We start from the raw sequence: 72,089 nt of genomic DNA on the forward strand, positions 1-72,089 counted from the left end.
AAAGACTATCTGATAATCTTTCACAAGACTGGTTCTCATCGCTACATAATACAACCAAGTGTTCTAATTATATACTCTTTAAGTCCACCTTGAATGTCGAATCCTATTGCCCCATATTTGAGAAATTCTTTAACAAAATTTAGATGCGGCAAATATAAACTTTGTTCTGAGACTGGCAGATACAACAATATCCCTTATGATTCAAGATTCTGTCACTTCTGCTATCAAATGAATTTGTATGTAATTGAAGATGAAATACATGTTTTACTTTATTGTAAAGCCTACCTAGACATAAGAAAAAAGTTTCTGGATAAATACTTGAAACACCCTATATCACAACACAGTTTTATAAACATTATGACTTCAAAAAATATAGATGTTATAAAAAACTTATGCCTATTTTTACATAATGTTGGGAAAATAAGAGATTCTGATGTATTTAGATAACTTCTAATTATACCTATGTTTGTATTTTGGGCCACTGGCCTATTACTGAATAAAATGTCTGTCTGTCTAATCTACATTTCATGTTTTACATTTTGATGCAAAATGACACACGGGCAGGTTACGAGTAGGTGGTTGGTCTTGAGCAGCAAAGAGAAAGCCCGCTGTTTCACTTTTCAGGCCCTCAGACTTCATACTTGCCGAAATCTCTGCAGAATCGTTGTTTATCTCCACACACTACACATCAACTCAATGCAGCTTTGTCAAACCAGTTAGAATCTAGAAACAACACGTAACTTCATTCGTCTGTAAAAGCGAGGTTTCATGATCTGTATGAAAGCGTGATACACCTGTATCCAGATTTATTGCTCCCGGCCTCAGGTGTAGAGCGGTGATCAGATCACAGGTAATTTAACATCTGAGTAAGTAAAACACTGACTGTGACTGTAAACGCTGCACACGGAACATCCGTGCGTGTGAATATGCATGCATGCTGGATCTCGCATTTCTCTCACTGTTTCTCTTTCCTCAGTGCGATTTTGTTTCATATGACTCATTTGATTTAGAGGGACACTAGTCCTGGGCAATTCACCGTGACCTTGGCTATTGTTAATGAAGCACGAACGTACACATGCATGCACGCACATGCATACACACTATCCCCACCCTCACCTTTATTGTTGCGGTTTCTCCTGCGCCTCCAGCACGTGCAGATCAACAAAGACGAAATGCAGTTTTGTCTTGATATTTATTGGAACAGGTAGTCTTTTTAACCCATAAACCCTCTTAACCCTTTCATCATGAAGTTCAGCTTTGAACTTTAAGTTCACGTTGAAAGTCTTAGGATTGAAAGATTATATTCAGTCAATGTACGTCGTTACATATTTACCTTGTGAAATATAGCCTGTTTGTTATTGCATAACAAATACAGCATTTGCTGTGTATATAGGTTAAAAACCGTATATACCTATCAACCCAAGTGCGTTTTTAGATCTTCTCTAGCAATAGCAAAATATGGGTTGAGTTAATTCGCGGCTTCAAATAAATGAAATGTGTGCTTGAAGTATGATACGCATTGCCACGTGACATGGTTAAATAGAAACACAGAAATAGATCAAGCTGGGTCAGTCATCATTCCATCAACGCATCAGAAAATCCCCCCAAAGTCTTATGTGCTGGGATACTTTATTACAATCAGACAGAAACTGCCGGGGTTATTTTTCAATATCTTCATCTGATGAACATCCACATTCACGGTCGGGGGAGCAAATTGCTGCACATCTGGTAGCCAGACCCCTTAATGAAATTGTTGGCGCAAAACCTGATACGCGGTGGATCAGTGGTGTTTTAAAGTGGTAGAACATCCACTTGTCTGCTGTGTAGCTAAAGACTTTGGTGTTGTGGATGCAGGACATCTGAGGGACTCAGTTAACGGCGGACCACATTGACACTGAGAAACAAGATCATAGGCTTGAAGCTTACTAAAATAGGTGGTTGATGCGCTACATCCCGAGACCAAACTTTCAAGATTAGACTCATAGTGACGAGGAAACACTATTCCCTAAAGACAGTTGGCTCCCCTCGCCGCCATCTTTGACGATATTTAGGCCATTTCGGGTTGCTATGACTGCTGTTTTTGGATGTTATGACTGGTGTTTTGTACGCTCGGCGACCGTTTCCAGGCTCTCTTGTAGCTTTGCGCGAGTTTTCTTTCCATTTCAAACGATTAGTATTCCATTGCAGAGCGTCTGTGTCGGTTTTAGAGCATATTGTTGCAGTTTTTGGAAGTTTATTTTCCAATTTTGGTGTACCACCGTTTGTATGGTAGGCCTATGAATGGATATCTACAAGCTGTCATCAACATTAAGTAGACAAAGACTTTTTAGTATCTATGTCATTCAATGTAATTGGGGCAAGGGCCTTGAACTGATGATGAGAATAATAAGCAGCATTACCGCAACAGGATCAGCTGCATCTAAGCTGCATTTATATTGTTGTCACCTGTAAATAATAGTGAGGAAATGTTGATACCGTGTGCTTTAATTTATGGACATTTCACTTTGTTGATTATGTCAATACTACGTGTAATCCAAACGCCATACGAATCTGTTTAATTTTAACTGTGTGTTTTCTCCAGTTGTTCCAACAACTTTTAAATCTGTGGTATTTTAAAGGTTTGCATTCTGTGACTAATCCTGTAGTTTTCAGTTGTTCATGGAGCCCTTGTGTTATCTATCTATCTATCTATCTGTCTGTCTGTCTGTCTGTCTGTCTACACACACACACACACACATATATATATGTGTGTGTCTGTATATATATGGGATAGACGGATACACACACACACACACACACACACATACATACATACATACATACATACGAGTGTGTGTGTGTGTGTGTGTGTGTGTATATATACAGATCTGTCTGTGTATGTTTGTATGTATGCGTGTGTGTATGTATGTGTGTGCATATGTGTGTGTGCATGCATGCTTGCTTATTTCTTCTCCGTGGTTCTAACCAGTCATAGTTGCACCAGAAATAACCAGAAATACGCATGCAGTCTGCAATTAAATTGTACATGTAGAATCGTCTTGGCAATAAATTCACTTACGTCTTAATTATTCTTTCATGACACTGTCACGACGTAAACTGTGCTTAATTAGTTTCCTTAGCTAAGCCAATATCCAGTGGTATCTTAATGTCAGAATGGACATTCAGAATGTGCTCCCATGTTGTATTTGGGATTGCCGCACTTTTTCAATGAAGTAAAGATTTTAGTACGTTTGATCAGGGAACCTATATAGAGAGCTGGTTTGATGATTGATTGAGTCCCATTTTGTATTGGAACCCATGGATACACAGTACGGTCTTTCGTTTATTAGCACAACATTTTACCCGAAGGTTTCGGCAAAGCGGTATGAGTGATCTATTCTATAACTGAACCGCAGACACCAGGGTATAATAATAATATGGTTTAGTTCGATTATAATCCGGTTGAACATTCCCACGTGCGATGAGAGTTATCTGCCCTTTCCGGAAGCACGTTCCGTTGACAGGAGAATATCATATTACCTTTCCTGGCGAGGGCAAAAGTCACACAAAATAATGTCACAGCTGGGAGCGGGTTTGGATGGCTCGTGTTCAGTTTCCTTTTGGTGGGTTAGTTAATCAGAAATTTGAAGGTACGTGACTTTCAATTGATTGACCGGTTCACAAACAGAAATCATCAACTGAATTTGAGATAGCTGAATTCTATTTTACCGGTTGATAAAGAAAAATGGTGTTTTGTGTAGAACGCTGACACACAAGGTAACTTTGCAACTTCTGCAAAGTGATTCGTAAGGCCCTTAATGTTATCCCATTTGAATATCATTGATGGAAGCCCTATATATGGAACTTCTAAGTTCTATGCGTTGGAAATTTTCTATGGCATTTAGACTAACATTCATGACTAAGAGTAAGACGATAACCAACCCGATTTTAAAATCACCCGATATGAAATTGATGTTTTGCTGACTTGTTTTCACTCACATAAAACATGTGATATTCAATGGACATTTCTTCCTACACATTGTCATAGATACACAGTAGTGAGTATATAAATGACACACACTGACACTGCTACATTGCCAACACTTCACTGCCAAAAGCACACGGTCTTTGTACAGGATGCCATGGTATGTAAACAATTTGACACTATCTACGTCAGAGTGACCCCTTTGGAAAATGAGTTTAGAGTTGGTCTCCTTGTTTATGCTTGTGGTGAAAAATGGGTCAGGTTACTTTACCTAGTCTGTCAGTGTCATACAGACCCTGGAACAAACATATCCAAGAAAGCCTGCAAGTCCAGATTATGTGACAAGTCCAGATTTGACAATGCCCGAAAAAGGAAAAATTATTTTGGCTCCTCTATATTATATTCTTGGTTATAATTTAGGATTTGATTTTACTGTAAGAGTGTTTAATTGGGAGACGAGATGTTCGTCTGGGCTTGTACCCTCAACATTGTGGATTGTGACTCAAAACCATGGGAATACATGTATTATAAATCCCTGTATTGTCTGCCTGAGTCTTGATTGCAAACTGACAATTTAGTCTTCATTGTTTTTTTTTAATCCCTCTCTGATAAGCTTTGTTTTAAGCTTTAAAGTTACAGCAACATCTCTCTCATATTCTTCTTCAGCTCATAACATGTTTTTCAGGCTTTGTGAATTAGAGCTACCGAATTTTAAGTGGAAAAGATGAAACTGACACGATCAGAGCCTCTGGAGTTCATGTTCAAGGATCTGGAAGTTAAGATCGAGTCCAACACTATCCTTGACCGAGTCAGTGGCGTAGTCCACAATGGAGAGATCCTGGCGGTCATGGGCCCCAGTGGTGAGTTGACATTTTGGTTTTCAACTTTATTACACCCTTGATTACCCTGGGTAGAGACCCTAAAGAAATTAGAATAGACTTGGACTTCAGTAACCCATGGTTGTCGTAAAAGGAAACCAACAGAATCGGGTGATAAGGCTTGTTGGTCATTTGGCATTATAGCTAAAATGGATAGAATTACCCTGAGAACGCCCGCCCATTATCAGAAATGAGGGGGCTTAGTAATGCCTACAAAATGCTTGAAGACAGGCCATTATCAAGGCCTTGTTAGGTGACGTCATAAGTAGCTCAGCTGTAGAAGTTCATCAGTTTGAACTTGGATTCAATACTGACGATACATCTAGCTCACATTCGTCACATGTACCTGTGCCATTATGCACTTTCTTGCCTGTGCCAACCATAACAGTTATACCATAAATTACATCATACAGCAATGAAAATATCGACTGGAAGTCCGACATTGTTGAGCTCTGAAAACAATGGTGGTTGGTAGTATGGGCAAAGGTCAAGGTTGAATGTCGTCATTCTCTATAGTGACGTCATCTGTGTTGTTCTGTGACATGTCTATATTTGGAAAAAGTGTGTCAGTGACCTCCGATGTTTGTTGTTAACAGTGAATGCTTCTAAACTAATGCTGTTGTTTTTATTCATATTTTAATACAAATTCTATTCTGTTTATAATAATGGTAACGCTATTTTTTCAGGGATTGAGAAAAAGAACTTTGACATATATATAATGACAGTGGATCATTTTCAGGATTATCAGGGATTTTCTGAATTTAGAATGGGCCACTGCTTTTGTCTCAACAGTAAACCTCAAAATTTTAATGGGCCATTTTTCATTCTGATGTGCAAAATGGCCCATGGCCCCCTTCCTTTCCTTATCATGCAGTTGATGAAAGACCTCTGGCTTCTGCAAATGATAATGCCCTGAAGAATAGCATTACCCTTATATTGTATCCCATCGATATTTATGATGTTGATCACTGGATTGTCATGTCCAAACTTGATTATTTGTAGACTGCCACCATACAGCTGAAATATTCCTGAGTGTGAAATTAAACTATGCCAAATATAGTATTCCCAGAAATTATTGAGAATCATGTTGCATCATGTAACTCATTACGTTTATTAACTTCTGGCGTTTTACTTACATAAACATGTTAAAACATCATCCTTTTACAGTCTCAGTCTTGTTTTAGTACTTTGTTAGACCTCCTCGCTCAGCAATGCATGCCTGAATACGCCTAGTTTGTAGGTAATCGTGTGACAGGGTATCCCAATATTGGACCACCTCGGCCTTCATATCTTCAATATTTCTCAGTCCCTTTTGGTTTATTCTGTCCTTCATGACTCCCCACACATTCTCAATTGGGTTTAGGTCTAGGCTGTAACTGGGCCAGTCTAAAACTTGAACATTTTCGCCCGACAACCACTGTTTTGTGTAGCGTGCAGTGTGTTTTGGGTCATTATCATGCTGGAAAATCCAATCATCTTCATACAATGTTTGTGCTGTCGGAAGAAGGTGACCATTTAGAATGTCAACGTATCTTTCTTTTGTCAAGTTTCCCGTGAAAACACACAATGGCATCACTCCGCGAGCCGATATGCCACCCCACATGTGAAACTTCGGGCTATGTTTTGGTCGCTGGTAGATAGGTTTGACAGTATCTTTGATCCAAATTTTCACACAATTAGGGAAAAGCCAAACAGAACTTTCATCCGAAAAGAAAACATTATCCCAATCTTGATTTTCATGAGCCCGACACCAGTTTAAACGTTTTTCCTTTTGTGCATCTTTCATCAACGGCGAGGGAATTCCACGTTTTTTCACCCAATTAAGTCTCTGTAATTCCTGCCTAACTGTTTCATTGCATACCTGAGGACTTCCTCTGCTAATCATTTCATTTCTGATGTTCTCAACACTTTTCAGTTTGCCCCTACTCACAATCTGCCCAAATCTTCGGCGATCCACAACACTGAATTTCCTAGACCGACCTGCCCCTGCTTTGTGCTCTATCCCGGTTCCTGTTTGAATATTCTTCAAAGTTCTGTATACTGTAGACAGAGGAATACCATGTCTACAAGCTAACACTTCAGCATCAGCCTCACCCCTTTTAAAATCATCTAGAATGACCTTTCTTTTCTCTCTTGCTGTAAATTCTGCCATGTCAACACAGGAAGCCGTCTGCTCAGACAAGGGAGATAACTCTTGATGTAATGAGCTGCCTTCTAAGCCTTCAATAGTTGTCTCCCTTATTTAGTATGCTTAGTGCATAGTGAAAGCCCTTTTTCCAATTTTAGCATCATTAGGAAAAAAACAAAGATTTTCTCAATAATTTCTGGGAACAATGTATAGTCATCATTGCCAAAGGCTTCTACCAAAGAAATTCTAAACAGTAGTTTTGAAATATTGTGAAACTATGTTTCTAGTAAGGAAGTTATTCAACAATCAATCTTTCCTATTTCATAAAGGAATTTTCTGCATAAAGATGACGTTTCCTTTTTCATATTTTGAATTTCGTCAGATGTCACTGAAGTGCTTCAACCATGTCACAGCATCAGATTGGTACTGTTGCAGGTTCTTGGTTGCCAATGTTCTATTTCCAGTAATTTGTTTGGTAGAATTCCATATCAGGTAGTTATGTAGATTTCATAACGCAGTCTAAGTAAACACATAGTCTCAGTACTTTACATTACACTGCACTACTGAGTCCAACAAACCCTAGTAGGAGGTCGCGTCAGATAACCTTTGAATGACCTGGGACCATCCAATCAAATGAGAGAATGCCAAACAGATTTAACCAATCAGACAATTTCTACTGTTCAGGGTTTGGCGGGACTTAACAATTTGCTAGTCACTGACACTGATCCCTCAATAAATGAAAATTCGCATAAAACACAGGTATTTGACTTGCAGTATATATGCTTAGGGCTTTCTGATAACATGATTACCATAAGCTAATATTTCCACAAGCTAGCATCTTTGAATATGGACAAAAATACTATTTTTACTGTTTACTCGCTGTTGACAGTATAAACCCTTCTGAGGTGAAAGTTTTAAAGGTGTCTGTGAATGCTATATATGGTGGTCTAAGCATAATGTCGCCATAGTCTATGTACAGGTCGGGGAAATGTCGTGACAACTCTTCGCCATACTGACCAAGTTGTTAGAGTAAGACTCTATCACATGAGTCCATGTTGTACCACATTTTGGATGTGACAGAAATCACATCCTCTAGCAAGATAACACTGGTGCTTGTGGTGCCAGAGCAGCATTGGATTTCATTAGACAACAAAGCATCCAAATCCTACAATGGCCTGCACTTGGTCCAGATTTAAGTCCCTTAGAACACTTTTGGGACAAGTTGCAAAACCGACATTATGACCTCCAACCAAGGCTGACTTGGTCAGGCATTTCACAGCACAGTTTGGACTCAATCCCATCATCAATCAGCTAATTGACTCCATGTACATATGATGCCACACTGTCGTGGATGCCCATGGAGTCCACACATGATACTTACTTATTCTGGGTATCCTAATGGAACCAGTTTTGGTCATTGGTTTATGTAAATTCTAAATATGATTTCCAAAATTGGTTAATTGTAGTCCTCAATCAGTCCTCAGTCTTGATTGTTAATTAGAGCAAAGAGAACTTTTTTCATCAAGAAACTTCTATTGGTTTGACGTGAATTTTACAGTTCAGAATACATTTTTATTTGTCTGCTAAATAAAGCAAAAGCATTCGAATTGAAATGAAAGCTAAGTCTTCCAGAAGGCACACACAAAACACCTGTTCACAATAAAGATGAACAAATTCTTGTGGTAACTTGATTTATGAGGTGATGGAGGGTGTTATCAGTGCAATAAAGCAATCAGATAAAATGCAGATTAGATCAATGCATGAACTTTTGTGAAACTCCATACACTCTATTCAATTCTTAAAGTGTTAACATTTCATATATCATGCCAAAGGGGCGCAGAATACAATTATTATTCCTAATGATCATAGTAATATTTTTAACTTTCCTTACCATAGGTCTATGCATATTACCTTAAGCTTGCTTAAAAGAGATCAGACAGTCGTTGATCTGTCATTCCCTTGAATGGCTACCTCATGTATCAATGAGTGTCTTACCCGTGCAAGTGTGGATCATCCAAAAGTCACTAATATGCACAGCCCTATGGTAAGGTAAGTATTTAAATATCTAAAATATTCAGATTTTAACAAAATTATAATGATATGAAAGCATGCTTTGTTAATAATCTCTATCTTATTGTTCAAGAATTCAGATGGTCAATTTGTTGATACAAGCCAAGATTTAAAAAGGCATGTTTGAATTTGTGGGTATTTTTTTATATGTGAACTAAACTACACATCAAAAGACTCACGTAAAACACCCATTATATGCTATGTAGGTATGTGTGGTTACCAACTGCAAACCCTAAGCAGATGAATTGCCTGAGGATCATGTTTCAAACTGCTGAAAAACGTGAAAATATCATGCATGCTTTGTCAAGAGTTCAAGTTTCTTCATGATTGAACTCATGACAAAACTCCTTTCACCATTACGAATTTGTTTTACCAAACGTAAGTTGATGTGTAAACAGTACCTTTAGCAGTATGAAATATTTTGCAAAATCTAGTTTAGAACAGTTGATTAAAGTAAAGTCATGGTTACGTTTTAGCTAATGAGTCTGAACTTTTTATGAATAGTATATTTCATCTGAATTGAACCCTTTAAAAAATAAAAAAATGTCTACAGGCTATACTTAACTATAAAAAGATATATTACTGAGATTCGCAAGGACTGTCGAATTGCTCAGATATCCCTGGCATCCATTAGACTCCTGCGTACTGTTTCGTTATCCATGATATGGCTTTTCTGCTTTTTTCTTGATCCTTATTCTTGTCATGCTCAGGATAATAACAGTGAGTGAGTGAGTTTAGTTTTATGCTGAACTCAGCAATATTACAGCTATATTGTGGTGGTCTGTGAAAAATCGAGACTGGACTAGACATTCCAGTGATCAACAGCATGAGTATCAATCTGTGCAATTGGGAACCGATGACCTGTGTCCACCAAGTCAGCGAGCCTGACCACCCAATCCCATTAGTCGGCTGTTATGACAATTGTAGACCTGTGAAGGTCCCGGGGTAGAATAGGCCTTCAGCAACCCATGCTTGCCCTAAAAGGTGACTATGCTTGTCGTAAGAGGCGACTAACGGGATCGGGTGGTCAGACTAGCTGACTTGGTTGACACATGTCATTGGTTCCCCATTGCGCAGATCGATGCTCATGTTGTTGATCACTGGATTGTCTGGTCCAGACTCGATTATTTACAGACCGTCGCCGTCGCTGGAATATTGCTAAGTGCGACGTAAAACTAAACTCACTCACTCACTCACTATGACAATTGTAGTTGTAATATCAGTTAGGTATTAATGAAATATTCAATAGTTGCAATGCACATGACCTTGTGATACCATGATAGTGAATCAAAACAGCTTGATTAGCTAATGTGTGGGAATCGAATGTTGTTATCAAAATTCACTTATGTGTTGATTATTGTACATCACTACAGAAAGTGATATTATTTGTTATGACTGTGGTGATAGAAAATTGTGTGAATTCATTTTCGAATTTTTTATTAAAATCATGTCCTCAAATTTCAATGAAACATTGTCATGGTCTGCTGTGGTGTCGTACTTAAAGTTAAAAAATGAATTTATTTGTGTAGGTAATGTGAGTGTAGTATCATGTTACATCGTTCTCTGTCATCTTCAGTGACAGATCAGTATCAATACTCCTCTCAGTTTCCCTTACCGTATCACAAATTACTCACCATACTTCAATTATATCTGCCTCAATTACTCTTATGTTGCAAGTTATCAATTTTGATTATTATTAAAAACTTGATATTGATTTTTTTCACTGTGCATTCAGTGGAATTTATTTCCTTTACAATAGTGTGTATTGATGTGTACATCACCTCACATTTCATTTGATGGGCTGAAACAGTGTTGTGGACATGTACAGGATATTCTGTAAAATATAGATGAACAGACCTAATGCAAGCACATGCTGACAAGTATTGTCAGTCATCCAGTATCAACATATGAGCAGCATGAGCTTTCATCAAGTGTTCAAGAAGCGGCTCTGCATGTGATTTAATGCACAGTTTGACTACCATGAAAACTGAGATGTCAGCTACTTTCTGTTTTAGTCAAAATGGGACCAATGAATCATAATCTAACTCCAAATTGGCACATGATCAAACATTCATGTCATTGCAGAATGTAGTGAAAACATCATACCAACTCTTGAAAAAAGTTCAGTATGTTTGTCTCCAAATGAAAAAGTTACTTAACAAACTATTATCATTATTTTTTTATTACCATGGTAGTTTTAGAAATTGGTTTATTATTACTGAATCACCATCAAAAAGAATTCGTTAACATCATTTTACAGATTTCTCTGTTAAGGTTATTATTGCAGCTACATGTTTTTATAACAAAAAAATTGTTTTCTGTTGGTTTGTCCTTTTTTGGAAACCTTGCAATTGCAAATTTTACATCAAGGCTGAATTGATGCAACTTGTTCCTTAAAGTGATGATTGTTTCAGTTAGTCAGAACAACACTAGTCACAAGTGGAGATAAGGAATGTACCCTTCCTTGACAACATACATTACATACACAGGCATTTTAAATGCAGTAGCTTTGTATAGTAATTTTTTTCTGTCAGCGAGGGCAGCATGTTATTTGCAAAGGAGGAAGGAAAGTGTTGAGCCTCACATCATCCGAGTACACCACCCCTCCCATGGAAGAATCACCACTGTTTAGACTGGTTTTCTTTTCCTACATGCTTGAAGTTTTACATCCATCACTGTTAACCCTTTGTCAGTGTAACGTGCAGTAATGGGTCATCAGTATGTGATTGTGAACATGCAACATATGCAGAGTTAATACCTATTGCTTGTTTTGATGCCTGCATGTCACATATCAACATTAATATTGTTACTGGGTTGACATTCCATTCAAATTGCAAAGTGTCAAAATAAAATACTCTTGGCAACATTTGTTTGTATATTTATTGTGTGTCTTGAAGTTGAATCACAGTACATTATATTAAATAAAGAGTCATATTAAATAAAGATCGTTCTGTGTATTTTAACAGGTTCTGGGAAAACAACAATGTTGAACACAATTGCTGGGAGAACAATTGCACAGTCAGGGGAGATTACTCTGAACCAACAAAAGCTCACCAAACTTTTGCGGAAAAGAATGTGCTATGTTCTGCAAGAGGATCTCTTCTTCTCCAAGCTGACACTATGGGAGACACTTTATGTAAGTTTGTAGGAACTGTGCCACACTGGTAGGTCTTCTCCATGCTTCCTGAACTTGACACGGGATGCTCTGGAAGCCAAACGGTGGCTCTCACTCTCTTCAATGACTACTTGTATGTTGTGTGACCTGCACAGTGGCTAAAATATCCATTTTGATTGACAGAGATTTTGAGTCCTCTGGGGGCTGGGAATCCTGTGTTTTGGAGTCCAGAGGTTTGGTGTCCTTCAATGAGTCCAGTGGATGGGTGTCCATTGATTGGAAGTCATATAGCTATTGAATCCAACTGTTGCGGCTCAAATTGTGTGGAAACTGGAGGTTGTGAGTCCAGTGGGTGTCAAACTCTTGTGTTTCCAGTTAATGTCAGTCAAGTGAATGGGTGTCTGGGATCTGGGAGGTGATGGTAAGAATATCGTAGAACTGTAGGAGATCTGAGGGATTTCATAAACTGATAAAGGCCACATTACCATGATCACCTGATGAACCTAATTTTTTACTTACCTGACCATAGGTCTATAACATATTACCTCAAGCTTTGCTTAATAGGAGATCTGACGGAGTTGAATTGCATTCAATCTTGAATGGCTACCTAGCAATCACGACTGTCAGGATACGGAAGTATCTGGATCTCCCCACTGTGCATGCGTGCAGACTCCATGAAAAACTTCACTTTTACTTCAAGCGTAGTCAGTGACGTGTTTTGATTGCTGAGTTTTTTCTCTCGGAGATCTGATAAAATTTTACTTTATTTGATTTTCTCTTGTTCCTTTATGGACATTTCAGCGTGGTATGTATACTTTTCAATCTTCGTGTCGATTTTAACGTATATTTTACGTTTGGTACACTTTTATGGCTACCTCGTGTGAGGCATTGTTTTAGTGTCTCCATGTTGTTTTTACATTCTCCTCCGTAGTTTTACGGAGGAGTAATGTATTGGCAGGTGGTCATGTCTGTTGATATTTTATTTTTTAAATCCACCAGAATCACGATTGTATTATTTAACGTATCTTTGTCGATGTCGCCTTTTCTGTGAGTGACAACGATTTCACTTGTCTATTGCAAGCAGGCTTATCACGTTTTGTGGAACAGTCCATTTTATGATAGGGTGTGTGTGGTATTTTTTTCTACCCTTTTCTTATTTCTATTGGTTACAGATGTTGTGTATGACACGACACCTTTGTGTAACTTGTAAAGGACTGAAGTCTGCCAAGGACCCTCATCCTTTTTGCCCGGACTGTGCTGTGAGTGCCTGCTCCTTGTCACAGTGGTGTGCAGCGTGTGTTGAGTTGTCGTCACAGGACTTCAAGACTTACTTGGCGGTTGTCAAGAAAAGGAGAACCCAACAACTTAAGAATATGTCCAGATCACCAGCATTGTCTTCGGGATCTAGGCTATCACTCCCCTGCACGTCTGAGAGTCAACCATCGGAGATTCCATTGTCATTAGTGGAGACTACTACTCAACGGACAGCGTCTCAGAGACCTGAACGGATACAGACGTCGATGTCTAGTGCAGTGCCGATAGAGATGACGTTGCAACCGCCGACGCCGACAGCACAGACGCCGTCCACACAGTCAGGAGGTTGGAAGGATTTGTCAAGATCGGATGCCCTTACTCATCCAGACATACAGAGGATTTTGAGGGCGTTAGTGCTGCCTACCCCTGGAGTGACGTCCTGCGCATTGTGCAAGGATTACAGTCATACGTCGGTGCCTGCGCCTATTAGCGCATCCCAAGTAGCTACTGTAAGCAGACCAGCATCGGGATTGGACGTCCTTACCCTTGGAGCGTCGGGTAGGAGAATGGATCGCTCTGGAGATAGAAGGACTCTCCAGGAGTCCTTGCAGTGGTTCATCGAGCACCTGTCATTGCCAACGCTCTCTGTCGAGATCACAATAATGGTAGGGTAGATCGAGCCATCGCAGACATAGGGATAGGCGTTCGAGGTTTAGATCGGTGTCGCCTCCTTCTAGACATTTATCATTTAGGAGACGGACGCCGGAGTGTAAATCTACTGTGTCATGGATGGCAGATGAAGAGCAGTGTTTTGCCCCAGATTACGAGGAGGATCCTACGCAGCTAGGGGATGAGGAGGGATCCTATCTACCTTTGTCAGCCATATTCGATTGGATAGCGGATAGACTGCCAGATTGTCCTTCTCCTTCGTCAGATGTTGATAGTGACAAGGCCATTAGGATTGAGCCCGAGTTGATGATCCTGCCTCATCCGATGGTTGCAGATGCCATCTCCTCGTTGAATGAGGATTTCGCCAAACTATCGTTAAATGCAACTACAAAAGCGCCGAAAGTCAAGAAGCAAGAATACAAGATTCATGGCTTAGACTTTGCGGATTCAGGTGCAGGACTGGACGAGGCTATCAAGAGGCCATTATCGTCAACGTCCTACAGGGTTCAAGACGCTAGACTGCAAGCTATAGATGCAGAATCGAGACGTAGTTTGAAACTGATTTCAGCACTAGCTTCAGCCACGTCAGCAGCGGCAGTGGGCTTGACCGAGCAGAATGAGTTGAGGGTGGAACACTATGATCGCTCTTCATCTGGCAAGGCCAAGTTTTACATGACATGTTGGGCCATATCAGGACAGCCTTAGCCATGTCTACTGTGGTTCACAGAACAGGCTTCCTAGAGGCTTGTTCTTGGCAAGAGGAGTTCAAGAGGAAGTTGATACGAGCGCCCTTTTCCTCTCAAGTGCTCTTTGGCGATGCTATACCGGACATTTACAAGGAGCATGCCGACCTAAGGAACACTGAAGTATCGCTGTCGGCATTTGAAGAACTATCCTCTGCCTTTCAAGGAAAGGCGGGACTACAGGAGGCAGAAGGCGCTATATCCCTAGAAGGGAATGAGTTAGATCAGCTTTCACTAGAAGACAAGGCCAGAGATTTGCATCTTCGGACAGCCGCAGACCAGTTGATTCAAGCAGGGACGCCCCAGCCACTCCCGGTAGAGGGAGAGGTAAGCGCCCTTACTCCAGTGTTTCTGACGCCAGTAGGCGGGAGACTGGGGATCTTTTGGAGGAATTAGCCCATCCTCATCCCTAAGAAAGACTCCAACAAGCTCCGAATGGTACACAACATGGCGACAATCAACGAGCGATATCTGATGGTGTCCCTTAAACAGCTACGTCTCAAACTTACACTGGGGACATGGATGTGCAACCTGGATATTCAAGACGCTTACCTACATGTCCCGATCTTCCCAGTGCAGTGGAGATAACTTAGGTTTGTGTTCGAGGGTCATCATTACCAGTGGCGAGTCCTGCCGTTTGGCATTTCTATGGCCCCGTGGAGGTATGACTCCCATCACTCGCTATCTGCATCTTCGGCAGATAGAATTCGACCCCTACATAGACGATTGTCTGCTCAATCAGAGCGAACCTCAGTTGCTACGCTGACAACTGTACTTCGCCATATGTCTCCTGGAGCAGCTGGGGTGGCTGCTAAACAGAGAAGTCGCAGTTACAGCCCACTCACGAGTTGGTGTTCATCAGAGGCCTGTTCCAGATGCAGCGAAATCAAGTGCGGACTCCCATCGATCATTGGGAGAAGATCTTTCGGTTTGTGACGAGAGCCTTGTTGGAGCCATTACGCCTAAGGGAGTGGCAGTCACTCTTAGGCCTCCCAACGTCGGCACCAGACCTAACTCGCAGATGACGCCTGATGCTAAGACCATTGCAACGATTCATTCTCCTGTATATACAAGAAGACGACATTGAGACACGATTGCTACTTTCAGTGCACCTGCACAAGTACCTGCGGTGGTGGATGATCCGGTCGAATGTCTGCAAAGGAGGGGAGTGAGTTCGTGCAGGACCACGTGTTGTTCGTCGACGCGTTGCTTCAGGGTTGGGGAGCACACTTAGGTGAGCAGACCACCTTGGGGCTTTGGTCCGACGTGGAGGCAGGTTGGCATATCAATAACCTAGAGATGGAGGCGGTAATTCGGGCGAGAAGTCATTGGGCATCTCAGCTGTGACACACCAAAGTACTGATCGTGTCAGACAACGCAACTGTGGTGTGGCTAATCCAGAAACAAGGAACAATCAGATCCAAGTCCCTTCTACATCAGATGTTTCTCCTGGCCAGTTTGTTGGACGCAAATCACCTCGAAGCGAGAGCTCGACACATCCCGGGTTGCAGAAATGTTTTAGCTGATGCGCTTTCTTGACCAGGAAAACCGTCTCCAACTGAGTGGATGCTCCACTTTGAGATGTTCCAACTCCTATGCTGAGAGCACGGACATCCGCTGATAGATCTTTTCGCCTCAAGGTTTAACACTCAACTTCTGATTTACGTGTCACCGGTACCAGACCCAGCAGCTTGGACAACCGACGCTCTGTCGTTGTCATTGGAGGGACTAGACGCATACACGTTCCCACCACCAGTTCCTGGCTGAGTTCTTACGATACCTGTGCTGCTCGAAGAAACTCAGAGGGAGTACAATCGGCACCTATCTCTCAGCTGTAAACATGGTGTTGGTGGTGAAAGATGAGAAGAAGGTCTCTAAGATCCCAGAGTTGATTGCGATGCTGAAGGCATTCAAACTGGAGGACCAGAAGGTTGATTGCGATGCTGAAGGCATTCAAACTGGAGGACCAGAAGGCAAAGTTCCGACCACCAGCCTGGGATCTGAACATTGTTCTTCAACATTTGAGAGGTTGTCCGTATGAACCTTTGGAGAGGATGTCCTTTGATTTACTAACCAGGAAAACTGTATTTTTGCTGGCTTTAGCTACGGCGGAGAGAGTAAGTGAGATTCATGCACTAGACGTGACCAGGGTCCGTTTTGAACAGACTGGTTTGGGACTCTTGTGGGACTTCTTGGCTAAGAATCAGCTACCAGGCCAGTCGGACAGGATGTTTACTATCCCGCCTCTGTTGTCCATAGTCGGGCCAGAGGATAGAGAAGAGCAGCTACTATGCCCAGTTCGGGCTTTGAAGTTGTACATCAAGACGTTGAGGAAACAGGAAGAGGTTTTTCCTTCCTAATTTGACATCAATGAAAGGTGAAGTCAACAGAAACACCATAGCGCTATGGCTGAGGCAGACCATCTTAGCAGCGTATGATGCTCAGGATCTTCCTCACCCGACGACTAATATTCCACACGAGATTCGGGCATTAGCGTCAACTATGGCATTGCACAGGAAATGCTCCGTTCCGGACATCATGGCGGGATGTTTCTGGAAGTCGTCGACGGTCTTTGCGAGTCACTACTTACATGACCTGGCAGTAGCGGACATGGAGGGATTGCAGTCTTTCGGACCTCTAGTAGTTGCTCAGCAACTTACCCGCCCGGTTGCTCTTTAAGGTATGAGGATACTTCGCTTGGTCTATAGGGGTCTTGTACTTACATGAGTTAAGATACCGTACCCCTCCAGTGGTTAGTACGTGACCTACTACTCTGATTTTGTTCCAGTTCCCTATTGGAGAGGATGTTGCGGCAGATCGTCACACTAGAGTATCAGTAGTGGTCCGTCTGCCCCGAGGCATATGTGAGATTCTACTACATGCTAACGGTCCTCGGGAATCCGTCACTACCGTCCTAGCTGTGGTATCCATATGCTATAGACATATGGTAAGGTAAGTAAAAAATTTATTAAAATCTAAATATTTTAGATATTTAATACTAACCTTACCATAGGGCGCTAACTCCCTCCCAAAGCTGGATGCTCCTCCCCACTTCGGATTCTTTGGACCGGGAAGTAAAAGTGAAGTTTTTTGTGGAGAGTGCGTGCATGTGCAGTGGGGACATTCAGATACTTCCATATCCTGCCATCGTGATTGCGAGGTAGCCATTCAAGACTGAATTCAATTCAACCCCGTCAGATCTCCTTTTAAGCGAAGCTTGAGGTAATATGCTATAGACCTATGGTAAGGTAAGTATTTAGTATCTAAAATATTTAGATTTTAGTAATATTCATCAGTGATTCACTGATTGGCTACATAATGTGCCTCTTTTTCCCATGAAGAGGGAAACAAACCTAGGGACCAATGAATGGGCAGGTTATCACAATTTGCTGTTCATAGTTGCCTCCCTCAGATGTAACAGCATTTTGTGGATTTGTCTTGATGGTGAACTTGCTTATAACACCAAACCTATAGTATTGGGATTCTCCATTGTCATAATTTTTTTGACTTCTGTAAACATGCCTGAGACTAGTGAGAGGATGTATACGTACGTATACTGTCGAAGATGCTGCGGTTTAATATTTTATGTCAATTTTATACCAGTGTAATACCGCTAGATTTATTTATGGTAATGGTCTACAGTTATGTTATCACAACACTAATACATCTGTCACAGTAGTATTAGACCTTGTTTGACTTACGGAAAGCTGCAAGTCATCACATTGTAGGCAGTTGTATTTGTTTGATATCAGATCAATAACTTGTTTCATAAAATATATTAGATGGAAGGTTGTTTCATATCATTTTAGGCTGCTCACAAACAAACACAAATCTGTAGTCCCCTGAAACAACATTTATAGCAGAGCCAGTTAATAGAATTTCAACTCATTTGTGTACGAAGACCCAGGAGCAAGGAACAAAGAAAAATATCCATGCCCAGTGTCCGTAAGTTTTGTGTGAGCTCCTTAAGGTTGTTTCGGTAGCCATTTCAATATTGTTCATATTGTTCAATATTGTTCATGTTTAAGTGCATGCAACCCACTGCTGATAAACTGTGTGTTTTGTGTTTGTCAGTTTGCTGCCATGATCCACCTGCCTGACAAGATGCCTCGCTCAGAAAAGTTGTCAAGAATTGACCAGATCATTGCTGCCCTTGACCTTGACGATTGTAAGAATACAGGTGTGTATATGTGGATTCTGTTGATGTCATGGTTTGTCTGGCCTGTGGCATTGTTACAGTTGAGAGACTGCAGTCATTGCTGTTGCTGTCCCTGTATCATGTGGGTGTTGTTTTTGAAAGGTTATTGGTGTCATCCATCTTTTATGCTTTCAAAGGTGATGCACATATATTTTAATGATCAACTTTGTGTTATTTTTTTAGTGAATCAATAATGTTTTCCTGAACATAATGTTATGAGCACATTATAAGAAAATGAGTATAGAATTATAGGATAAATTGATTTGCTCTATTGCAGTACCAATGATATACATGTGTATTAACATATACATTGTGTGAAGCCCAGGTCTGGTGTACGTTGCCATGATACGGCTGGGATTCTGCATAAGAGGAGTAAAACTCACTCACCATTACACCGCTTTTGTTGATGAGCTGTGATGACCTGTATCTTGTTTATTGTAAAAGTGTGCTTGGTTAATGCACTGTGTCCTGAGTTTGAATATTGACTGATGTTCTGTTTGATTCAGCCATTGGAGACCAGATCCAGCGAGGTTTGTCGGGAGGGGAGAAGAAGAGAGCCAGCATTGCGTGTCAACTTCTCACGGATCCCGATATTATGCTGCTCGATGTATGTAGACTTGGTCATACCGGTCTCCTGTCTGTCTAATGTAGTGGACTAGCTGCAGTATAGTGTACAATAACAAGAATCTCAAGTGACTGTGTGCATGTGTGTTCAAACAATGTTTCTCTTTTACCTGTCACACTGTTCCAGTAGTGTCAAGCATTAGACCCGTGAAGGTCTGGGTTCAAATACTAGCCTTCAGTAGCACATGCTAGTTGTAAGAGGTGACTAATGAGATCGGGTGGTCAGGCTTGCTGATTGGTTACACACGTCATCCATTTCCAATAGCACCGATTGATGCTCATGCTGATGATCACTGGATAGTCTGGTCCAGACTCGATTATTTACAGACCAGCGCCATATTGCTGGAATATTGCTGAGTATTAAACTTTCAAGGTGTAGTCTTTCACCATAATATCTTATGTTTGTATGTTTGTTTGTTGCTTAATGCCACACCCACCAATATTCCGGCTGTATGGCATATGGCTGTAAGTAACTGACTCACTGAGTCTTGACAATCCAGTGATCATTCTCTGGATTTTGTATAACATGTATATTCATAGGTAATAAATTTACTGGATTCTGCACACAATGTCAATGATGATGATGATGATGATGATGTGTCCAGGAGCCGACATCAGGACTGGACTCCAGCACGGCCTACACTCTGATACAGCTACTGAAGAAGTACACAGCAGAGAGCAACAAGGCCGTCATCGTGACCATCCACCAGCCAGCTAGCCAGATCTTCCACATGTTCACCAGGCTGCTTCTGCTGGCCAAGGGACAGGTGAATTCCTAATTCCTGCACTTCTTTCTTGTAGTGTTTGCCACCACCCTGCATCACTTGGGGAGGTGTAGCTGGGACAGCCAGATTGTTGTAGCAAAATGTGCGTACCATGTTTATCATCTTTTCTCTAAAGTTTTGTACCCGTGCTTCAAAACAATTTCTAACCAACATTGACATGTTCGGTAAGATAAAAATGTTATTCATTGGTCCATCAGGGCCCATGGGTAGAGCTCAGGGAACATAAACAAACATTGAGGGTGCATCAAGCCATGTTACAATATTTCTGCATGCTTTTCAGCAGTTTGATGCATGATCATTGTGCAGTTCATCAGCGTAACTTGTGTGTAATTGTTTCTTTGATATAACCACATGTATATGCCTAACATATAGTGAGTGCTTCAAGTGCTTCAGAACTTTTCAGATCTGATATTTTGGGATGTACTGTGGTTGCTGTAAAAGACAAATGCTATGTCACCCTTAAACCAAATGTTCAGGCTAAGGTGCAGCACAAAATACCAATAGTAACAAATAGTGGCATATTGTAATGCATTGTGCTTGTTTAGCAGTCTGCAGCATGATGCAACTTTCAGCAATACATGGTACAATGGAGTGTTTTATCTTTCAGGTTGCTTACTTTGGGGCTGCAGAGAAGACTTTAGATTTCTTTGAAGGCGTGGGTCTGATCTGTGAACCGCACTACAACCCAGCTGACTTTATATGTAATTACCGATTAGGATGATAAATGAAAATAAACAATGTGATGACTGATAAATATAATAAACAGCAACTTGTATTCTAGTAAGAGCTTGTTTGTCTGCTGCTGTGGTATTGATAAGTGAGTGCCCATTGAAGTATATAAGACTTTGAATGATTATTCAAGGAAAAGTCATGTTCGTGGCGAGACAAAAGGTCATGTGGCAAGGCAGAAGTCATGTTCATGACATGGCAGAAGTCATGTGTGTGGCAGTATGTTAAGCATTTTGTGCTGTTTCTGTTGTTACAGTAGAGACTGTGAAGAGAGATGAAGCAACAATGCAGACCATACTGAAAGCAGCTGAGGACAAGAGGTAGGTAACTATGGCATCAGAATTGTGATAACAGATTTGCTAATCAGGTGACACTGTTAGCCTCAACATTTATCAAGCTTGTAAGTGATCGCAGCACTGTGACTCACATAAGACTGTGTTCATGTTTAGTAGTTGTAATGGTCTTTGCGCTACAATAGTTTTTGCAATGGGACCTATTGGGGTATTGGGTGTCAGTGTAGAAAAATGTGATTGAACAAATTAAACTTAATGGTTGTATGACACATTGTTTGTGGGAGAAGTATCTCGCTTCACTGGTTAAGTCTGAAGTCACCAACACAAACAGACTTGGGTCTGAAGTCAGACTAACACTACCAGACATACGTCTGAAGTCACCAACAGTACCACTACCAGACTTGGGTCTAAAGTCACCAACACTATGAGACTAGGTTCTGAAGTCTGACCAACACTGCCAGACTGGGGTTTTAAGTCAGACTAACACTACCAGACTTGGGTCTGAAGTCAGACAAACACTACCAGACTTGGATCTGACGTCACATGAACTGTGCCAAACGTGGGTCTGAAGTCACATTAACTGTGACACACTGGGTTGTGAAGTCAGACCAACACTGCCAGACTTAGGTCTGAAGTCAGACCAACACCGCCAGACATGAGTCTGGCATGACACAAACACTGTCGCTGGTAGAGATTGAAGACAGGTTTGTTGTTGCTGGCAGAGACTGAAGGCAGGGTCTGTTGTAGCTGGTAGAGACTGAAGGCAGGGTCTGTTGTAGCTGGTAGCGACTGAAGTCAGGGTCTGTTGTAGCTGGCAGAGACTAAGGCTGGGTCTGTTGTAGCTGGTAGAGACTGAAGGCAGGGTCTGTTGTTGCTGGTAGAGATTGAAGACGGGTTTGTTGTTGCTGGTAGCGACTGAAGGCAGGGTTTGTTGTAGCTGGTAGAGACTGAAGGCAGGGTTTGTTGTTGCTGGCAGAGACTGAAGGCAGGGTCTGTTGTAGCTGGTAGCGACTGAAGTCAGGGTCTGTTGTAGCTGGCAGAGACTAAGGCAGGGTCTGTTGTAGCTGGTAGAGACTGAAGGCAGGGTCTGTTGTTGCTGGTAGAGATTGAAGACGGGTTTGTTGTTGCTGGTAGCGACTGAAGGCAGGGTCTGTTGTTGCTGGCAGAGACTGAAAGCAGGGTCTGTTGTAGCTGGCAGAGACTGAAGGCAGGGTTTGTTGTAGCTGGTAACGACTGAAGTCAGGGCCTGTTGTAGCTATCAGAGACTAAGGCAGGGTCTGTTGTAGCTGGTACAGACTGAAGGCAGGGTCTGTTGTAGCTGGTAGACTGAAGGCAGGGTCTGTTGTAGCTGGTAGAGACTGAAGTCAGGGTCTCTGGTCTGTTGTAGCTGGCAGAGACTGAAGGCAGGGTCTGTTGTAGCAGGTATAGACTGAAGGCAGGGTCCGTTGTAACTGGTAGAGGCTGAAGGCAGGGTCTGTTTTTGAGACTGAAGTCATTGTGTGTTCTTGCTGGTAGAGACAGAAGTCAGGAATTGTTGTTACTTTCACAGGTACACAGAGGAATGGCCGTCAGAGCTGAGATGGAATCCTGGAGACAGGCACAAAACTTTCGACGCTGGCTCTTTGTCCATGATATACGAGTTTGAAACAGGCAGCCTTGAGGGTCAGAATGGCTTTGTTCCTGTTCCAAACACTCATGATGGCACTGTTGTGGCCATCAACTACTCAAAGAGAGGTAAACTACAGGAAGGAGACTTGATTATTCACTTTGTACGTTGTTGAAGAGAGGAAGTTGGTTATTCTTGGTCCTTACTTTGGTCAAGTAAAAATCTTTGTCCGAAACATTTGCAAATCCTGCAGTGAAGGTCCACCGCGACAGTTACACTGAAGTTTCAAATGCTTATGCAAAGCGTTGATGTCACTAAATGTGTTGAGAAGATTTGAATTTATGATCACTGTGTGGTTAATTGGTAGCCATATTAAAATATCCATAATTTCTTTTCCGCTGGCCATTTTATTCAAGTGTGATGAAAGTTTGGTATGTGAATAGTTTAGCCCGACCTTTGTTTGACCTTTGCATGCTAATAAATTTTCTTGACCTGTGAATATCCAGGTTAGAATTGATCTTCAGTAACCCGTGTTTGTCATAAGAGGTGACCTTTGGGATCTGGTGGTCAGACTCACTGACTTTTTGACTTACAGTGCTGTATCCCACTCAGTGGTCATGCTGTTGATCACTGGATTGTCTGGTCCATTCAAACTCCATTCTTTACACACCACTGTCATGAAGCTGGAATATTACAGAGTTTGTCATTACACGCCTCGTCCGTCTGTCCATAATCATTTTGTTTCTGGAGCATAACTCAAAACAATGTTCAGTATTTTTAGACCAGAATTTATAGACATTACAAACTGAACCTAAGTTTGTGCCTTTTGCTATTACAAATTTTTGGCATTGTTATTTTTCTTGCTTTCCATGGAAACATTTTTGACTCCCACTTTTAATGGGAGGGGTGGGATTTGTTTCCAGAGCATAACCCAAAAATCATTCAATATATTTCTGAAAAAGTTGGTAGATATATCAATCAGAACCTAAAGTGGTGCCTTCTGCCATTTACAGGCTTTTGTGATTTATTATTTTCTTGGTTTCCATTTAGACAATTTTCTCTCAAAAGGAAATGGATATGTCTTGTTTCCATGGGCACAACTCAAAAACTTTTTGATATCTTTCAGCAAAATGTGGTAGACATGTGAGACAGACCCCACAGTGGTTCCTTTTGCTATTTACAGATTTTTTTTTAATTATCATTTTCTGGGTTTCTATGGAAATGATTTGTACTGAGTCTCAAAAGGGTGGGATGGGCTTCGTTTCCTGATCACAACTCGAAAGGTTCATAATATGTTTCAGTAATACTTGACAGATACGTGAGGCAGACCCCAAAGTGATGCCTTTTGCTATATTTGTGATATTTATCTTTTTCTTGGTGTCCATGGAAATGATTCAGACTTAGTCCCAAAAGGAAGGGGTGACCTTTGTTGCCAGAGCACAACTTGAAAACCGTTCAATATCTGTCTTCAAGACTTAGTAGATTTATTAGACAGAAGCGAAAGTGGTACCTTTGCTATTTGCAGATATACGGCATCAATATTTTTTCCAGTTTCCATGGAAACGATTTGGATTTAGTCTCAAAAGTAAGGGACTGGTTTGTTTCTGGAGCATACCTCGAATGCCATTCAATATCTTTCAACAGATATTGGCAGATTTATGAGTCAGATGGTGCCTTTTGTTATTTATAGATTTGGGTTATTTATATTTTTCATGATTTCTTTGGAAACAGTTTGGAATTAGTCTTGGTTGACCATCATGGTTGACTAAAGTAACTGTTAGATGATTTGTTCTTTCAAATACAACTGTGTTTGGGGGCTGGGGGGATATGTCATCCTCTGACTCACCTGGCATGAAATGCATGTGCTGCCTACTGGAACAATTGGTCATCTGAAAGATATTTTCTGCTTTTTCATGTGTGTTGAATATGCTTCATCTATTGATTAACGTCTTATGTGTCTTTCTTTCATAAGTTTATGTTGAGATATGTAAAAGAGTATGAGACCTGATACCCACAGGAAAGCATCATATTATATGTCTTTTGTAGTGATAGTGAGACTCCATGGTAGCTACATCCTATTAGTTTCAGCATGAAAGTTTTTGCATCATTATTTTTTATGTCAGCTATCGTTTATGATGAAGCTAAATCTAATTTCAAAATGGGCTTTTACAAAGTGTCCCTAGTAATACAATATCATTACATTCTAATTTGCATAAAACCATGGTCTGTTCCAGATAAGTCGCATTAATAGTAAAAAACCTGCATTGCTTACTTCTGCAGTAATCTCTCCTCAGTCCTTTTTCTTGTGTCTCCCTAACACTGAGACTGTAATTAGGACAAACTTAGTTTAACAGATATTTCACACTTTCCTACATTAACTACAGAAATTGGAGGGATAAATATGAAAAACTTTTTTTTTCTATTACCAATAGTACTATAGTCAGAGGAAAGACTTCAAACATTTGAACAATGTTTAAGTTGGTTCTTTGTCTAAAATAAACAACAGAGATATCTAATTGTATTTTCTGTTCCAGATCTGGAAGATGGGCCTTATGTGGAATCTGTTAAAGCCGATGTAGTCTCCCCTGAAAGTATGTCGCGTTGGCCAACTTGTTTCTGGACTCAGTATAAAATGCTCAACTGGCGTACATTCAAGCAATCTCGCGGCCGCATCCTGTCTAAGTATGCCATTTCCAATGCCTTGATCCTGGCCGTTGTTGTGGGCATCTTGTGGTTCCAGATGGAGCGCACACACAAAAACATGCGAGATAGGATGGGGATGGTAGGTTCTGATGTTGTACTGAACCAAAATTTATGATTATTTCGCTCCATTTTAAAAATCCCCATGAAAAGGGTGGTTGGGTGAGTGAGTTAGTTTTATGCCACTGTTGGCAGTGTTCCAGCAGCGTCACAGTTGGGGACCCTTGAAATTGGCTTCACATACTTCACATCTGAAGGATTATATGTCAGAATGTAACGTTGGCACTTGTCCCCATTTGAGAGTCGGGGCTTTGAAATGTTGCCGGGTAACCTTCGCAGCAGACGACAAAACTAAATCCGTTGTCATGCTTAAAGATTTGTTGATTGTGTTTCAGCTTTCATCTTGGTGCCGCGTGTGGACCATATCTCACAGTATCATTCACTGCTATGGATTAGATTATTCGCAAGGCTGTGTCATAAACACTGACTGCATTTGTAAACACACAATTGATTTTGCTCCTTGATCGATACTAGACCTGGCTCTGAATGACATGCATCCCGAAGTATGATAACACAAAATATTTCTTTACTGTTTGATTTTCCCGATTACTGGGTGGTGAAGGTACATCAGTTGCTTGTTAAATGTTTGTTGGGTGATATTCATGGAGGCTCGACCTAGTTTTACTGCCACTATTTAACTGTTCAGAGTTTCATGCTTTGTTATGTGAAAAACCTGAGATTGTGACGAAGGTCCCGTGTTCATCCAACCCTGTGTCCAGGTTCTAGTGGGCTAGCCTTGTGGTTAACCCTGGTGTCCACATGCGTACAATATGTGAAGCCCATTTCTGGTGTCCCTTGCCATGATATTGCAGGAATGTTGCTAAAAGCAGCAGAAAACCAAACTCACTCATTCACTTACCCATGTTGAAGGGTTGTCAAAGTGGTAAAGGTGTAAGACCTGATGTGTTTACAGTTGAACCCCGTTTATCCGGCGGTTTTGGTTTCACTCGAAAATCGTCCAGATAGCGAGATGTCCGGTTTACTGGATCAAACAAAAAAAAACGTGAAAATTAAGTGAAAGCAAAAAATTTTAATATGCATATATCAATAAATCAACTGTCAATAGTAATAACAGTGAATCATCATAACATATAAGTGTACCGAAAAAACATGGAAGGCGGAATGCAGGTTACAATTTGTCAGGTTGTCTCAGATGTAATCATGTAGCTTGTGGAACTTCAGATGGTACGTTAAATGAAAAACATAAATCGATGACAAAAAGTTTCTGTTTTGACAGTTGCATATTTTTTTTTATTTTAAATGCCCTATATACATATGACATCGCGTTGAACTTACATGCTGGCTGCCGATCACATGACTTAGATCATGTGGGAGGCTATTTTTAACTTGCATTGCAACAGATAGCTGGGGTCAATTTATAAGTGTTATATACAGTACAATTACAGTGTAGTTTACCTAATCCTACTTAATATGTTTTCGTTACTGATGAGATGTTCTCACAAATCCTAATCACTGACACGCGTCACTGGTGTTTTGATGGCTATTTAATCAATTCAAATTAATTCTTCCGGTAGATTAAGAATGAAATCATGGTATTGACGTGACATATACACATGCACGTTGCACACATCTCTGTGTCCGGATAACTGGATCATTTTTCAATGGAAATCTATAGGAACGGTTTGAAAATTCGCCGTCCGGATCCGGAAGCGCAGGGTCCGGTTAAGCGAGTACAATTAAAGAACGTAAGTTTCGTTTCACGTAAAAATTGTCCGGAAGGCGAGGTTTCCAGATATGTGGGGTCCGAGTAAACAGGGTTCGACTGTATGTATTTCATGGTTCCACACTGAGCTGATATAACGCGATACGACAGGTGTCATAGAAAACTGTTTAAAACCAACTTACTCAGTCTTATCACAGTGAAGTAAAAGATCTGGTTTGAACGATGTAGTGCAGGATCTGGATGCATGTTGATACTACCCTTGTATCTCTTTTGTACATAATCCACAGCATGTTTATTTCAGATCTTCTTCGTTGTGATATTCTGGGGTCTCTCGCCTGTGTTTGATGGGATAACATCATGTAAGGATGTGGTTATTATTTTTTCTGTTCCCATCATATCCTGAGTCAAAAAAGAAACTTCACATTCTTTCTTCAGGGCACTATAAAAGAACAAAAGATGGTAAGATGGTTAAATTGTTACTATTTCATTGATGAGATCTATGTGATGTACTCGATACACTGACAGTGCCACAATCAGTTCCATTAGACTACACTGCCGTTCCAAAACATGGGTATACAGACTGTCAAGTCACAAGAATAAAAATTCGAAAGGACAAGGTATGATAGGGGTGGTTTTTGGCCCACTAACAGAATTGGCTGAAAACATGTTATTTGTTTAGAGACAAGTTAGCTTTGCATAAAAATGCTATATTTTATATGTTCTGAGGTGTAATTTTTCTGCAGAGGGGCCCAAAATGGGTTTTATCAATTCCCATGAAAAATAACAAGAAGTCTGAAATATCAGTGTGCCATAATGGCTTATTTACAACTGTTATTTTATTTACATACATATTACAGCAGTTTTACGACAGGTAGTCATGCTGAAAAACATGTCAATGTCAGTCATAATGTTTTAACTTCAAGGGGCCCAATTAGGGTTGCAAAACATTGTTAATTCAATTACTTGGCAGTTGTGTCCCCAAAACTCAGTCATTATTCACAGCAATCTTTGCAAATGTAATCCATGGGTCCATTGTACAACATGTAAGCATGATAACCAATCATGTTGCACTAAGAATCACAGGGGCCTGTTTTGGGTGAAGCTTCATTTTGGGCACAGTTTCATTCTAACTAGGAAGTGGTACAGGTCAGCATTTACAACCAGTTTTAGCAAATATACAGTTAACATCTCAATCATCATATGTTATTACAATAGCCAACCATGTTGCACTAAAAATCACAGGTCTTGACCTCAAAGGGGCCCATTTCGGGTGAAATTTCATTGTCAGTGCAGGTTCATATTAACACCATGCACATGTTAAAGTCAGTATTCAAAAGACTTCACAGAGTAATTATTCACAACTTATCCACTTTAAAGATATAAAAAATCCATTATTACCCTTCATTCACACAGTCATCAATCTCAGTATCTGATTCACTCTCAAGAACTCCAGTATTCAAAAGTGTATAAACCTAAAGTAGATCAAAATGTATAAAATATGAATTTAAAATATTGGGTACAAACGCAACTAGACTGACTTGAAAAGGTGAATGGTCAGTGTCTTAAGAAAAGATTACATGATGTTAATTAAAGCTTGTTTCACCAGTGTTGTAACATAGATTACCAAACTTACGAAAAAAATTACAATATTTGGATTTGATGTGAAACAGTTTAGTTAAACATTGTAGGCTTGATAAACAAACTTTGAAAAAAAGAAAGAAAAGTTATATGGATTTGAACCTGCATGTCTGATAACAAAAGAAACCTACTGTCCACTATTGCAACCATTAGGCTACATATTCCTTTGCCTCCCAGTGTGAATTTAAGCTTATATATTACACTTTACAACTATGTATGACTTGATGTCCTGCAAATTCTGAGATTGGTTCCTAAGACCACAAAGCTTTCTCCCGAGTGCATCCCAAGCATGCTCTACTGGATTAAGTTCAGGGGACCCCGATGGCCAGTCCATGACGTTGATTCCAGTGTTTTGAAGGAAATTTCGTGTCAACATTGCTTTATGCGGCGGAGCATTATTATGCTGGAACTGTTGACCTGGGTCATGAGCCGCCATGAAAGGAACGAGTTCAAGGGTGAGCAACGGTAAGCAACAGCTGTGAGGTTTCCACGGATGACCAGAAGCACCCCACAGAAAGCACCCCACACCATGCAACTTTCGCCCCCGAATCGGTCGACTTCCTGTATGCAACATTGGGCATACCATGCATGACGTCGTCTCCAGACTCTACGCCTGCCGTCCGCGAATCAGGGTAAATCTGGATTCATCACTAAAGATGACTCAATTCCAGTCTCTCTGGGTCCATCGGAGGTGGCGTTGGCCCCACAGCAGACATTGACATTGATGAAACGGTGTCAGTATTGGCCCACAATATGGACGTTGAGAATGGAGATTGGCAGCCCGCAACCAATTTCGAATGGTCTGTGATAACAGTCGACCTCGAAACATCTCAGCCCTGGATCGTCTAGCCGGCAGAAATCTGTCTCGTAGGTGATGTAGGACAATTTGACGGTCTTCTGTCCGTGATGTCACACATGGACGATGCGACCTTGGGCGATCAGAAGTTGGTACCAGTCTGTTGCAGATGACCTCGCAAATCATACACAGTACGACGGCTGCATCTCATTTGAGAGGGTTTTGCCAACGTTTTTTCTAGAGTCGCAACATTGGGCATACCGTGCATGATGTCGTCTCCAGACTCTACGCCTGCCGTCCGCGAATCTGAGGGTAAACCTGGATTCATCGCTAAAGACGACTCAATTCCAGTCTCTCTGGGTCCATCGGAGGTGGCGTTGGCCCCACAGCAGACATTGACATTGATGAAACGGTGTCAGTATTGGCCCACAATATGGACGTTGAGAATGGAGATTGGCAGCCCGCAACCAATTTCGAATGGTCTGTGATAACAGTCGACCTCGAAACATCTCAGCCCTGGATCGTCTAGCCGGCAGAAATCTGTCTCGTAGGTGATGTAGGACAATTTGACTGTCTTCTGTCCGTGATGTCACACATGGACGATGCGACCTTGGGCGATCAGAAGTTGGTACCAGTCTGTTGCAGACGACCTCGCAAATCATACACAGTACAACGGCTGCATCTCATTTGAGAGGGTTTTGCCAGCGTTTTTTCTAGAGTCGCAACATTGGGCATACCGTGCATGATGTCGTCTCCAGGCTGTATGTCTGCCGTCCGCGAATCTGAGGGTAAACCTGGATTCATCGCTAAAGACGACTCAATTCCAGTCTCTCTGGGTCCATCGGAGGTGGCGTTGGCCCCACAGCAGACATTGACATTGATGAAACGGTGTCAGTATTGGCCCACAATATGGACGTTGAGAATGGAGATTGGCAGCCCGCAACCAATTTCGAATGGTCTGTGATAACAGTCGACCTCGAAACATCTCAGCCCTGGATCGTCTAGCTGGCAGAAATCTGTCTCGTAGGTGATGTAGGACAATTTGACGGTCTTCTGTCCGTGATGTCACACATGGACGATGCGACCTTGGGCGGTCAGAAGTTGGTACCAGTCTGTTGCAGACGATCTCGCAAATCATACACAGGATGACAGCTGCATCTCTTTTGACAGGGTTTTGGTAACGTTTTTCAAGAGTCGAAAGATAGGGATCCCATTTCGGGTAGATAGATGTATCATCAGTGAAAAATTATTCATTTTTTTTAAAGAATTACATTTTGTGAAGCTTCTTTTTTTACTCAGTATAACAACAGCCATACAGATTTGATATTCAGCTGACGCTTGTAATAAGAGACAACTAATGTTATGGAGTGGTCAGTCTCGCTGACTGACTTTACACACATTGTCATATCCATTTTGAGTAGATTGATTCTTATGCTGTTGATCACTGGATTGTGCGGTCTGGACTTGATTATTTACAGATTGCCGGTTTACAGCTGGAATGTTGCTGAATGCGGTGTAACACTCACTCATTCACTCACTCACTCACTCACTCACTCACTCACTCACTCACTCGATGTTTGTATGTGATTGAAGTGTTGAATTATCAAATTCATCTTCATTGGAAACTGCTCACAAGTTATTGTTAGCAGACGTGTAGCATTGATGCTGATGCTGTTGATCACAGAATGCAGCCAAAAAGCTGGAATATTGCAGTGTGTGGCATATGTAAACCAACAAATCAACCAACCTTTCTTAAATATTTTAATAGTAGGTCCAAATCTATGTGAGTTAATCTTCAGTCATTGAAAGGTTCTAACGGATATTCTTCTACAACAAAAACTGGGTGATTGTGTTATTAAAGGGATTCCAAATGGTCTTCAGCCTCAGTAACAGATGTCATCACATTTGTACATATTTTTGTTGTATTTTGATAAATACCTGGTCCCTTTTGCCGTAAAGTTTCCTTTTGGATGTGAGATCTCTTTCTCACCACCAAATTACAGTCTTATCTCTCAGAATTATGACCCGTGAAGATCTAAGTTAGTTTCATGAGAATTGTCTTCAGTAAGCCATGCTTAATAACAGAATCGGGTGGTCAGGCTTGCTGACTTGTTGATCATACACCAAGTGTGTAGAACAATGCTCACTCAGTTGTTTGGCCGAGACTTGAATGTTCACACACAAGTGCCATGCTGCAGGAATATTGCTCAGTGCGGCATGAAACTAAACTCACTCACTCAAAGTCAGGTTCATAACCCTGAAATCCATGATCACTCAGAATGACCCTTATAGCCATGATCTGATGAAATTCAGAGTTACATCGTCAAACAGATTGAGCATTCCAGTCCCCCCAAAAATCACACAACACTTGTAATAGTCCTTTCCCTAGATTGGCTGAACTTACGTCCATGTGGTATTAGGTGTAAACTGTGAACCAATTTTAAAAGCAGACAACTTTGTGTCTGCAGTCCCATCCGAACGGCCAATCATTCTGAAGGAGAGGGCAGCAGGTTCGTATCGACTGTCAGCTTATTACCTCGCCAAGATGACCAGTGAGTTGCCGTTGGTCATGATCTTGCCTTCCCTATCAACCACCATCATCTACTGGATGTCAGGGATGAAGGGTGTGGCAGAGTACTTCGCAACAGTGGGGATCATCATTCTGAATGCTTTGAATGGACAGGTAAAGATACTGTTCCTATTCTTGTTGAGTGTCGTGTCATCTTCATTCATGGGCTTGAGATCCAAGTATTTGAAAGCCATGACAGTCCATGGCTTTTGTTTGGCCATTAATGTTTACATAATTGTTTGTCAGGTTATTTTATGATTGAAGTCTTGTAAGACCTAGTCATGGTGACATTGGTGAAAGTGGTGAATGGCGACAGTGGTGAAATGGTGACAATTACAGATACAGCCACTTTTATACGATTAACATGACATGTCTGGAAACTGGACCTATCCCTTTGACAGTAATGCTTTTCTTTCCTGAACAATGAAATGTATTAACATGCTGAAAGTGACTGCTCTTTTCTCATTCTAACTTCATGATTATAATGTGAACTGTAAACCCAGTCGAAACATATATCAAAGTGTTTGTAATGGAACATGTTTGTTTGAAATATTCTAAAAATAATTTTAAACAAAGTCATTTAAGTAGTTGTTTATTCATGGCAGCACCATGGAGACTGGAATGTAGAGAATAGGTGGGGGCTCAGAGAGATTTAAAATATACCAAGTGGAATAAAATTACTTTGCTGCTTGGTACCTTTGGTGGAATTTACAGATGATGGTAGTGAATGTGTGGGATTATCTTTCACTTTCTTTTGAACAGGTTCTGAAGCATTTGTATGACTGCTATATGAGACCGTCAGATAGATTGGTGGTACCGGCATCAGTGACACGTGTCGTCATGGGATGTTGCTCACTGCATCAGTCATGTGTATATCTGGCCCATACTGGTTTGCAGGTTCCTCTGGAATTTTAAACAAACATCAGATTTCTAATGAAGAACACAACGTGAACAACTTGTATATTGCATAGAGTGACATTTTCTTGTAGTTTATTTCGCTGTTGTGAAGCAGAAGTGATTTTGGTTTGTTTCAGGGAATTGGTCTATTAATTGGTGCCTGGATCTGGAATATGCAGCTGGCCTTGACCTTTACATCGACCTCCATGCTCTCCATGCTGCTCCTAGGTAAACCTCTGTTGTCTATTAAGTTTATTTATTATTTTGAAATAAAGTATCCATTCCCCCATGTCAAGTGTGTAAAGACGACTGAGCTTACTTCCATGCACAAGAATATGTTGATTAATTGACTGATAATTTGATCAATCACTCCATCACAAATCAGCAGCAAACTCTCATCTTAGATCACTGTTTTCATTCAGTAGTTAAATGCATGTGCTCATGTGTGAGCATACAAACATGACATGCACATGTGCACCCACATGGACACTTAGCCTCTTGACACACAGTTGAAGTAAGAGGTACTCCAACTGTTTTTACAAAGCAAAACAATTGCCAAGAGGAAAGTTCAGACAGTCATCAACATACAATATGTAATATGCTGCTGTCGTATTTTGTCTGTTTGAAATGGATGATAATGAGCGAAGTAATAGCTTTTTCCATTGAGTACTGTGTAGATTATCTGTGTTATGGAACGTCTCTGTTGCAGGAGGTTTTTACACCACTACATTTCCACCCTGGTTGTTCTGGGCTCGATACGTCTCGATCTTCAGCCATCCTTTCAGTGCCCTGTGTATCCTGGAGTTCTCTGACACACCGCCCATTCCGTGAGTACCTCCCTTACTGCCCTATGTATACTGGAGTTCTATGACACGCTGCCCATTCCGTGAGTACCTCCCTTACTGCCCTATGTATGTTGGAGTTCTCTGACACACTGCCCATTCCGTGAGTACCTCCCTTACTGCCCTATGTATGTTGGAGTTCTCTGACACACCGCCCATTCCGTGAGTACCTCCCTTACTGCCCTGTGTATACTGGAGCTCTATGACACCCGGCCCATTCTGTGAGTACCTCCCTTACTGCCCTGTGTATATTGAAGTTCTCTGACACACCGCCTATTCCACGAGTGCCTCCCTAACTGCCCTATGTATATTGGAGTTTTCTGACACCTGGTCCATTCTGTGAGTACCTCCCTTACTGCCTTGGTTATATTGAAGTTCTCTGACACACCGCCCATTCCATGAGTGCCTCCCTTACTGCCCTGGTTATATTGAAGTTCTCTGACACACTGCCCATTCCATGAGTACCTCCCTTACTGCCCTGGTTATATTGGAGTTCGCTGACAGACCGCCCATTCCATGAGTACCTGCCTTACTGCCCTATTGTATATTGGAGTTCTCTGACACACTGGCCATTGCATGAGTACCTCCCTTGGAGTTATCTCCACCCCGTTTGTCACCTTTCATCTCACTTAAAGCTGTTTCCCAACATTTCAGATGTGCCAACGTGACGATAACAGAGTATCCGAGATGCGGCCAGAACGGAACCGAGTTCATCACAGCAGAGATGTTGCTGATAGACTCTGGCACAAAGCTGCCTACTTACTTATACATACTGGCCCTACTTATATTCACTATCATGTTCAGGATTGTTGGTTACTGGGTGCTTCGCTTCCGTACCAAGCCCCACTGATCATTGAAAACTTTTTTGTCATGAAAATATAAATTAGAAAGAATGCTAATTTTTAACAAAAGAATGGAGCACTTAGGAAATTCTGCCTTGTGTCTCTGATGTGAATATTATAAGGAAACTTTGCTCATGAGTCTGAAGAGTTACATGGTTTCTGTTGTTTCGTGTCATGACACTCAGTTACCGATATAACCAACATGTTTACAAAACATCTAGGAATCTGACTCTGCGGTCAACAACAGACAGGTCCATTGCCAAGTAGCATCTTAAACTGTTCATTTGCTGATGTAGCCTGTACTTATGATCATTTCGGTTCATTTAGTTACATAACTCTTAAGGTCATCACAGTTCATTCATTTTCATAACTTATACAGGATAATCTTAGTTTATTGACGGTCATAATGCATACGCAGATAACTGCACTTTATTGACTGTCGTAACTCATGGTTACGAATTATTCAGTTCATTTCCTGTCGTAACCTGTAATTGATGATAATCACTGATGGTCATGACATGTTCTTGTTGACTGTCGTGGCATCTGTTGTACAGGTAGAAATGTTATGAAATGCCATGACACTGGCTTCTCATCTACCAGTTATAGCTTGTTGAACCAGTGATGTATTCCCTTGCAGGGGAACCTTACTAGACAGGACACTGATTACTCCAGACTTATATCAATTCTGGACAAGACTTACGTTTCAGAATGCAGAAATAGTATTATTTGTGTAGCCTTTAACCTTTTTTGTTATGTCCTGCTACAATCTGACAAATTCAGACTTGTTTGTAGTTCTAACATCCTTACTGATGGTCCCATGGAAGTTTGCTTGAGAGAGTTGCAATACCTCTAAAATGCATTCAGTGTTGTTGTTATCTTGTATTTGTTGTTTATTCACGTTTTTTTTATTTGTTTCTGGTTATTGTACCTGTTGTGGATAAATGTGTTTGGTTTTGCACATGAAGCCAATTCTTAGCCGTTTTATCACTGTACTGTTGCCACATATTTATTTCCCTACTCTTTCCAAATTGCTAGCACCTCAATCATTAATGTTCACGATCAGCCTGAATTATGGGAATTATATAACTGCTGCTTTAAGTTCCTTCTTTCGAGGTATGCCATAAATATGATTTTAGTCTTTCATTGGCACCATACCTGTCGTGGTTTCACAAAAATGGTAAATGTCTGCATTTAGAGGACCTGCATTACTTGGGTTTATCCTAGTGGCTGAGGGAAACTGGTTTAGGCAAGCTGGGTTTCCTAGATCACAATTTTGTGGCAGTAATTCCATGATTCAGATGCCAAGTTTTTGAGAATCTTTTGTTGTGTATGCATGGTCCTCCGAAATTTTAGGGAGAGGGGAGTCAAAATAAAACTTTGGGGGTCAAACAATTTACAACGATAAGTGATTTCAGTGAATAATTTCTAGATCTTTCAGGCATGTGCCTCCAAGTCTGAATTCTAAAGAATGATCACATGTACTTTTGAATCAGTTTGAAATCAGAAATCAAATATTACCAATAGGATTCAATTGTGATTAGTGATTTTATTGCATCAGAAGTGATCTAGTGTTTGGGTTTTATGCATATTTTCACTTTACACTGTGTCATATACACAGGTTTCCATGTCTGGCGGAATACTGTGTATGTAACATAGCAAGGAACAAAAACTAGTCGGATTGTTTGAAAGTGGACGGTTTCAACAAATTGTCACAATTCCAATATACATTTGCCTGGTCTTATAATTATGTGTGTTCATATAGATCTGGCCTGTCTGACTTAAGGTAGATTGTGTGCTCATATAGATGTGGAATGTCTGACCTTATATTGATGGATTGTGTGTTCTTATAGATGTAGAATGTCCAACCCAAGGGTGATTGTGTTCATAAAGATGTAAGATATCTGACCTTATCATGATGGATTGTGCGTCCATATAGATATGTCATGTCCGGACAACATTATACTCCATCCTTTCAAACTCGTCCGACATCAGAGGAAGGAAGGAAGGAGTGTGCTAGTGGAGGGTGATGGTACAGATGCTTCGATTTCCTGTCATTTTAATGATTGTGGCCCATGATGGTGCTGAATGATTCCGGTTTAAAAAAAGAAATGCCAAACTCCAATACCGGTTACAACACATATGGCAAGCTCTAACTGTTAGATAAATACTCAACCCCTTTAACTTTTGTAGCAATATTTTCAAGGGTATTTATGAGAAAATGACTGGAGATGTAACTCCTTGTATTAGTGAGGATGCTGAACACTTTGAACCAGTGCTTTGAACTGTTTTTAGTGTTGCGTTTAGTCAGTTTCCATGATTACAGATATTCATGTTTATTTCTCATATGCATGTTACAGGAATGTCACACAGATTCCTGTGGAGGTTTTCTGAGATTTCCACACAAAGAGTGTATTTTGTGATTCTGATACAGTTTGTACCTGAAGTGTAATCCCAAATGTACCATATGTTGTATTTGTACATTTAAAAGTTTTTGAAACAAACTGACACAAAAAAACCAGCATCCTGTACAAAACAACCCATAGGCGTAAAGTGAGGACCAGATAAACAGGCTTTATTGTACAATTTTAAACAGTGGAGTCCTTTTACTTAAGATTTCCCATTTTGTGGAAAATCACACAAGGAGAAAATTGTTTGACAATCCACATCTTGTAATATCAACGTGAAGTTTTACACAGGTTTCTGTCCCATGTGCTTTTCCACAGAAATGAGCAAGCGTCTTCAGTAAAAGGTCTTTGCCACAGTTGAGGCAGTTCCTCATGGTGACAGGTGTACAGTTACCTGTCACAGGAACCCAATACAGTCCCATTCTCTCAATCATCGGGGAAAATACCGGGTATTGAAAATTATTTTTTGTCACCAAATGTTTTGTATCTAGACTTTGTTTTGAAAGTCTGATGATATATTATTTATAGACATGTATTTATAATGCAATATCTTGTCAATTTTGCTTTTTCCATGAACTGGTGAGCAGTGATGCTCACTGATAGTCATGTACAGTGAGAACCATTCATTATTTATTTGATGCCATGTTGTCATGCCGTATATTCATGATATTCTATGCATTAGGCATTCAGCTATTAGACATTCCTGTAGTGTACTGCTTTGGTAGTTTAAGGACAAACCGTGGCTGACAGATACACTCTAATGATAATGCATTTTTAATATTCTTAAAATAGTCTCACATCTGTTGTTTGTTAGTAGATTCTTGAATTCTGTTCTTGTTTTGAAAACAATAATTTTCCCAGAAACTACTGCCATTAACATATTTTTTTCTCTTTTGAACTTACTAATTATTCGGGGAAAGAAACCTTTCAAAATTTCCCACTGGATCACATGACCAATGAGTGGACAATAATTGGTTTTCCTGTCTGTATTTCACTGGTCCAAAGTAACATTTGCAGATTTACGTAAACTATCAGTACAGAATTCACTGGCCATCAGAACCACTGCAATCCTATCACTTAGAAATCCTGATGTATCCTTACTTGCCATAGACTACAGGACCAGTGTGAATTATGCACTCTGTCTTAAAGAGGGGTGATGATTTTTAATTCCCTCTGATAACTGTGTTTTGAGACATGAGTATATAATTGTTAGGTTTTGGAAGCAGTGTTATTTCACCTTAGATACCTAAGACTGTTACACATGACACTTTCTTGTTACAAGTCGTGAAACAGAAATAAATTGTTACTCTTGTCCATGGTTCCATGATTGTTTGAATACACTGTTTTTATCCAACTGCTATTTGTCACTTTTTTCACATGTGTCCAGTAATAAATTATTGTAATGCATTCATTATTGTGAGTGCAGATGTACCATATATGTCATGAAGTAATTGTAGAATGTTAAATAATGACATTGTGGATATGGATGTGTACAGATTATCTCTCTCCATCACCTGTGAATATGTGTATATTTGAATAGTTGCATGTGTCTTTTTGCTAAGAGTTAACCATTAGTACTTCAGTGTTGAGGTGTTATAAGTAGATGAGAAAATACACTCTGTTGTAGATTCAGTGCAGATTTTTTTACCAATCAAGATGCAGGATTTGGAAATGTCTTTTATGATTGTCAACTAAGGTGTTCACTATTCTGTGAGAATCAAGCAGCTTGCCTGCTTTTGGATCAGTGATGCAAACGTGGGTTGTGGCTGGTGATACATGCATTGTCACATGAAACACAGTGGCATTGTAATCAGTGTGTTTATTGCAGAGGATTACATGGGCTGGAGCCAAGCCTTAAAACCCGAGCCACAACATACAGTGTTCATTATTAAGATGTTTAGGACTGGCAGTATATACAGAGTTGTATATGAGTTGTGAAAATGATGCAGCTAATGCCTTTATCATCATTAAGTTTATGATAATCTGGTATTGTAAAATATTTGACATTCTCACACCATTTAGTTAAGTGTGCATGAATGCATGGGTTTTTGTTATGGAAGATGTCTGCGATATATACTCCCCTGCAAATTCTTTAGATGGTATATTTTTGTAAGCAACACCCTAGACATATCAGTGATCAAGTTCATGGTACAGATGTACATAGTTCATATGGTCATGTCTACAAGTACTTACCATTGTTTGTCAACTACGTGGTCATTTGAAATAGGGCATATGGAAGCATTTGGAGTAATGTGGGTGTCCCCATGCTTGTTCAAGGCAAACTATACTCTGCTCTCTTGTTAATGGTGATAATTGGTTTTTTTTTGAAAACACAGTCTCTGATTGTGTGTACTTAAGATTTGCATCAAACGCGAGATTTTGTTGAAGGTTACATTGCATCATAGGAAGGATTGTGTTGAGTTTGATGTCAGAAGTTTGAGTTTGTTGAAGACGTGCTTGTGTTAAACACAAGATCGTATCAATGATGGGATTGTGTTAAGAGTGAAAGCTGATAGTTGTGAAGGGTTTATGTCATGATGGAAAACTATAGGAAACAGGATTGTGACAGCAGTTTAGATAACTGTAATGTATTGTGTTAAAGGATGGGATCAATGGCAGAGGTGTGGCAGACCTGTGTTCCTGCTGGTGTTAGCAGTGTGTGGTAACAAGATTATACATCTGTACTCAGCATTTGCTTTTGGAGACAATAGTTTCAGCTTATGAGTTGGTGAAACAGCACCAGCAGAATAACAATCTGTGGATGTTGGTCATCTGGAGGGATGTCAGAAGGTGTTTTTCAGGCTGAGCTGAGTGAAGATCGTAGTCATTGGTACCTGTTCTTTGAAAGTCACTGTAAATAAGACCCATGAAGACTTTCATCTGCAATAAATTTGTAATTGAATTTGGCCGTGTTGCAGTGTAATGCATTTGTCGGATACCGTCTGTTTCTGATGCTGCTTGTCCATTACAGGGTACTCTCGACAATCCATCAGTTTGTCTTTGTGGAAGGGAAATCCCCATTTTTTCAAACTGAATAGATTTTTTATTTCTTTATGTATATGTATAGCAAGAGCTAAGCAAATCAGATGTCCCAAAGTCAAGGCTGGTTATTACAATGTTTGTTTGACTTATGAGTTGTTTGGTAGTCTAATGACTCTGATTTAATTGGATCTGATTCCCAGAATGGGTTTTCAAAGTGGGTAAAGTTTGCCAGCCATGTCATGGCTGAAGTAATGCTGAAATAGGTATGAAGGTGTGTAGAATCCACCTTCTTCTACATAGGTGGATCGACATGAGTGCCTGTACTGGTACATCCTCAATATCTCCAGGATATACGTTCTCATAAGTCTCCACTATATCCTGGACGCATCTATGGCTCAGCTCAATAAATTTTTTTACCTCCCTTTGCTGACTTTTTATGTATTCATGTACCTCCGCTGGGAAGTTGAGCGAACTTGAGTTGAGTTGAACCGATTAAACTTGGCAACACAAACCATGCAGAGGTTCTCTGAAAGAGGTAGGAGTTCTTGCATTCTTTTTAAAGTTTCGGACCTATAAATTTGTCTGTATGATTTCCCCCTAATCTGAGTTGCACTGCAAGCAAACCTTCGCAGTTGCGACCGCTACACTGGCAAGCTTGGTTATAACAGTGGCCTCGCTGTTTGGCTACTGTGAGAATGCGGACCCAGCAAAGGGAGCTAATACAATTTTCGGGCTGACCCGTAGCTGCGTCCAGGGTATAGTGGAGATTTATCGGAACGTATACCCTGGAGTTATCGAGGATGGTACCGGTACCAACTTGGGTAACCTTGGTAACATGACATAATTATGGGATGCTAACCAGTTCGATTTTGTTTGAATCATGTTGTTAACCACATCTGCCAATTTAGACGAAATTTCAATGATTAATTAAGCTATTTTGTTATCGACATATTGATCTGTACATTTGCCCTGTGTACTCTTCTTCCTGCTGCCATAAACCTGCAAGATATCAGTGTTTGTCCCAATTCATATTATATTTTGTCACTTTTCTGAATAATGTCAAGCGACAGAAAGGTAAACAATAGAGGTTGTTGATGAAGCAGAGACCTTTTGGTTTTTTACTAACCTTTTTTGTCTTATGAAAATAATGAGTAGTGGTTTCAATATTAATCTTTTGCCTTGGAATTGGATAAGGGTCATCCTTTGATAATTCAGGGACAACACAGCCTTTTAAGAAAGTGGGGGGCACACTCTTGAGAAAGGTGGGGGTGCACACCTCATTTTCATCCTTTTTCATGAGAGTGTCAATTTTCATTTGATAAAGACCCTTTCACCCTATCTAGATCTGCCTGTTTAATTGTTTGGCTCTGTTACAAATTGTTGTTTTTACTTTATCCATATCACTTTGAGCTCTTACCCACAAGGCTGAGTCACCAGCTGTGATGTCCTTTTGAACTGATGTGAACACAGCATCTGTGAATATGCAGACTTATGGAAGTGCCAAATATTTGCATCAGTGTTTTGTATATTGCTTTTTGGTCGTAGAACAAGATGAATATTACTCTCGTCTTATTTTAGCATGTACCCCATGGAAAGCCATACTTTTTATCTCTCTTATCAGCAGTGAAAAAATTGCATCTATATATATTTTAAATTTTAAGACATTGTGTATTTTAAGTCCATTTGAAATAACACTGGTTGAGCATATTTGGCTGTTTGTGTGATTATGTAATAACCTTTTCCTCTTTGTATTGTGATAGAGATACATTTGGCATGATACTTTGTTTGGAAAAGAATTTAAGTTGACTTTTCATTCTCACTTATCTTTGATAACGAAAATTATTGATTGGATTTGATAGTTTGGATGATGGCATTTAAATCAGGCTCCAAGTGGAGCTGTTGAGGGTCCAAATGTGTACGCATGATTATCAAAGATAATCCAGGTGTTTGTAGTGATATATTCGATGTATGTGTCAGAATCATGACACAGTTGTAGAGATTATAACCTGGGCCTAGATTTTTGAAGCTCTCTTAGCTCTAGGAGAGTCGTAAGTTAATGGCACTTACGACTAACAGGGCTTCAAAAATCTAGCCTTGGACCCAATGTCTCGAAACAAACTTAGTTTTGACTTAAGTTACAGTTTCTACTGAAAGTTGTGAAAACGCATGAAACTACACATCCCAGAATGAACTGAAATTGGTATTGAATTTAAAGACAGTAGACAATTTGTGTTTGGTGAATAGATTACATTAGTTTTTCGTATTTTTTTCTAAATGTATTTGAGTGAAGAATTCATCTGTTTCAAATTGTCAAAATTTGACATTTGACTAAAAACCTAAGTTTATTTCGACAAAACGGAGTAAGAACTGAGTAATGGTTGCTTTACACAATGATCACTTTAATCCAGTTATTCACATTTATGAGCTTTTACACAGCTGTAATGCCTCTCTGTGTGAAGATATGACAACACCTCTATGGGGCAGAAGCTGGGAAATATAGACACATGCACCTTTGTTTGTTGAAGATAAATCAGTAATTGTATCGTTCATGTTGCTGTGGCATGTTCACGACCATCTCTCAACAAGGAGCACCACTGAAGGAGAATTTTATATTATGTGTTTTTACTTTGTTAGATTTGAAATTCCTGATGTCGAAAAACAAAGAGCCAAATTGTTTTAGAAAGTTGTCTTTTAATAGAAGAATCAATACTGTCTTCATTTAGACCAGGGGCTGTTGGATACAATGAGTGAAGCCCATTTCTGGTGTCTCTTGCCATGGTGTTGCTGGAATGTTGCTAAATGCAGCATAAACCCAGACTCGCTCACTCACTCATTTAGATCTGGTTGTCAAATTTCACTCAGTTTTTCATCTGAGGCAATCCTCAGTGGCTGTGTTTCAGATCTTGATACACAGAAGGGTAGGTACAGAGTAAATTAGATCTGGGTTTATTCACAGTGCCCAATTGTTTTATTGCCGGTCCACATACATCTGTTTGGTTGTATTTATGTTCTTGTACTTATTAGAAGCTGTTTTTGTCATTTGAATAAATGTTGAATTTTAGAGATGGTTTGTAATTGTTGATTATCTCCAAACTAGCCGAGAGTTTGTTTTACAGGAGTTAAAAGAAGAGACTTCCACGCCCTTAGGGTACACTGACATTCAAACAAGAAGTCAGTTGCCATGACTATCGAGTATTTGCATTGCACAAGAAACAGAGATCTAGTGCTGGGAATTATTTATGTGTATTCCTCGTGGGAAGAACCTGAGGTGTGCGCACACCAATACATTACTTGTGGACAAGATACGTAGTATCTGCTGGGTGCCATTCATATTGCTGTTACTTACTTGTCTTACTTTAGTTGTCTGTTGTTGAATACGAAATATATATAAGCATTTGCTGCGTACCTACGTTAAACTGTATATACCTTTTTACCTAATTACATTTTCGGATTTTGTTAGCCAGGGCAAAGTAGGGTTGTTTAGTTTACACAATCAGACCAATCCATGTGTGTTTTGACAATGACGGGCAGGTAATGGACATTATATGTTTACATGACATGATTAAATATGGAGGTATCAATCACAGAAATAGGATCAAATTGGTTCAGTCTTTATGTCATCAGGGCATTAGAAAATCTGAAAAAGCCTGCACTGCTGGGATACTTTATTACTACCAGGCATGAACTACCCGGATATTTTCAAATAACTGCATCTGATAGGCACCCGTTGTAATGCCACTTTCTTTAGGTTGAAGAAATTCTGGACAGTAGCCCAGTTCCATGTGTCACGATCGAGGAAGCAGGTAGCATGGTTTTGTGATTAACTGTGGGCGGGAAAAACGAATCCCGTAGGATCACTGCCCATTTAAACTCAGCACTCTGCGATATTGCAGCTGTGTGTTGGCTCTGTAAAGACTGGACCAGACAATCCACTGACTGACATCGCAAACATATCGATATTGGGATGTAGAGACCAGTATCGACCATGTCATCGAGCCTGACCGCACGATCCCGTTTGTCGATCCCTTTTATCGCCCCTTAAGACATTAATAGCTTTTGTGTACCATTGACAAAAGTAGGGGGTATTCCATTTTGTGCGCATGCCATTGGTCAATGCATATGAGAAAAGTAAGTAATATATATCCATACAGATAAAACATTTCCAATGGAATTATTGTTCTAATGTAACATGACAGTCTTCGATAAGCAGACAATTTCCCTCGGTGACTTAACTACCTGCATGAACTGTATGGAGTTATATGTAGTCAGCATGTGATGAGCCCGGCACCATGGCCAGTGTTGATATGTCCCAGTGCATATGGGATAAAGGAATATGTATCCGTATAGACGAATCATTTCCAAAGGGATGTAATAAATTGTCACATTCTCCGTTAATTTATCTTAATCATCTCTTTCCCTCCTTGGCTTCATTATTTGCATTTTATCAATCTTGTAAATTAAATATCTCCTACTTTATAAAATTGTATACTTTGCAATGCCGACCTTTAGGTGTCATCATAAATACTACATCAAGTACTCAAATAACAGATCATTCTCAGCAGTCAGTGTGTCTACATCTGCAGCCCTCAGTTATCTATAGAATATTGGAAGGAAAACAGCACACAAGGAAAATGTCATCTTTATTGGAAAAGACGTGAGCGACATTTACTATATTGGGCCTTTCCTTTCACTTTTAATAGCCCTTGACAGATTTCCATACAGCTGTGGTTGTCTTTTCGATCCTCCTGGAAGAAAACCCAACATTTGTATTTACTTTGTGACAAACACGTGGCTGCATTGAACTGAGTGAGTGAGTGAGTTGAGCTTCAAGCCAGTTTGAGCAATATTCAATCTACATCATGACTCCAGAGATAGGCCTCACACATTGTATGCATATTGGGAATCGAACCTGAGTCTTCAGCACAGCTTTATATACTTAGACTTACTTACCCCATCATCCCGCATTTAAAGGGCGTGTTGAGTTCGAATGTAAACCTCACCATTGCGTGAGTACCATACTATCAGCAGTCAAGTGAACATTACGAGAAAGTAATGTAATTTGGGACAATGTAGAGATATTATCCAAAAACACCAGGACTTCACCAAAAAGAAAACTTTCAGAAGCATATAAGTCTTGTATATAAGTCTGTTCTGTGCTGTATTACGTCATTCTTGCTTGACAACGGTATAAGGATACATACCGAAACGTCGCATCATATTTAATAAAGAAATTATTTTCCATAAAGAATCTTACTTTCTTATTACTCATCAAAGTCAATTAAGCAAATCCTTGGACCTCGTGTGTCCAATTGAAATTTATGATTACTTTCCTAAAGAAAGACGTGCGTGCGCGCGTGTGTGTTTGTGTGTGTGTGTGTGCACGTGCGTCGTTTGTGTGTGTATGTTTGGTTTGTGAATGTGTTTTGTGCGTGTACGAGTCTAATGTGCTCATCCACTGAGTTGCCATGTCTCGTTTAGAGCTGATACACAATCAGGCATATTAGGTTTTTCCTGATTCCGGTCGGTACCAATTTCCATAGATACATTTATCAAATATCAAGGAAAACTACCCAAAATACTTACAGTTTTCCATTCTTAAAGGTGAGTTTCTTGGAGGTACGTTTTACATAACACGTCTGACCCATGACATTGAAATAGATCCACCCAATGGTGTTGGCAGCCGTCTTCTCGGCGGCGCTAGATGATGAGGACTTGGCGACAGCTTTGAGGCAGGCGTTGAAAGTGTCGTCACAGCTGCAGTGTAGCCTACAAACACAAGTATCACATGTGAATGTTTGTACAAACAACGCTTCACTTTTACCCGTCCCAGTAGACTAGTGAAGATACGGGTTAGAACTGGTCTTCAGCAATCCATGCTTGTCGGAAGAGGCGACTAACGGGATCATATGGGCAGACTCCTTGACGTGGTTGACATATATTATCGTATCCCTAGATCGATGCCCATGATGCTGATCACTGGATTGTCTGGTCCAGAGTGCGACGGTAAACAAACAAGCAAACCAACACAAGTATTAACGGAGGTCTATGGGAGTGAAATCTTAGTAATGTTCCAGCAACATCAGGCAGGGGACACCAGAATTGGGCTTCACACAATGCAGCCATGTAGGGAATCGACCCGAATTTTCGGTGTGGACAGCGCAAGCTTTAACCGCTTGGCCGCACCACCGCCTTATGTGAGGATACAGAACCGTGGTCTTAAGTGTGAGGAGGGAAATGCTTTAATCACTGGACTACTACACGACGGATACCTCATATCGAAGAAGCAGTTAAGACTATGCCATGTTGCATGACGAATATTGTTGTTTGCATGATGTAACCATGCCACTTATTGGTCTGTATGAATCATGCTGGGATAATGTCGGATTTCACCCGCGAAGATCCGGGTTAGTAAAGGCGACTAAAATGATCGGGCGGTCAGGCCCGCTGACTTGGTTAACAAATACCATTGGGCAGATCGAAGCTCATGCCGTTGATCACTGGACTGAGTGGTCCAGACTGGAATATGTATAGATCGCCGCCACAATAGCTGGGATATTGCTGGGTGTGTGCGGCGTAAAACTAAACTCACTCACAGAACTGAAACCTACCTTGTCCATGGCACAGGGATACAGAACGTTCCTTTACATTTCAATGCCTTGACGATGTCGTATGGACAGTCATTGTCGTGTGTCCGGCAACAGCTGTCCGTCCTGCTAAGCGAGCCCAGGTCATTGTAGCCACTTGCCTTGTTGCCGCCTCCGCACCACTTTGTACCTGTCGTCAGAATGAGTGAGTGAAGTTGGGCAGTATTTAAGTTAAGGTATATTGCGTCCCTTAGAAGGAAAAGTTGGTTTGCCTTTGCATGTGTTTGTGGAGTGTGACATGATGTGTCATCACTGTTTGATAGAGAATCATGAATACATGCTTATGTTTAAGTCGGAATCATACGTTCCTATGATTGGGAAGAAAGAAGTTTGAGTATATGATAACCCTTTCATTTATATAACAGGGCTCCTTTCACAGAGCACTATAGTGATCTTGAGCCTCTAAGGTAACCTTAGTGCAATGTTAAAGAATGGGAGTTAAGGCTAACCTTAGTTAAAGTTGCTCCGTGAAAGGAGCCCCTGGACGAGTTGATAGTGGATGAAGTCCAAATTGATGTTGGTATCAGAAGTTTACATATTTTCTGAAAAGCTTTATGCCTGGACGTGGCGCCATCAAATAAAAAAACAGAACAATGAAAAGCGAAAGCTAAGACAAATATCAGTGTAAAATACAAAGCAGGAAGTGGCTGACTGTGTATCTGCTTTTGCGGAGAAAAACGCTGAAATACTAGAAAGGCCACGGTGGCCATGGCCCGGAATGGCACGTCTGGTCAGGTTTGATGTCCTACCTGGGTAGATAGTTGAGATGGACCATCGCCTGTGACGGATGGTAGGGGTGGGCACACACGTCGTCAACAGTCTGTCGAGGCGCTCGGAACTGACCTTCTCGACGTTACCAGCTTTTGGAAGATCCCTAGAAGGAACGATAAACCTGCATTTACCTTCGCAATACTGTAATTCAGTGTACATCACGCCCTACGTACACACAGGGACCAGAGACGTAGGCGTGGCATTCAGGAGCACGTTTACATAGACAACAAAATCCACAGATTGCCGATATGCCGTTGTTGCAGTCCCTCGGGCAGGTACAAAGTGCTGCTTTTTCAAATATATATGTGAAACATCTAACCAAACCAGTTGGGATTTTCTGTAACTCTCACAATCATGTGGGTAGAAACTGTAACGTACTTACCGTGGGCGGTGTGACGTATTTACGTTAGTGGCCTGAAATCCCGTAAGGTTGGATGGATTGTCCAAAGGCTGTAACACAGGTCAGCTAGTAAGCCACGTCCCGTGTGTACGATAACACCTCAACTCACCACACATTCAACACAGCATCGAGAGGAGGGGGCACTTCTCGAGAAGACTAAAGGCGTGGTAGAGGTTGGGAGTTCAAGGGGTGAAAGGTACTACCAGGAAGTCTGTTTCCCTGGTAGCAGCTCCTACCCATCGACTCATAAGTCATGAACCTGATATCAATAGGAAAAATATAGATCGGAAAATATCTCAGTAAAGTGTTGAGGACACGTAATTAATTCCATATTATTAGTATTTTTCAGCGCAATTGCTATTATGCATGCATAAATCTATACCCAGATAATTTTGTATGTTGTATGGGCATGTGGCTTTAAAATTGAATAAATTCTGCAAGAGCAGATCTGACTGTTGATATAACAGTACATCACACTATAATGTAAGAGTAGATCACACTATAGATGTAAGAGTAGATCACACTATAGATGTAAGAGTAGATCACACTATAGATGTAAGAGTAGATCTGACTGTAGATGTAAGATCAAATCTGACTGTAGATGTAAGAGCAGGCTAGACTTTAGATGTAAGAGTAGAACAGACTTTAGATACAATAGTACTGTGGCCAGTGTGATATAATTAAGCAGAGATGTGAAGGTATTATTATAATGAAACAATGTCACAGGATCAACTGGTGCCTGGGCTTACCTTGTATCTATACTTGTACAGATCAACTGGTGCCTGGGCTTACCTTGCATCTATACTTGTACAGATCAACTGCTCATTATTTCTACAGGTCTTCAGGGCGGAGATTCCATCGGACCAGAATGTCTCCGTTTCACAACCCAGAGTCTGAGAAAGCTTCAACACGAACACGACCAAAACAACCCTCATCGTCCCTAAGGTGTTCATTGAAATGCTGTACACTAAGGGCGCTACTCCTCAACGTCAGATCTGTCAACATCCATCACAGGTCAGTAGTCACAGCGGGTCTTACAGACGGACGAAATCAACAGTTATGCATGGTTGAGTCTGTAGAGATTGACTCACGTCTATCTCCATTCATGTTCTCTTGGGATTGACATCCTCCATTAATTCAGTGTAAGTTCCATCTATAGCTCACTACTAATCCCCCAGCCTTCTAAGCCAGACTAAAGTCACTGGTTATTGAGGGGCACTGTTCAGTTAACCCAGCTGTGTTAAGGATTTTTGTTTTAAATCGCCCTGCTTAACATCCAACCTATCTATTGTTTTCTATGTGATAATAACTGAGATTCATTTCTACGACATCCTAAAACTGATCAGTTCAGCTTCTACATACAGTTAATGGAAAATGTCGTATACATTCCACATGTACAATTGTGCGATTTAACGGCATATCATTGAAAAAATAAAGACAGTTTGATTTTTCCCTTTGTTGTGGCATGGCAACAGATCAGAACACTGAGAAACATTCGAGAAACATTCAGGAGCTGTGGTAGGGAGAAAAATAACAATATATGGGCGTGCAACTTCGTTATTGCAGCGACAGCGACGTTTCGTCGTAGGTTCAAGCAGGAATAATCTACAATTATATATCTATATACAGTCTCCCTGGTTCAAGCAAACTTGATAACGGAACGTCAACTGCAATAAAGAAGGTGTCCGTATATTGTTTCCTAAATCGAACCGCCGAAAAAGTGGCTTTAGACACGCATCTGTTCCTTGTGCGGGTGTACAGTCGTTACGTCATATAGTGTAAATGATATAGACATGGTTTACTAGTGACACGTATTTCATAAATCACATCACACAAGGGACAAGATGATGCATAATACCGTGACCTTTCAGATTATAACGCTTGACAGGTTCACGGTCTCACGGACGGGGAAGTCATGGTTGCTTCAGGCAAATGTATTGAACTGTAGCAACAGAGTATGCATGAGTGACCCTCTCTGATCAAACTATTACTGGGATTGGGATAGTTTGTATTGCCGAACTCACGACTCCATTGTTCAATCACTCCGTGTTGGCCGGGGTATTAAATCTGGCATGGCGTATTGAAACGCCATTGACAAACACAGCCAATATAGGTCTATTTTGAGTTGACTGTCTGTATGCATCTCTGCATGTATGTCTGCATGTATGTCTATGTATCTATGTATCTGTATCTATATATCTATGTATGTATGAATATTGTTTTTCAGATTCGGGATTCAAATCTTAAAAACATGAAGACAAAAACCTATGTTTTCACATATTTCAACCTCAAGTTAGACTGTTCATATTCGGGTTTCGGCATTTGAATCCCGAATCTGAACATTTTGTGCAGATTCGGAGTTATGACCAACAGTGTCAATATACATTATCTCACCCCTTCTAAGGTACCAGGGGCCGCTTGTAAACCTGGGTATCGTACAAACATGAACACCCAAACCTACGTTTTTCCATATTTCAGCCTCAAGTTAGACTTTTCTTCATATTCGGGTTTCGGCATTCGAATCCCAAATCTGAATATTCATACGTACCCTCTCACGAGGACAATAATTTTACAATACTTCAACAAGTTGTGATGGTACAGCCACTAACCATTTCAGTTATTCATCTAAACTACCAAGGATAAAATGTTTATCTTTTTACAAACCATTTATCAAAATTATCTAGTACTGCTATGTCTTTTAAAGGTCACGTGCAACCAAAACCTCAAACATAATTAAAACACAATTATCACTTGTTCATGACATTTTCGTTTGTGAACAAAAAAATAACAAAATTATAGGTGTGCAATCGCGAATCAAATGTGGAATATTTTGTAATTAGGTTTACTTCCCTCGAAACGAAACATCTGTGAGTCAGATCGAACCCAGTCAGAGCGGGTGGATGTGTACTCTAGTGTATCGAAGTCTTTTCATTTCGTGTGTATATAGAGACGATCTGTTTGATTGGCACTTTAGAAGTATGGTGAGTTATAAGATAGTATGATTCTTTATGGGTGACAAATTCTTTTATTGTATACGATGCGACGTTTCCATGTGGAACCTTGTACCGTTGTCAAGCAAGAGTTATGTTAGGGTTTGTAAATACATGTTCTCTTCATCGGCGTTCAAACCAGTTAACAAATATCAATGCAGTTCGTCTGCAAACAACAAACATCACATATCATGTGTACAAGTATCACACCTGCCTATCTGTGTAATTGTATAATGTGACAGAGGCAGACAGAAAGCGGTGTATTTTGTTTATGGTGTATAGCCTGATGGGTGTTAAGTTCAAATTGCGAGGGGTCAGTGAGTGAAGTTCTGGACTGCATATTGTCATTAGCAGACAGACAGGCAAACACATAGGCGTTAGTAAAACAGATATAGAGTTGTGTCTGTGATAGAGACTTCTTATAACTGCCAACATACTTCTAATTTCTACGTAAAACAGCTCTGACTGTTCTCAACCCGCCGCCAGGTCTCAGAATCTCGAGCTGCCTAATCGCAGCCCACTCTGCCTGTGGTGCCTTTACGGGCTGCTGTATGGGGCTGAGGGTTACCCGTCTGTCCAGGGCATCCCGCAGATTTTCGATCGGGTTTAAGTGCGGTGATCTGGAGGGCCAGGGAAGCAGAGTTTGTAGTTACACTTCCCCAGAGTGGATTGTGCCCATTCAAATCTTCCATTATAATACAGGGCTTCGGAGTTGGTCATACAGAGCTTGAAGAACGGTTTTGTGAAACGTCAAAGACGGAGAGATATAGAGAGAGCATAATGTAAACGCAACGTGCAAAGTTAGTCGCACTGCAAAGGCCTGAAGATTAGTAGTAAGTAAAACAGGGCTATGGATAACGTTTTGTCTGACTAGAATGGATGATCCTCCTGTGGCCCGATCACCCGGAGGTGAAAAACAATGATAAGCATTAAAATGACGAAAATCAAATGCATCTGTCTGTTTTAAATATGTCTCTTGGAGGCAGATCGTTGAAGGTGTAAAATCATGGTCTAATAGCTGTACTTCATGTAAGTTAGTTCTCAGTCCTCTGCATTTCCACTGTCTAATATTGTGGGATAAACTATCTTTTGGGGGGATTTATTGGGGATCTAGCCCGCACCTTTTTAGAGGGCGACAAGCTATGTGCCCTAGAATGGACGTTTTCAGAAACGTCCATGTCTTCAAGTGATCCATATTTATTGAATAATTTAATTTTATTTTCTGACCCTTTTGGGGCTCTGCCACTGAGTTGTTTTTTTGCGAAATCTGGCTTTTTACTTTTAGTTTTAGTGAGACTTTGTTGAGACTTTGTTGACGATTGTGAAGATGATTCAAGATCGGGTGATGTTTCAGATTGTGTTTGAGTGGGACCAGGAAGTGATTCTCCCGTTTGAGTAGATGTAGTGGGTGAGAAAAGGTGAGGAGAATCCGTTTTCACCCAAGTTATGTCTGTCTGACAGCTGGCAGATACAGTAACTATGCTAGATTTTGTTTCAGGTGTTCCTTTGGCAATGGAAGCATAGCTTTCTGTTTGTCCCGAGCTTAGAACTTGTCTTTTTGCACCAGCAAAGCTGATGTTTTGAGTGAACTTTATTTTATTAATTGCCATTTGCTGTTTCCAGACAGGACAGTCCTTAGAGTAAGGTGGGTGATTCCCTGTACAGTTGACACATTTTTTAACCTTACTGTTACAATCTTCTGTTGTGTGGGTCTTTTCACTGCAGTGAGCACATACAACAGATAAGGTGCACGAGTTTACTCCAGGGCCAAACTTTTGGCATTTGAAGCACCTGAGAGGATTAGGAATGTATGTGTCAACATTTAGATTGCAGTAGCCTGCCTTGAGTGATTTTGGAGCAGAAGGTAACGATAAAGAAAACAGATATGTGTTGGTTTTAAAGGTTTCATTGTTTTTACGAGTTAAAAAACGTTTCACATAGAATACACCCTGATCTTTCATCTCAGAGGCGATGTCTAATTCCGACATGTCGGCGAGTATTCGATCATGGTCTCTTACAATTCCTTTACTCGTGTTGAGTGTTTTGTGGGCTGTGTTGGTGACGGGAATGCCAACAAATGTTTTGGTGTTCAACAGATTGCTTGATTGCTGCTTTTTGGCACACTCAACCAACAATGCACCGGACCGTATTTTTCTGATAGTCTTTACACCTCCAGCAATGCCTTGGATTCCCTTAGACACAGCAAAAGGGTTTAATTTCAATGGAGTGTTATCTTCAGTCTCAATAACTAGAAAACGTGGCCAGTAATCGATCGGTTTGGGCAGTCTGAGGTCATTGTCAACAGAATCTACTTTAAGCTGACGTTTGGTTTTCTTCAGAGGAGTTTCATAAGCCATGGTTATTTGTTTTTTATTTCATCATCCGAGCTCCCCACCCACTACGAAGTATCACAAGGACAATGCTAAAAACAAGTGGGTCTCCAACTTGCAGCACCAAGGATACTCAGATGATATACTCTAGCAGAGGAATTATAAATAATAAGTCCACCAGATTGGCCCATGAGCCACCGCCTTCTGGGCATAAGACTTTAGGCAAAGATCACAACAACATAATTCAAAATGAGAAACGTTTTTGATGAACAATAGAGGCAAGACCGAAATTAAACCAAGTCCAAAATCAAATTTGCGCGATGAAATGGATACAAGTCATGCACAGGGCTTGGTATGACCAGCCGATTGGTTGAACCGGGCCCATTCAACCTCCCGTCTAGGTGAAGTAAGGGCCAAAGTGGTGTATTGAGCAACAGGAACACAATTGCAGGCCCCTATTGCCCTCAACCACCAGGATCCTTTCCTCCACCGACACAGGGCCGCAACCCACGGCAAACGGGTTGGTGGACCAAATATCCCCCCGGGTCCACTACGGGGGTGTCGGCGAGCTCTTAGCGTTACCCAGCACCCACCACGAGGAGGTGGCTCGCCACGGGTGCCTTGCTTCAACGAAGCATCAATCACGGAAGACGACCGTTATCTGGAAAAACAACTTGTTTGGCATCATTAAGGGAAGGGTATCTGCTGCACGTGAGTGTGCCTTCGAATGCTTTGTCCATGTTGATTGTGCCTCATTTGGATTCGAACCTACACTCCGCACCTGTCACCTTCACAAAGACGACAGTTCCACAACTGACCTGAAGACGAAACCACCGTGGCAACATAGTGACATTTCACACTGGCAGAAAGTATGTATCTTCACGTATGAACGTATTTTATAACATTTAAAAAGGTAGGGGGTATTCCAGTGAATATTCCATGAGAAACACCTATATGTATACATACATATAAAGACATGCTTCCACACTTCTGACCCGTGAAGGTCCCGGGGTAGAATAGGCCTTCAGCAACCCATGCTTGCCATAAAAGGTGACTATGCTTGTCGTAAGAGGCGACTAACGGGATCGGGTGGTCAGACTAGCTGACTTGGTTGACACATGTCATCGATTCCCCATTGCGCAGATCGATGCTCATGTTATTGATCACTGGATTGTCTGGTCCAGACTCGATTATTTACAGACCGTCGCCATATAGCTGGAATATTGCTAAGTGCGACGTAAAACTAAACTCACTCACTCACTCACTCCAAACTTCTGGAACAAATTGTCACATTTTCCCTAAATTTCTCTTCGTCATCTGCTTTCTCCTTGGCTTCGTCATTTGCATTTTATCGATCTTGCAAATCCAGTACCTTCAACCTTTTTGAAGGGTATATGTTCCGAATATTGTCTATGACTTGGGGCTGCAGGAGGGTGTGAGAAAAGGCTAATGATGTTGACCTATGCCAGAGTGACATGTTCAGAGAAAGGATAAGCACCTGGTGTCATGCCCATTTGATTCAGACACCTGAACACATGTTTCTAAGATCGGCAAACAATACTGGACAATGGACATTCAATGAGAATGCCCATCACTGACTGATGTTTCAGGCGAACGACACGTGTCTTATGCCGATATGTCAAATAATCCGCTCATATTTTCATATGAAGTAATGTAATCAGTGAGAATGTATGTAAACATTGAAAATATGTTGCTGCTTTAAAGGAACTACTGGGCAGGTGCGCAGATCACATTTGTCCGCGAGGACATTGATGCATTGTGCACTGCGTGACTAAAGTGCCGCTGTGTTTGGAGGGTAGGTGTTTATGGGAAGTAATGGCAGCTGTCGATATTTCTATACCAACAGACAGTGTCTGATTGTAGCTTCGGCGTCCAGAGAGACATTACTAGTACTGGGTTGTGTGACAGTGTTGTTGACTGTTTAACAGAGTGAGTTTAGTTTTACGCCGCATGTAGCAATATACCTGCTACATGCCGGCGGTCTGGAAACAATCGAGTCTGGACAGGCAATCCAGTGATCAACAGCATGGGCATCGATGTGGTCATTGGGGAACCGATGATATGTGTCAACCAAGCCAGCGACCCTGACCACATCTCGTTAGTCGCCTCTCATGACAAGCATGGGTTACTGACGATCAAGTTTGATGAGGAGACAGTAGATGCAATAGGTGTTGGCAAACCAGACGGCGACGCCGTTCTTGGCGTCCAGGGAAACGTCAGTTCACAGTAGCACTGTGTGGCAGTGTTGTAACTATTAAGGCTCAGTGAACGGCGATGGTGTGCTGGGTACTTCAATTTTTCAACTCTTTGTTCTTGGTGGTATAAGAGCATATATTGTGAACGCATACACAAACACAAATTTAAATTCAAGATGGCAGAAAAAAAACATATTAACGACTTTTTCTGACAAAAGATGTCAGATGTAGGATATATTTGGATCGATTTACTAGTCTCGAGACGTTTTTTACAGATAATAGTTTCGTGAACATTGTTTCATTGGGAAACGAAATTAGATGAGTGGGTAAATATTGTTTCCTCAAAGTATCTCATGCTTTACTGACACGTTCTCTCGTCCCTTGGAATATTATATTATCTCAGTAAGTAAACTATGGTTACATGTTTAAAAATCAGTACTGTAAAGAAATAAGTTTTAGAAAGAGATATCCATCGAAGTTCGGAAATAACTGCTGATACTAAATTCCACTGGTGATAGAAATATCATTGTGCCAGTTTTGATAAGTTGGTCTTTAAGAATATTGGTCTTTAAGAATATGTTCAATTTTTGAGACCAGTCACCGGTATTGGTGTCAGTTTTTCCTGTCTGGTTATTCCAGCCCGGTCTGACCCAAGGACTTAGAGGACTAGGGTGCTAGCTTTTGCCTCAGTGTCCTTCCATTGCCTACACTAATCATCACATTTAACAGGGCTCCAGATACGGCCCGTATCGGCGTAAGTACGGATAAAAGATATGCACGATACGGTATCACATAATTTGAAAACGTTGCAGATACAAACCGCAGCAATGGTGTTCGATCTTACAATCATTTACAAACGTATTTATCTGAAACATATCATTCTGATTTCATCTCTGAACTTACGTGATGGCAACACACGGGTTTGGGTAACCCTGTGTGCTAAGGAGAATAAAGCATACTTCAGAGTAATCACCTCGGTTAAATTTGATTGGTCAAAATTCCGCATGTGTATGTAAAGATGGTGGTTTAGAAACTACTTTCAGAAACACGGCTGTGACTCGAAGACTTGTAAACAGCCACGTAATCAAATTGCTGTAAAAATAACGAACAAACTCCTCACTAGACATGGCATCACTTCTTTTTGCTTGTTGTAGTCATACAGTCGGTATACACACGTGGGATACTACTACTTCTAGTGATTTAAAACAAACCCTCAGCAAATTACTTCAACTTCAAAAGGTAAATGTTCCTGACACAGGTTATCAGAAATTGCAATAGAACACACCTTCACATACAAAAACTTTTGCAACTATTCTTACAAAAGAGATTTGGGCAGAGGCGAAGAAATCAAATGTCTTTGCACAAGGTTTCAGTCTTTCAATTCGAGTAAACAATTACCCTTTTATCCTTACTGTTACATTTTGAATAAACAGTTTTGCAACAAAACCATGATGATACAAACAACAAACAAATATTAAGTCTTTGAAGGGCTGTTTCATTGTTTGTTTACACCTATTTAAGTACAGCAATACTGTTTTGCAAACATCAAACGATGGCGTCGTCCCATTAGTCATACGTGCCACTAGACATACGGATGAAAACAAAACATGCTATGGTTGACTTCACCGACACTGATCTTTTTAACACCATTTTAATATAGTGGAATGATCCAGGAAGCAAAAATACAGCTTGTCGCCCGTGAACTTCTAATGGTCTTTCTTTAGCACAGTGTAATCTATACACTTAAACGGTATCATTAACATATTATTCTATATTTAATTAAGTTTAATAACTTGAATAATTTATATTCACAGTTTGCTATTAGTGGTCTGATAGATAGAGGTAACCAACGACATGCAGAAAATGAATTGAGTTTTTCTAGCCTGCTTCATGTTGGTCCAACAATCGGCACCAGCGTTAGGCCCATCCTTGTGGTGGTGATTCCACAGAGGCATGAGGAACTTTGCATCATCATCAACCCAAGTTGCCACAACGAAGCCATTTAATCTCTGGGCGTTGTCTACGTGTGGCGTACTGTCCATGGCGTCAACCCAGGCATCTGGTACATCACCTTCTGGTAACAGAGTCAGGGATGGCGATCTTCTGACCCAATATTTACTTCCGGATGGCTTGGCTGATGTGACAGTAGCATCCTCTCACTTTAGTTGCAGGACACTCAGTCCCGGTAGCTCTGCACTACTTGCTCCCTTCTTTCATCCTCCAGCATAGGGAAAAGCCGGCAGGTTGTGCACCCCCTCGCTAAATGCTTTAAATCTGGACTGAAAGAATGAGACAGTCAGAATGGCGGCAGATTGTGTCTGTATACCTTTTTCATTTGTGAACATACAATGTTTTGATTCATACCATTGCATTCACCACAAAACGTTCAGCCTAGTACCGCTACAGAAGTGGCATTTTTGGGCTAGGTGGAAGTCAACGCATCGGCCATGATCGCCGTTTGGAAGAGTCACGGAAGACTCAGGGACCATGTAAGAAACCGAGTAGTTTTGGGTCGTTAGCATCAAGGCAGGGCGAGAAGAGGATGGGGGAGGAGAAATTTAATTTATGCTTCTTTATTCAGCTTACGTTAATTGTTTATTGACCCTTACGTTCTTGCTTAGAATCCCCAACTCGCTGATAAAAAGAGAGCGACTTTCGTGGTCAGTGACGGCCATGAAGTTAGTGATGGCATGGGTTTCCGGAGCGTATTGCTTCCAACGGGAACGCTGCAATACCAAATTGCGTCGTTCAGTGTTTGTTTGCAAACAATGCAAGCAACATAAACTCTTGAGGATGTGTTGTTGGGACGAGCATGGTCAAGTTTAGCATTATAAGTTGTTCACTGGTCCCGGGGGAGGGGGCATGGACTCATGTACCCTCGAGGTTTGATTATGTTCCCCGAGCCAAAACGATTCACAACAGAGGTTTCTTGTACAATGCAACTGGGTAAAATCTAAAGTAATGGGTCTCAAATATACTATCAACTAACCAAAGTCTTGCTTTTCAGTCAAACAGTTATACTAAATGCTACGCAGTAAGCGGTCTTGAATGTAGGCTGAACGTTGACGAAGAGGAGACCGATGTAGATAGGCCGATTGATGACAAGTCTCAAACGACTCCGAGTGTAAGTCCGGGTGTGTGTCATCATACTAAAAGGAAGCAACTCTAAAGCGCTACCTTAAAGGCGTGCCACTAGAATACTATTACCCCTAATAACTATCGCTCAAAAGTCTAAACACTGTGACCCAATAATAACTATCACTAAACCAATAACAATACAAATTACAGAAAACACACTGACCTTCCAGGGTGATAGCAGAGACATGCCTCCTGAGTTCCAGAAAACTTACCCACCTACAAGAGTCCTTTTAGTTAGTACTGAGCTCAGAAATTCCCTAAGCTTTAGTGTTAAATACCCTAATCCTAACCCATTACAAGGCTCTTCACTCTGAAAGGCCCGAATGGCATTGCTCCAAATGTTGCTATTACCTCCATATCCAATTTGTACAGAGGTGACATATCAGCTGTTGAAATAACTAAACTGTCTGGTATTCTAGATTTGCTAAAGCCTGGGGACAGTGTTATGACTGACAAACATTTTACTACACTGAGTGATAGAGGTGTTGTTCTGAACATCCCTCTATTTCTGTATTACTCTGGGCAGTTCGCGCCTAGTTAAGTAGAGGAGACCAAATCCATTTCATCCCTTGAGATTCATGTGGAATGACTGATCAGAGGGGTTATAGAGAATCACCTGTTCTATCAGCTAATCACGTGACAGTCACGCTTACATGAGGTTGCAGCTGCGCATGGTCGAATCAGTGCAAAGCTGTGCTCTCGTAGATGTCGGACGTAAAAATCTCAGCTGAGGAAAATAAGTTTTCCCGCGAGATTATGTTAACTGATTAGCAGCTTATGGTTGTATAATTACAACCCAGCTCCCTAAAACATCACTATAATTAGTGTTTAAACAACCATTATTATCTGTAACGGCAGAACTTGAGTTTTGTGCAATATTAAAACCTGTGACGGAGGCGCGATAATGGCCGAGGCTTGTTTAATAACAAGTCCGTCGGCAGACAGTGATCACTCAGACTGTAATGGTAAAACATCCAGTCGCGGGAAAGTACTGCCAGTTAGCAATAATGCTATTCCGGGCCCCAGTGGCCAAGCAGTTGAAAGTGAACCCTGTCGCAATCTGATGTCCGAACTTGTGGCCGAAGTGAAAAACATGCGCCAAACTATGGACACTAGATTAGGTGATTTTCAGGAACAAATAGACTCGTTCTATTATGACGGTGCAGAAGACCAAACATATGGTCAACTTGATGAGGATAAAGAAAATTATTATATTGGACCGAGTCAGAACAAACCCCATGAAAGTTCAATGAGTGTACGAACCGAAACCGGTTCTGTTGGAACTGCAAACCAGTTGCTTAACACACATTCTGCGCATGAGCAGGAAGTGGCTATGCCGCCTTCCGGTGAGGAAAATGTTGACGAGATTCCATTTTTGAGTGCTGTCCGTTCTAACTTGCTGCTTGAGCAGTCGGACGGTGATCCCATCGACGCAAAATTGGCAGACCTGAATCGTCATTATTGACAAAAATTAAATCGATCAAAAGGGCTGGAAACTGTGATGGGTTGAAAACTCCCGAGGTAAACAAACTTTTGTGGGATTCTGTAAATCCCGGAGCGAGATCTACGGACTGTAGAATGCAAAAAGTTTAAAATGGCGCGGTAAAAGCTGCCACATGTGTTGTTGCTACGCTAGAAGTGCTGATGAAAAACAAGAAGGATATCCCTCCTGTCTACTCTGATATTGTGAACAAGTTATCAGATGCATTGACTATGACCTAACAGGGAAATCTTTCAAAGGCGGAAAGAACTCATACGACCGCATCTGAATTCTCAGTATCGACCCTTATGTTCTTTATGTGCACACACTTCATGTGACTATCTGTTTGGTAATGATATTGCTAAAAGTCAGAAAGACATGAATATGGCCAGTCATCTTGGAAAATCAATCAGCAGAGGTCGTGGATATCGCCAGACTGCCCGTTATGTGCCTTATAACAATCAGTTTGGCCGCAGAGTCAGAGGCCGTGGTCGTGGCTGTGGTCGTGGTTTCTCACCTGGATGTGTTTTGGCAGGGAACTTCCAATACAACAGACGTTTCGAGAAGAAAAGAGGAGGGGGAAGAACTAGCAGTATTGACCCCAATGAGTGAGAGTGAGGATTCAGCTCAGGTAGGTCAGTGTCATTCCTCAAATTCAGAAGCTAACTTTAAAGCAGGTTCAATAGCTCTGTGTTTTTCGGAGTGGGAGAAGCTGACCCATGACAGGCATATTCTAGACATTGTTTCAGGACTGAAAATAGATATGATAAAAAACCCAACGCAGTTTAATGAGCCAAAACAAATCAATTTCAATAAGCAAGAAAAGGAAATTGTTCACAAGAGATTAAAGTCCTAAAAACACTTGGTGTCATTGAGCTGGCTGAAGAAACTGATGACCAATTTATTTAAAATATTTTCATTAGAAGGAAGAAAAATAACAAATATCGTTTGATTTTGAATTTTATAACAATTGAACCAGTTTATAGAGTACCATCACTTCAAAATGGAAAGCCTAGATACAGTATTGCATTTGTTGAAAAAGAATATGTACATGGCATCAGTTGATCTGAAACATGTTTAATATTCAGTGAGTGTACATGAAGATCATAGAAAATATTTAAGGTTCAGATGGAATGGGTACTTGTACCAATTCACATGTATGCCAAATGGGTTAGCTCCTCGTATATTCACAAAGTTGCTTAAGCCATTTTTTTCACACTTGAGACTGGAAGGTAATCAGTGTATGGGGTATATTGATGACACATATACTCAGGCAGAGACAAGAACCGAATGCAAGGCATCGGTAGAAGACATTGCAGGGTCGCTAAAAGATTTAGGCTTTACAATAAATCACGAAAAATCCGATTTTGAACCTTCAACGAGAATGAAATTCTTAGGCTTTATTCTGGATTCAGAAAAAATGAAAACAGAATTACGACAAATAAAATTGATCCCTTCCAAAACCCTGATTTTACACTGACTACTGATGCTAGCCAACAAGGCTGGGGGCAAATTTAGGATACAGTGTTGGAGGAAGATGGTCCGAGGAAGAGAGAGGTTATCACAGTAATGTATTGGAACTTAAGGCGATCATGATTGCATTCCAATCCCTGTCACTAACAAACAATTTCAATGGCAAACATGTCCACGTGCTTTCAGATAATACTACTGCTGTTTCTTATCTTCAAGCTATGGGAGGTACAAAATCTGTTGATTGCAACAACATTGCGAAAGATATCTGGTTTTGGTGTATGGAGAGAAATATTTGGCTCACTATCTCTCATATAACTGGTTCCAAAAACATAAAGGCAGATAAAGCATCCAGACAATTTAATGATAGAACAGAATGGTCTCTGAATGCGTCTGTATTCAAGAAAATTAATCAGCATTTGAATGTAAACCCTACAATAGATATGTTTGCATCAAGGCTGAATAGGAAATTATCAAGGTTTGTTAGCTGGAGACTTGAGCCAGAAGCAGTTGCAGTTGATGCGTTTCATGTGTCATGGACAGAGGAATATTGTTATATGTTTCCCCTATTCTCTTTATTATCAAAATGTTTGCAAAAGATTGAAGCTGATAGAGCCAGAGCAGTGATTATTGTCCCATGGTGGCCTACACAAACTTGGTTTGCTCATTTATTGCAATTACTGTGTTGTAGACCCCTGATGTTGCCTGTGCGGAAGGACCTTGTAAGCAGTGTGGAAGGTCTGCCACACCCCATAGCCAGGAGGCTGAGACTGACAGCTCGCCAACTGTCTGGCATTGCTTCACACAGAGAAGAATTTCTGATGAAGCAGCCAAGTTCCTTGTCAACTCTTGTAGAAAAGGAACACGCAAGCAGTATGCCAGTTAGCTCACTAGATGGAGAAAGTTTTGTTCTCAAAGGAAAGTTGATTTCAGTTTGCCATCTTTAGCAGATCTGTTAGATTTCCTACTTTCGCTCGTGTAGGCTGGACTGAGTTATAGTTCTGTGCATACTGCAAGATGTGCCTTATCTAGTATTGTACTGCTTAATGATCAACCACGTGGTAGTCATCCAATGATGACTAGGTATCTAGGTTTCTTAAAGCTGTTTTTCAAGAGAACCCACCAGTACCTAAATATTTGGAGGTGTGGAGCGTAAAAGATGTTCTTACTTTCCTGCAAAGTTTGCAAACAATGTCTATTACTTTGAAAGAGCTGACTATCAAATTAGTATTGTTGATGTCTTTGACAACTGCCCAGAGAGGTCAGACCATACATTTATTGAGCATAAACAACATGACAGAGAAGGACTCTGACATTACTTTTCACTTTGCTGATTTCGTTTAGCAATCTATTAATCTGGTTCTGAAGACATATTCAGTGGACAAACGTGTGTGTGTTGTCTCTGTTCTGAGAGAATACATAAGGACAGCCGATTTAAGAGGTTCTGACAACAAAACTGCTAATTACATATATCAAACCATGTAAGGCTGTATCACTGGAAACTGTATCACGTTGGATTAGGACGGGCCTGAATCAAGCAGGTATTGACACTAACGTATTTGCTGCTCACAGTACTAGGGCTGCAGCTACGTCAGCAGCACGGCAGGCCTCTGTGCCGATCAGAACAATACTTGAAAAAGCAGACTGGTCATCTGAGCATACATTTGCCAGTTTCTATGATAGGACAATCGTTTCAAGAGATAATAGTTTTGTTGAAGCAATTCTGCAATGAGTTGTACTGAAGGGACTGACTGGTCCATGTATTGGATCAGTGATTTTGTGAGCAAGTGAAATTTCTCTTAAATGAATGCTTAAACTTGTTTCGAGAAGTGTTGTATTGCAAGTGTTATTTACACATGTGCATTTAAGGAAATGTGCATGTGTTTTATTTGATAACTTATAAAATGGTTTTGTAGTACCATAGTTCGGAAGTTATCAGGCAATATGCAAACATACTATTACTGTCATGTATGTTTCATGAAAATAAAAGTCCTCATATGTTGTACCATGTTGTTGGTGACTTTATATTTCGGACTTGAACTGGAAATCGGGTTATGACTGAGCATCCATCTTCGAAGTCTCATGTAAGCGTGACTGTCACGTGATTAGCTGATAGAATGTAAAAGTTAAACGAGACTTACCTGTAAGTTGAAGTTTCACTGTGGTTCTATCAGCTAATCTACGTGAAGGAGGTAATGCCCACGCTGTATTATCCCTCCCTAAACATTTTTGGTATATGTAGGATACTCCCTCATAAACTCTTCAAACGTCTGATTCGAGCATGCGCAGTTGCAATGTCAATGTTTGAATGTGCAGAGGAAGAACTGAAAGAAATACCATGCAATGATTTGAAAATTCATAAGAAGTTTCCGTGCAGCGTGACGTCACGCTGAACGACAACAGTAATTATCAGCATTTCTGGCTTCTTCTCTTATTCATAATGAAAATAATAAAAATATAACAATACACACATTGTCAGAATCATTCGTATTACTTACATCGCATATTTTTGCACAAACAACCCTGAATCAAGGGAAGAGTCATCGCAAAGTCCTGAATTCCCTGTCAGCGAAGCCGCCATTTTGTAACAAATCGGTACATCGGTAGTGATGTCATATGTCCACATTGTTGTACATATTAGGCAATTACTTTGAGGTGAAGGTCGGTTGAACAAGAGTAAACACAATCGCCTTATCCTTCCGATTACACTTTCACTATTATGAAAGGCTTTTACATTAAATAATAGAAGAGCGCTCAGCCAATCAGACAGCAACATTTATATGCGCGGTAATATATAGGAAAAATATACCTATGGCACGTGACCGGTTTTGACCAACGGATAGCCCACATTGCTGTGCAAATCGAGACAAGTCTTGATATGAATTGTCCGATTTCCGATCTTGAAGTTTTGTTGTCTTAGCCTCAGCTGATAGAGCTAATGCCAATGTATTTCTTTAAAGGTCACATGCAACGTAAAACACAACTTTGCAGATTCTGGTACCTTTCGGTATACATTTACCGAAACAAATCATAAAAAATGGCAATTCAACCTATAAAGCTGAAAAAAACGCTATGAAAAAAAAGCCCGCGAAATCGGAGTTCAAACGTTTCACTAAATTCCCCCCAGCGCTGGGGGGAAAACTGGTTTCAACAGCTGTGCTGCGCTGCGTCCATAACGCATGCGCAGTGAATAGGTTTGCGGAGCTTGAAACAGTATGCATGCCCAGCGTCTGAGGTCGTGAGCAGTAGTCTAATCTTGATTGTGTACACAAACAAGTAAATAATCAACTCGTTACGTAAAACAACTTGTTTATTGTGGTAAGCAGTCTCTGTCGGTGTCTGGTTTATTCACCTATATGTCTGTCTGCTAAAGACAACATGCAATACACAGCTTCAATCATTGACCACGTGCAATTTGAACTTAACACCTATCAGACTATACGACATAAAGAAAATAAGTTGCTTTATGACTCGTGCACCCGAGTCCCGTGTCTGCCACATTATGTAATTAGGCACAGGTGATACACATGACATGTTTTTATGTCTGTGGGTTGCAAACAAAGTACATTCATTTTTTTCGGATGACTGGATCTGACGGAAACTGGTGCAAACTCTTGTCAGTTTCAAGTCCAGCTTTGTACTTGGACGAATGACACGCAGTAGTTTACCATCTCTACAGACATGGTTTTTTATTGGATCGAGTGCAAATTCAGAGAACATGTATTTTCCAAACCCAACATCTCTATATACATTCTTCATGGATAACGACTTCTTTTAGTGTAGATGATTTTGTTTGACAACGGTATATGAATCCATACTGAAACGACGCAATCAAATACACAAAAAGAAGTTGTTATCCATAAAGAATCTTACGTTCTTGTGACTGGCTATACTTCTAAAATGCCCATCAAACAGATCATCTTTCTGTACACACAATGAACCCTCAGCATATTAGCAAATGAAACAGCCAATCGGAAGCCGTCTTTACACTTGAGTGCATATCCACCCGCTATGACTGGGTTCAGTCTCCCGAGGGCTTCGTTTCGGGGGAAGTAAGCCCAAGTACAAAATATTGCACCTTTAAAGGTCACATGCAACCAAAATATCAAACATAATTAAAACACATTTATCACTTATTCATGACATATAATATACATTACTGCTTTAAAAAAACTAAATAAACAAAATTATAAGCGTACAATCGTATTCAAAAGAGCAATATAGTTGTGAATAAACCAGGCACTGAGCTTTCTCTGAGACAGAGACTGCTTACCACAATCAACAAGTTTTTTTTACGTAAAGAGTAGATTATTTACTTGTTTGTGTACACAACCAAGATGAGACTACTGCTCATAACCTCAGACTCTGGGCATGCATATTGTTTCACGCTCCGCGAACCTATTCACTTCGCATGCGTTATGGACGTAGCGCAGCACAGCTGTTGAAACCAGCTCCTCCCCCCCCACTGGGGGAAATTTAGTGAAACGTTTGAACTCCGATTTCGCGGGCTTTTTTCATTTTGTTTTTTTCAACTTTATAGGTTGAATTGGCATTTTTTATGATTTGTTTCGGTAAGTGCATACCGAAAGGTACCAGAATCTGCAAAGTTGTGTTTTACGTTGCATGTGACCTTTCATTAGGCGGACGGCAGAGCATATCTTCTTTACGCTGCATTCAATATACCTTTACAGTACATTTATGTACAATGTTTTAGTTATTACTCCCACCCACCCGAATCCCTTTCGACTTGAAAGATCATCAATACAAGCACCATGAAATCAGTGGCATATTACATGTGTTTATTTTTTTAAAAAAGTGGATAGTAAGATCAGAATAGTATTTGCCAACTGTAGAGGTTGTCAGAAAAAACTGGACGGGAAAATTGGTGAAAAAATATATATTCCATAATCTGTCTACAACACATTCACATATCTGAAAAAGATGAAAACATGAAAATGGCTGTGATTTATATTGTATCATAGCTCCTTGTACTTCAAGTGCAAGAGGAGTAGCTATTCCTTTCAGTGATGAAACAGAAATAAAAATTCACAAAAACCTAATCGATAAAGGTGGAAATCTTTAATAACCGATATGAATACTGATGGTATCAAAATGACGTTGACAGATTTGTATGGAACAAACAACGATAAACCGTCCTTTCACTCAAAATTATTCATTTTGATAGAAGAAATGAGAAATGAATCTGTAATATTAGATGGCTATTACTTCAGCCCTCAGTTGACTTAAAAAGTTTGAAAACCATAAACACATTAATAATCGAAATACAAGGAATATACTCCAGTCAAAAATGAACAAATAGATTTGGTACATATATGGAGATAGCAGAATATTAATGACAGACATTTATGATAGACAGATATTTTATTCAAAATACAGGCCAAAGGCCCATAATACAAAATAAATGAGTTGAAGTAAGTGCACTTAAAAGTGACAGGATTTAGTTTGATGTATATATTGACAGAAAATATTCATGGTGGAAAAGCAACCCCAAACAACAAGCAAGATTTGATTTTTTCTTATCTCTCGCGATGTATTTAATATTTGTCTTGACACTGCCCTAGTTCCAGGATACAAGTCGGATCACTCCCCAGCAACACTAACATTCTCCAACACTTAAGTAAAGAACGAGGGCGTGGTGATTGGAATTTTAACAACTCATTTTGACGTAAAGAAGAATACAAATTGTAACAAATACTCTTAGGGAAATTCTGTGTAAATATGCAGACATTCTAAGGAAGAAATAGATAGCCGATTAAAGACTCATCCTTAAATTTGAAAACTGATACATTTTTCCTAGAACCTTTCTGATGAATTTAGGTAGAACTAATGCATGTGCATCTTAAGTGACAAAGATGATCACAATAAACCTCAAGATTTAGAAGAAGAAATTACAGTTCCAGAATTAAATAACAGACAAGATTTCCAAAATCTAATGGAGACCTATTATCTGAGTTAACAACTTCGAATTAACAATTAGAACAATATCAAGAGGAGGAAATTAGAAGAATTCTGTTCAGAAAGAGAATAACATGGTATGAAGAAGGCGAAAATCCCTCCAGTTACTTCTGTCATTTCGAAACCCGAAATTTTACAAGTAAACTGATAAATAGTATAAAGAAAGAAAATGTAAAACATATAATTGAGGACATCACAATTTTAGATGAACTTAAAAGCTACCACTCTAAGCTCTATGAAGAAATAGATATTTCAGAAAGTGATGATAATATGATGAATTAGAAAAAGTCCTATCTACAGAAGAAACTAAGAAAGCAGTTTTATCTATGAAATGTGATACAAACCCTGACAGAATTCTCCAAATCTTTTGGAAAGATCTGAGTCTGTGGATTTATATATTTACCCCAAAAAACCAACCCGCCCCCCCCAAAAAAACCCAAAAAACCCCACAACAAACAAACAAAAAAACAAACAAAAGAAAAACCCCAAAACAAACCAAACCAAACAAACATAACTTTCGACAGAAATACATTAACAAGAACAATGAATATGGGATTAATCACTTGCATTCCATACCAAATAAAGACAGACAGTACATTGCATCCCATCTCACTGCCTCATGCTTTATACAAAGTAATCAGCACTTGCATAGCAAAGAGACTGAAAACCACTTTGAACGCTATTATCGATGACAGTCAAACATGTTTTATACCAGGTAGATGCATAAGTGATAATGTAAGGATGCTTTATGATATCAATTCCGAAACAAAGAGGTTACACCAACTTTTGATGGATTTCGGAAAAAGCTTTTGATATTATTTCTAAAAGGTTTTTAATACAAGTAACGGGGACGTTTTGATTTGGTCGAAATTTGATAAAATGGATAAATATACGGACCCATAACACATCAGCATCTAGCATGCAAATGGGCATATGTCATCTGTGTTCATACTTGAAAGGGGATGAAGGCAAGCTTATAGTCTTCAAAGACATTCGTGGGCTTTTGTATTAAAATTTTGCATTTCGCCCCTCTGCCTTCTTGTGTTTGGGGTATTTTGGTTTGTGCTGATTTCCAAATCGAAATGGTTTATTCTCTTGAAACCTTAAGTATTATATACAGTACCCAGTTAATAGTTATCCTCAAATTTTCAGAATGTCCAAGCGTTACTTCAGCGCCTATTGGCGAAAAGGTTCGACTTCTGAAAGATACTCTGTCCCTTTAATATTCCAATAATTCCTGCTCATGGATACAATGGAGCATGTGTTTTCTGCAAAGATGTAAAGGCCGGAATCACAGGACACATGCTCAAACGTTGTTGACCGGGGTTATGTCATAGGAGACCTTAATAATGCATTAAAAACATGTCTGCTTGTGATAGAAAGGATACATTATTTTCACATTTTATGATGAATGAACACATGCCAATGATATAGCCCTAATCGTAGATTAGACTTGGGCATTTCTTGAGATTTGTTATGGATATGAAAATGCAATGGCCTTTTGCCTTTCCATTTCTACCATGTGTGAAAACGTCACACCGTGAAGGAAGTGCATTTGGCCACGCTCCAACCACAACACTGCTAGCTTCCCCAAGGAATTTCATGGTTTTAGTTTACAAAACTTTTCTACTCCACAGCCGATGTCTATCAACCAGATGTTTGGTCTGACGAACCTGTTCCCAACACAACCTCTGATTAACTGCACAGGTATGGTTTGTTTCATCCTTCAGTACGAAACTGTGGCTGTGTGTGTATCAGCAACTATTTCCTCACAGAAAATAGCATTTCAATTTAAACAATTGACAATTAAAAGATTCAAATTATTTAATTTCCAGGTCCCTACATCAGAATGACCGCGCCCAGTGCCAGCACATTCACCTTCCAACAGATACCAACCAGAAGCCTTCAAAGTATCACAACTGAGTGAATTTGAATGGTCAGTTCATGATGACCTTTGTGGAAGTGATCATTTTCCCACCATATTAAAATCTGTGACACCTTCTTATGTCCCTCCGTCATCACGATGGAACTTTGCTAAAGTTGACTGGGATTTGTATGAAATTCGCTGCTATGTTAAACTAACACCTGATGCTTTTGTTGATGTTTCTGATCCGATAAAAATCGTCTCTAAAGTACTTCTTCAAATAGCTGATGAATGTATCCCGAAGTCCTCTTCAAATCCACACATACGTAAACCATAGTTTACTGCTGACTGCAAACAAGCTAGGAAGGCTCGGAAGAAAGCTGAACAGTATTTCCGTCGTTATCCTATGGTCCATCATTTAAACAAATTTATAATTTTAAATGCTAAGACAAGGCGTACTTTTAAACAAAGTAAACGCCAGTCATGGCAAAATTACGTTTCAAAAATAAATTCACGTACGCCAGTTTCAAAGGTATGGAACATGATCCAGAAAATAAAAGGTAAGGGCTCTAAATCTAGTATTCACCATCTTAGAGATGGGAATCAGTTATTGACTAATAAATCAGATATTGCTAATAAACTTGGTGAGACTTTGGCGAAACATTCTTCCTCGTCAATTTATGTACCTGAATTCCAAAAACATAAAAAAAAACAGCAGGAAAAGAAATATATGAATTTTACTTCGGAGAATGGGGAAGATTACAATGAAACCTTTTCAATACATGAACTTCACACTGCTCTTGACCAAGCTCACGATACTGCTTCTGGAGCTGATGGTATACAGAAGTACCATCGATCATTTAGTGCGTTTAGAATCTTTTGTTAAGAATGCCATAATTAATAAACAACATGCTGTGTTTTTTTCGATCTAGAAAAAGCATACGACACAACATGGAAACAAGGGCTTTTAAAAGATTTACATGACTTTGGATTACGAGGCCGCCTGCCTCAATTTATATCCAACTTTTTAAATGACAGGCAATTTCAAGTCCGAGTGGGTTCAACCCTGTCTGACCATTATACTCAGGATCAGGGTGTCTAACAAGGCAGTATTTTGTCTGTCACTCTGTTTAATATTAAGATCAACAGTCTATCAAAGGTTTTAACTGATTCAATCGATGGATCACTATTTGTGGATGAGTTTAATATTTCTTGTCGTGGTAAAAATATGCGCACCATTGAACGGCAATTACAGTTGTGTTTAAATAAAATAAATAAATGGTGCCTTGAAAACGGCTTTAAATGTTCTCAAACAAAAACTAATTGTGTACACTTTTGTAGAAAATATAAACCGCATAAGGACCCAGAGCTATCTTTTAATGGCACTCCAATCAAAGTTGTAAAGGAGGCTAAATTCTTGGGTATAATTTTCGATTCTCATTTAACCTTCTTACCACACTAGATTTGCTGAAGGTTGTTTCCAATTCTAAGTGGGGAGGGGATCAAACTACCCTCCTTCATTTATACAGATCAATGGTACGATCCAAACTTGATTATGGTTCCATTGTATATGGTGGAGCCTGCAAAAGCAACCTGAAACTATTAGATTCTGTCCATCACCAAGGTCTAAGACTTTGGCTTGGGTCCTTCAGAACTTCTCCTATCGACAGTCTCTACGTTGAGGCTGATGACCCATCTCTTACACAACGCCGTATAAAATTGTCTTTACAATACATTACTAAATTATACTGCAATGAATCTAACCCTGCATATAACTGTGTGTTCAATCCCCTTTATGAGGATTTATACACTAAAAAATCTTCTCTTGTCCCGCCTCTATGACATAGAATTAAACCATTTCTTTCTTCGGCCGGCATTGAGCTAGAAAACATAGCTCCCTCCCGTTTTCTTTCTTCTCCTCCTTGGCAGTTAGTTAGGCCGAAGTGGACCTAACATTAACCACATTTAAAAAATCAGAAACCAATGAATTACAATATAAACAAGAATATAATCAACTAAAACATAAATATTGCAATTATAAATCCTTATTTACAGATGGGTCCAAGGATGGTGGCGCAGTGGCTTGTGCCACTGTCATTGGATCCAGAACAATATCTTCTAGATTACCAGATAATAGTTCTATTTTTACAGCTGAAGCTAACGCCATACTAACGGCTCTTTAATACATACAAAGACACCTTAAACATAAACAGTATATAATCTATTCAGACTCTCTTTCTTGCCTTCAGGCTATTAAACATATTTCTTGTAAACATCCACTTTTAATTGAAATTATTGAATTGTACAATAATCTTGCCACTGGCCAGTGCGACATCATC

General features: G+C 40.3%; 2 protein-coding genes across 2 annotated transcripts; one reads left to right on the top strand and one right to left on the bottom strand.

Annotated features, from left to right (window-relative positions):
- The first annotated feature begins 3,549 nt into the window (after positions 1–3,549).
- LOC137285312 (uncharacterized) lies at positions 3,550–35,451 on the top strand. The gene is made up of 15 exons (XM_067817659.1): positions 3,550–3,629; positions 4,650–4,824; positions 12,007–12,176; positions 18,896–19,001; positions 19,526–19,626; positions 20,249–20,410; positions 21,036–21,129; positions 21,414–21,477; positions 23,000–23,184; positions 25,591–25,838; positions 27,802–27,859; positions 32,403–32,617; positions 33,538–33,628; positions 34,110–34,227; positions 34,897–35,451. The coding sequence occupies exons 2-15, from the start codon at positions 4,689–4,691 to the stop codon at positions 35,090–35,092; spliced, it is 1,944 nt and encodes a 647-aa protein (XP_067673760.1). The 5' UTR covers positions 3,550–3,629; positions 4,650–4,688; the 3' UTR covers positions 35,093–35,451.
- A 9,694-nt stretch (positions 35,452–45,145) lies between these two features.
- Positions 45,146–49,221, bottom strand: LOC137277658 (phospholipase A2 phaiodactylipin-like). Its single transcript, XM_067809505.1, has 5 exons — positions 49,079–49,221; positions 47,865–47,989; positions 47,080–47,245; positions 46,055–46,237; positions 45,146–45,216 (listed from the first exon to the last, which is right to left on the bottom strand). The coding sequence occupies exons 1-5, from the start codon at positions 49,219–49,221 to the stop codon at positions 45,165–45,167; spliced, it is 669 nt and encodes a 222-aa protein (XP_067665606.1). The 3' UTR covers positions 45,146–45,164.
- Between the last annotated feature and the right edge of the window lie 22,868 nt (positions 49,222–72,089).

Source organism: Haliotis asinina, chromosome 1 (genome assembly GCF_037392515.1).
Source record: "Haliotis asinina isolate JCU_RB_2024 chromosome 1, JCU_Hal_asi_v2, whole genome shotgun sequence".
In the NCBI taxonomy this organism is placed as follows: Eukaryota; Metazoa; Mollusca; class Gastropoda; order Lepetellida; family Haliotidae; genus Haliotis; species Haliotis asinina.

What these genes read in the sequence shown, in the direction of transcription:
- LOC137285312 (XM_067817659.1), top strand. Translation starts at nt 4,689, where the DNA reads ATGAAACTGACACGATCAGAGCCTCTGGAGTTCATGTTCAAGGATCTG. An exon ending in CAACCCAGCTGACTTTATAT is followed by an intron (nt 21,130 to 21,413) that starts GTAATTACCGAT and finishes CTGTTGTTACAG; the next exon opens with TAGAGACTGTGAAGAGAGAT. An exon ending in TGCGAGATAGGATGGGGATG is followed by an intron (nt 25,839 to 27,801) that starts GTAGGTTCTGAT and finishes TGTTTATTTCAG; the next exon opens with ATCTTCTTCGTTGTGATATT.
- LOC137277658 (XM_067809505.1), bottom strand. Translation starts at nt 49,221, where the DNA reads ATGAGGGTTGTTTTGGTCGTGTTCGTGTTGAAGCTTTCTCAGACTCTG. An exon ending in TGTACAAGTATAGATGCAAG is followed by an intron (nt 47,990 to 49,078) that starts GTAAGCCCAGGC and finishes CGTTCCTTCTAG; the next exon opens with GGATCTTCCAAAAGCTGGTA. An exon ending in CATCTCAACTATCTACCCAG is followed by an intron (nt 47,246 to 47,864) that starts GTAGGACATCAA and finishes TTCTGACGACAG; the next exon opens with GTACAAAGTGGTGCGGAGGC.